This window comes from Eucalyptus grandis, chromosome 2, assembly GCF_016545825.1.
Source record: "Eucalyptus grandis isolate ANBG69807.140 chromosome 2, ASM1654582v1, whole genome shotgun sequence".
NCBI classification, from domain to species: Eukaryota; Viridiplantae; Streptophyta; class Magnoliopsida; order Myrtales; family Myrtaceae; genus Eucalyptus; species Eucalyptus grandis.
Window position 1 is genome coordinate 34,359,767 of NC_052613.1, and position 72,089 is coordinate 34,431,855.

Sequence of the window (72,089 nt, forward strand, 5' to 3'; positions counted from 1 at the left end):
CTCCCGTTGACCGACACCCCCTTCCCTTATCCCTTATCCCTTCTCCTTTCTATTTTGTCTTGCACGCCATTCGACCGTCCCCTCTGCCCGCCCTCAGCAGCTTTATCTCCTTTTAATTTCTATTCTGTTGAAGACCCAGCAAGCCATCGAAGCTCCATCCCATCTTCACGCTGCAAGCCGCTCGATCGTCCCCTTCTCTTTCGTTATTTTCCACAGAAGCAATGTCAATCCACCACCTCACCGGGATTCCTTGGCCGCGCCACCAACAAACCGACCAACAAGCTTAGCCGTGCAACATTAAAACCAGCAGAAACTTTGAGCCTTCTAGGCCCGTTTTGGCCTGTTTCCGGACCCTGAAAGCCGTCGCCACTTTGGAGAAGATCGAGCCCCGTCGCATCCCCGTCAATTTGATCCGAGTGGATCGTTAAACAAGTGAGTTTAACTCACTAATCCTCGCTTAGTAAGTTAATGACGTTTAATGGTTGATTAGATTAAGTTAAGATGGATTAGGTGGTTAGATTAGATTAGATTAGATTAGATTAGTGAATTTAATTAATTGCCAATACATGTTAGGTGGTTAGTTAGTGCAATTAGTGAGTAAACATGTTGGTTATTATGGTGCAATCTGTTTATTTATTTAAGCTTTAATTTGTGCTAATTTTGTCTGATTGTGATTTTAGGATATATTCCTAAATTTATTTATTTTTAGTATTTAATTGGAAAATAACCGGGGGTCAGTTTACAACGCCAAAAATATTTTGGTGGACTATATAGAATGGTGGGATTTATGGAAAGGAAATTATTGTATTTTGGCTAAGGCTAACCGTGTACCCACACACGAGTATTTTTATCGGGTATGACAAAAATGGAGAAATAGTCAGATGATTAGACCAATAATTACGGCAGCTTCTGGTGAGCATAAATAGTATACTATATGAGTATAATTGCGGTAGCTTTTGGTGAGCATAAATAGTATACTATATGAAAATAATTGCGGCAGCTTCTGGTGAGCATAAATAATATACTATATTGATATTTGAGGCAGCTTCTAATGAGCTATACTATCTATTATCGGCTTATAATAAGCAATCCCGGGTATGATTGGACTTATAGATAGTATTGATTGAGATGACCTGATGACATGGAATCGACTGAGTCGATTAATCAATGATTCGATCTGATTGAATGATTCGATGTGTTGATATGACTCGATGAGATTATGAATTGTATTGACGTGCAAGAAGGAACTGAGGCCAAGGTAAGCCCTCTGATTCGTGATTGTGCTTAGGTAGCCCGCAGCCCTTTGGACATATTTTCTTCATAGTCGGGTTTTAGGGGGTTGAACTTGCTGAGAGATAGTCTCACCCCATTGTGGGATAACATTTTCAGGTCCCTAGTTAACAGCGGTGGAGGACTTGAGGCCCGAAGTTTAGAAGGTGAAGCCTGAAGAATCGGCGAGCATGTCCGACTAGTTAGTCCTAGGACATTTCTCTTTTGTTGAAAGCTGATTCCTTTTTGTAGGCTTCTGTGTGTAAACCTGTGTGTTTATAAAAAGGTCTTTTGTGAAAAATTGGTCCTACTTTCCTATCTCATTATTTTATTGTTTGGGGATTATTTATATGCTTCCGCATGCGCATTAAAATGAAAGGGTCAGCGATGCATCTTGGAACGTCGTTATTTTATCGACCAAGTAGGGATGGGCACGTGCTCGAAGGATCGGGACGTGACAGCAAGTAAGGGACCTCATGGATATCGACATCCCTAATGGTGTCGTTGTGAATCCAGATTCTGATTCGGATGGGCCCAGGGAGCCGTACCCCCTCGACTTTGCACCTAGATACTAGGGCAGGTTTTTAGAGCTTGTATAGCTAGAAGTTAACGCTGACCTTCTGACCCCTTTTTGCTTGTAGGTCACATAGGAGTTTCTTTTTGTTGTAGGTTTGTACATATTAAACTCCTTGGGTTAACCAGTTGATAAATAAATCGTTGTCTTTAGGAAATTGTTTGTTGTGTTTTACTATCCCTTTTTTTCTTGGTTGACTGGGGTTTATTTAAGTTGCTTCGACATGCGTATAATTGAAGGATAAAAAGGATGGATCGGTGACAAGTTCTAGGATGTCGCATTTTTTTTTATCGACCATCGAGGGATGTGTGCATACTCAGGGTTTGGGGCGTGACATTCATGTTTAAGTAGTATTAGAGCCTGGTCAAGGTTTGGAGTGATAAGGTGCGATGGGTTATTGGATAGTTAGTTAGGAAAAACATTTTCCTTATGCTTATGCTTGTGATTGATTGATTGTTTTGTGTGGGTTGCTTAGATTTCTAATTCCTTGTTAGAATTGGAAAGTAGGTTTCTATAAGGACCCTGCGAGATGAGTGATCCCGAGTAGAAAGCCCTTCGGAGGAGGGCCGTAGTGGCTTTGACGGGTGCCAGGGGAAGGGCACCGAGACGAGCGAGTGCTAGAGGGAGAGTGCCGGCTCAGGCTAGTGCTAGAGAAAGAGTACCGCCTCAGGTTGGTGCTAGAAGAGGAGCACCATACGATCCTAGGTTGGATGGGATCGTATAAGCGCTAGAGACTTTAGGGAATATGATCGGTCAGCAGGCTCAAAACCAAGCTGTTGCTAGCGCCACCACCCGTCACGCCCGATCCTCGGGCACGCACCCATCCCTTACCTTGGTCGATTAATAGCGATGTCCTAGGACGCATCGCCGACCCCTTTTGTTTTAATACGCATGTGGAAGCATATACTAATAATCCCCAGACAATAAAGCAATGTGATAGAAAAGTAGGACTCCAAAGTTTTACACTTTAAAAGCAACCACACTTATATACATTGCAAATCATAGTGCAATTATATACAAGTCGAATTATTAAGTCAAGTCTTGAACAACCAGTTCACAAAACAAAGTCTGCAAAAAGGAATCGACTTCCATCAAAAGAGAATTGTCCTATGACTAGCTAACCGAACAATATCGCCGATTCTTCGAACCTCACCTCTTAAACTCCAAGGCTTCCAGTCCTTCACCAACACCACTTAAGGACTTGAAATGGTTATACAATAACCAGTGAGACAACGTCTCAGTGAGTTTTACCCCCTAAGACCCGATTAAGAAGCCAACATGCCCTAAAGGCTGCTTAAGCACAACACGAGTCAGAGGACTTACTTTGGCCTCAGTTCCTTTCTGCGAGTTAGTATATATATCAAATATACACGATCACATCACATCACCCAATTAGATCGAATTATCGACCAATCGACCTAGTTGATTACGTGTCATCACGACCATCTCTTGGCCGATACATTCAATACTATCTATAAGTCCGACCATAATCTAGGACTGCTCACCCAAAGCTGAAAATATAAATAGTATAGCTTGCCCAAAGCTGATAATATAGTATACTATATATATGCTCGCCCAAAGCTAATAGATTAGGGTTTCCAGGCCATCATAGTATACTATATATGCTTGCCCAAAACTGATAGATTATGGTTTCCAGGCCATCATAGTATACTATATATGCTCGCCCAAAGCTGATAATAATATGTTCGTCCAAAGCTGATATAATATACTTGCCCAAAGCTGATATAATATGCTCACCAAAAATTAATAATAATATGCTTGCCCAAAGCTTATATAATATGCTTGCCCAAATATGATAATAATATGCTCGCCCAAAGCTGATATAATATGCTCGCCCAAAGTTGATAATAAGGTATATTGCTCACCCAAAGCTGACATATCGCCCATAGGCTGATATAGTATATTGGTATACTGCGACCATGAATGGACCTAGACTTAGAACCAGGGAAGGAAGAACCAATTTCCTGTAGGTATGCCTTCCCACAGTGGGCGAACAACTCTCGTTCAAGCCCTTCAGGGATAGCCTTTTAGCAGAAAACCACTCTACCCTTTAGTTCAGAGTCTAGAGACACTCAGAGATGCCAGGATGGAAATGTTTCTAATCTATTCGAGCTGCATTTCTTGGAGGATCCTACCAGGCTGGAGAAGAAGAAGAGTTTAGAAAGCCATACAGAGGTTTTTCACAAAACACTCACTTTACTTCAAGGGACTCTGCCCAACACATTACATCCTCCTTGCCTTATATAGACAATAAGAGGTCACAAATAAATAAGGACCAAGCTCATGGGTCCGGATACAAACATAGGCACTAGAAACTTCCGGGAAGGAATTATTCTCACACTATGAATAGTGACTGTACTGTGAACAGTACTTTCCCTAGCTTAGTGCTACAGTAAAAGTGAACAGTAATTGCTACAGTGAACATGTACGGACAGCGGATTTGTTCAACGGTCTCGTCCATCACAAGCATTGTAGTCATAGTCGGAGTCATCCGAGCTATATACTGTTGCTAGGCAATGTTCATCGTACTTTTGCTCAAGTGCTTCAAGGTCTTCTGGTGATAGAATCTGGTTGAGCTGGCGAGATGAGGATGCTTCTTCGTGAGCCCAGTGGGATGCTTCTTCTTCAGCCCAGTTTGTGTTGTCATTTCTTGTAGTGTCGGCAGGAATGCTTGGCTGAGGCCAATTGGACTGCTGTGCATAGAAAGATGTATCTATGCTTTGAGCTAAGGACGAAGGTCCTTGATCGTAGGGATCTTGGGATAGAGGACCTCTAAAGCGTGCATAGGGGTCATGAGTTGATTAGACAATATCATCTGCTCCTGTCATTTCATGATCTTGAGAAGATGCAACTTGTCTGCATTGCCTGAGTGCTTCTTTAGCTTCTAGTGCTAGGTCATAATGATCCCATGCAATGGATATATTATAGTTCCATGCATCTTCAGGAATGGTCTTGTTCTCCTGGCACAAAATTCTCTGGAGTTCTTGATACTGGTGTTTACAACATCCAACAGGTCCTAGATAAGATTTGTGAATCCGAGCTTCTCGGCTGTCCAAGTGAGGTTAATAGGATGTGGTTCCTATATCCTGTGGGGCATTAATGATGTTGCCATTATTTCTGAAAAAATGCCATGGACGTCGGAAAAACATGATAGTATGGACTTCAGGATTTGGTCTCATGGTTTTTAGTTCTTTCTCTAAGAGATATTTCCAGTGAGTAGGAGGATAGAACCAATGGAGAAAGTCTAAAAGATTTTGATCACTTTCTCTTTCAATATTTCTTCCGAGTAAGAATATCCTGGTGAGGTTGGCAATGAATCTTCTGGTTAGAATTTCAATAGCTATTAAGTACTTATTGGTTAAGTACCATAATAACGTCTTGAGTTGGTCAGGGAAATCATATTCCTTCCAGATAAAAGGATGTATAAATGGATAATTCGAATTTAGCCCAAAAGGATAAAGAATCGAACCTCCATTGTTTCTGAACAGGTCTGTGTGGCATTGCCACATGAGATTTCCAAGGTTCTCCATGAGACTATCATTTTGGATTTGTTGAATAATCTCCTGGGGATATTTCCAACTTGGCAAATCTTTGATCTTCTCAATCTTATACTTCATGCCATGATTGAGTATATGAAAAGCAGGCCTCTTGATGTACATGTTGATTTCGATTGGTGCTTTTGGCCTTGACAAGAAGTCAGCAAGCACGTTCTTCTTTCTAGGAATATGTTTGGTTTCAAAATAGTATTTTGAAAACCATTCAGCCCATCGAAGCAGTTGAGAATTTGGAATCTGTTTTTGTTTAAACTTGGTCATCGGAGGGAAAGATGCTATGTCTAATTCTACCAGAAGTGATGGCCAATGAGATGGAATTCAAACTTTTTATTCCATTTTTACTGTTAGGATTTCTTTGAAAGTGGAATCCTAATGCATTTCGGCTTGGGAAAACTTTCCACTTTTGTGAGTGCAAATGAATCTCTTACCATCAATTTCTTCAAGCAAGATGGCTGCCCAGTATTCATCACTGGCGTCAGTTTGAAGAATTCTTTTTCCTGTTGATGGTATTTGCAATGGTGGAAGATTTTGCATAATCTCCTTAAGCTTGGCAACTGCTTTAGTATGAGCTTTTCCCCAAGGTAGGGGATGCTTCTTTAGCATTGACTGGAGTGGAATCAGCAGTTTTGCAATATTTGGAACAAAATCCCTGAGATAATTAATTATCCCAAGATATTGCTGAACTTGTTTTGTTGTGAAGTTTTCTTGAGGAAACTTTAACAATTCCTGAGTAATATGTGGCCTTGGATAGTATGTACCTTTGTTGAGGTGCATACTAAGAAATTCAATTTCTGTCTGGACAATATTCATTTTTCTTTGAGAAAGCATAGTGCCATGCTTCCTTACGATTTCTGCAAACTGCTCAAGGAGTTGACGGTGTGATTGCTCGTCAGGGCTGTAGAGCAGGATGTCATCAATGTAAATTGTTGCACTTGACAAAATTGGTTGGAAAATATGAGACATGGCCTTTTGGAAAAGGGATGGTGCTACCTTTAGGCCAAAAGGAAGAATTTTCCACTGGAAGTGCTGGTTTGGAATACAGAATCCTGTTTTGGATCTGTCTTCAGGGTGAATGCCCAATTGCCAAAATCCGGCTTTGAGGTCGAATTTGGAATAAATGTGGGCCTTAGTTAGACCAGTAAAGAGAGAATCTCTGGAGGGTAAATGGAATTTATCATCTTGGAGAAAAAGGTTGAGAGGTTGATTGTTGATTACCAGTCTCATTTTTCCCCTATTTTGCTCGGCACGCTTATTGACATAAAAGGCTTCACAAGTTCATTGAGAGTTGGAGATTTCAATAAGGCCTTGTTGTAATAGTTCTGAGCATTCCCTTTGAGCCAAAGCCAGATGTTCTGGCTTCATTCCCATGTGACTCGCCTTGGTTGGATTTATATTTTCATTCTTCTTGAAAGGAAGGCGAACAAAGAACTCTGGATTTTCCCATAAAGGATGGGAACACTTTTGAGCGAATTTCGAATGGGATTCCGAACAAGATTCTAACAACTTTTGCATGATTGGATCTAATAGAGTCATCTGAATGGAAAATAGTCTTTAAATGTTGACAAACTCAGAGAATTGGTCTCTATATCTAAGACCTTTTCCAGGGATAATACGGAGTTGAGGGATCTAGGTCATGATGTCCCACCCAATTATCAGATCTTTATTAAGGAGATTGGATCCAAAGATCTTTGTGGTTATTGAACACTGAGGAAAGAACTAGACAGTTACGAGAGTGATCCTGACATTTGTGGAGAAAGTATCTCCAGAGGCGGAGTTGAAATATCGGACATGCGAAGTCCAATATTCTTCAAGTAGAACTTTAGTATCTAGAATGGAACAACTTGCTCCGGTATCAATGAGAGCAATAACAGTGATAGGTTTGGCAAACTTCGAGGTGAGGATTTTCACAAGGAAATGGGGACACTGAGTTTGACTTGAAAATATGTCAGGAGTTTGTTATGAAGATGTGAGGGATATATGAAAAATATCTTCAGAATCTGAGTCCGACTTAGTTCCACTAGAAGTTTGGTAAGAAGGAATATCACAAAGAGTCTGTTCAGATGGTTCTTCATCAGCAGAGAATAAGGATTCAATATCATCATTTTCAAGAGAAATACCTGTGCGATCTTTCCTTTTGCGTAGGAATCGCCATTTCTTCTTTTTCCGGAAGTTCTTAGGGCCATGTTCGGATTTATTTATCCAGAATTTCTTGAAATGTTTCTTTTTTCCGAGAAAACTTACCACAAGTACCATCATAGTCTTGCTTGGAACATTTGATCTTTAACTTCTAGCGAGAGCAGGCTGTCTCGAGACCTTTGTCATCTATCATGTAGGTACGAACCATCTGGCGCTTTAAGGACAATTCTTCAAGGCATAGATGGATTTCTTGCTGTATTTCTCCCAAGGGAATATCTTGTATTCTCCTTTGTCTTCCAAAGAAAGATCTTTCAACCATCTGGGATAGTTCTTTAGGGATAGAAGTCAAGAAAACATGCTTCAGATTTGGATCAGCTCCAATCTGATAGAAAAGCTTAAGCATTTCTCGATAATGCTTATCAAGATATTTCTTCTAGAGGGAGCAACATTTTCTTTCGAAAAATTCTCTTCTTTTCATCTCTATGAGGTTAGTGGGTTTTCCCACAAAGAAATGATATAAGAGAGTGATGGCATGGCTGAAATCAGGTGACATTAGAAAATGAATTTGGTCTTGTTCTGAAACTGATTTCCACCAAAGTTTGAGGCTTTCTGTGAACCTCGTAACAAAGTTGTAAAGGACATCATTCATATCATGATTGGTGATGGACTGAGTATTCAGCCAAGTATGAAATTCTTCAAGTCTTTCTGGCCATTTGTGATAAGGAATATCATCGATGGTGAAAAACTGTTTTGATGCCATGGACACATGTTGTCCGGGATTGTTTGTCTGAACATTCTCAGACTCAGAATAGTTTGATTCCATCTCATGATCTGGAGGATCAGCCATGAATATTGATGAAGTTATTGGTGCAATAGGGAGGGAATCATCAATAGGAATTGAGAAGGATGAAGAGGAGGAAAGGGATACCGAATCTAATTCAGTATCAAAGATGTTAGGAAAAGTTTGCTCAGCTGGAAATAGAATTTGATCATTTAGAATAGCAGGATCTGGCTGTTGGATAACAGGATCAGGTTGTTCCTGAGTACCCAAATCCTTTAGAAAAGATTCTAATGGATTGGATAACATCATCTGATCTAGCCTTTCTTTTATAACGATCGAACTTGATTCTGTGGACATTTTCTCTTTTCCTTTGTCCTTCTGCAAAATTTTGAGGCGATTTCGCATTTCTACCATATCTGGTTCTTTTCTGAAAGAATCTTCTGGGATGGCAGCAAAAATAGACTTCTGAGGTGGTGGAGGCAAATATCCGGATCTTACAGTAGTTGCAAAGGGATCGAAAGGTCTAAACCTTCCTTCTTCAAGGAGTTGGATTTGCCTCTTGAGCTTTTCTATCTCTGGCTTTGGGCTCTCTAGATGATGATACCCTAGATGTTGTCCTGATTCCAAGGCATTTAGCCTCTTTTGGAATTCAGAAACCATTTTCTTGGTGGTCTCATCATACTTTCGAAGATCTTGTTGCACATTTTCAATCTTGGAATCAATTGCTTTGAAGGCATTGTTTTGTGCTAACAAAGTCTCTGATTGCCAATTTAGAACAGCTTCAACAGCAGGAGTCTTTCTTTGTCTCCCATGTTCATCCACATCAGTGGGGGTAGGTATCTTAGGAGTATGACGGTACCTGCCTTGAGGATCAATGAATTCTTCTGGAGCCGGGAAAGAAAGTTTGGAACTTTCTCGAACAAGAGGAGGAAAATCTGTTTCGTGGAACACGGCTATGGAAGAAGTGGGTGGTGTTTCTGCTAGAGCCTCAAGTGGGTAAGAATGCTTCTTAGCCCATTTTAGGATTGGCTTATAAAACGGGGAGAGAGCTTTTTTTTTTTTTAGGAGGAGATGGTGCAGGTGATTTTGGTGGATCTGGTGAAGCTTGGGGCTTAGTAATGAATTCTGGTGTTGGAGGTGGTGCATAGGAAACCATGAACTGGTATTTATCACACTCACTAAGAGTATCAATAGAGGGATCTCCATCTAAGTACCTTTGGTACACCTTATCCTTTGGCCTTTTCCGTTGAGGTGGAGGTTTTGCAAAAGGATCTACCTCGTCAGGGCAATTTGTACAATAAGAACATTGGCAAAAAGCATCCCAGAAACAATGACCATAGTTGTCTTTGTAGTAATGGACTGGATGTCCATCACTGTTAAAGTGTTGAACAAGCTTTTTTAGGTCTGGCTCAAAAATTGATTCAGGAACACATGGTTCAATCATGAAGAGGGTCTGGAAGATAGAAGGACTTTCTTCATTTTCCTTGCCAAATTTGATGGAAATAGTTCCATCTTTTTTCCGAACGAACTCTGAGTCCGTAGACTGGAAAGGCTTGTTATGCTGGTGTAGCATTTCATAGTTGGTGATCCAAGTCTCTGGAAGGAGCTTGGCCAACGTATCTTTTGGGATCTGTCTAGGAACATGGATGCAGGACGCCTGGTCATTCTGCATGGAGATAAACAAAGCATCTTCATTACCATTGTTGAAGTTTAGATCAAGAGCATGGTTCTGCACTCGATAAACCATCTGGTAATGTAGCGTTGCAGCTACAGAGTCAGCAGTTTGAGGGACTCTAGTGAGCTGGACTTGGACTTTTAGAAAAGAAAGTAGCTGGGGGTCTGAAGGAACGAAGTTGAAGTTTGGATACAAAGTCACAAAGACTGTTCCAGCATTCAAAGTAGTTTGGACTGTACCGATGCACGTATGCTGGTATTGTAAAAACCTGGTATCCAACAATGCAATTCTTGCCACAATTGGCAAACCTTTACGACCATGAAAGGTAAGAGCAAGACGAACAGCTCCATAATAGACATGAGAATATCCTTGTTGAACCCATTGTCTAGGAAATTCTGGAGGGATCTGGAGAGTAACAAAGTACTCTTAGATGAGATTGTACGTAATTTCAGTTGTTTGAGTGCATGATATTGTGCTATTGATTGCCCAATTGCAAATTTTATCTAATATTTTCAAAAAGGGTTTTTGGGCAAGAAAATAGAAAAAAATGAGGTGTCAAGTTTGGACACCAAATTTTACGTGTTAAATAAAACAATGAGGTTTTAGAAGAGAAGTGTGCTAAGTTTGACAGGTTGATTTCGAATATGGGACCACATACAAATATTTTACCAGGATTTTTAAATATGAAAAAAATTGCCAAGTTTATTATTTGAAAACGAAGTATTGTGTTTTTGGCTAAATAACGGCAATAAAAGTTGGCTTGATTGATGGTGTGTTTGAGTGGTCATTTAATCAAACCTCTCACCCAACGGGAGTTATGTAGAATTTTATACTCATTTTCGTGGATGAGATTGTGTGTAATTTCGGTTGTTTGCGTGCATGATATTGTGCTATTGATTGCCCAATTACAAATTTTATCTAATATTTTCAAAAAGAGGTTTTTGGGCAAGGAAATAGAAAAAAAAAATGAGGTGTCGAGTTTGGACGCCAAATTTTACATGTTAAATAAAACAATGAGGTTTCAGAATAGAAGTGTGCTAAGTTTGACGGGTTGATTTCGAATACGGGACCATGTACGAATATTTTACCATGATTTTTAAATATTAAAAAAATTGCCAAGTTTATTATTTGAAAACGAAGTATTGTGTTCTTGGCTAAATAATGGCAATAAAAGTTGGCTTGATTGATGGTGTGCTTGAGTGGTCATTTAATTGAACTTGTCACCCAATGGGAGTTTGGGGGGTGATGCCTGATTTTATTGGATGCCCAGCGGGAGTTCGGATGCCGAGTCGCGGTTGAGACTGGACTGAAGCTCCTTTAGGGAATGCTGTTTAGGCAGGGGTTCTAGATGATGCCGTGCTCGATGGGGCGGGACAATGCCCGGTCATGCTGGAAGACCGCCGGCACTTGTGTTGGCCGTGGCCTGAGGGGTAGTAACAATTGGAACACATGTGTCGACAATGTGCATGAAATTCTAGTATGTGTTCTGGTTGTTATTTATGGATGTTACACTATTATTGCTGTGCGAGACGTGCTAATATGCAAGGGTGTGCCGAGGCGAGGTAAGTTTATGTGTGGTGCGTGCTTAGGTTGCCTTCGAGGCGAATTCGCGTCCTAATCAAAGTTTAGGGATTTAACTCACTGAGATTTTATCTCACCTCATTGTTGTCAAACATTTTTAGGTCCATAGTAAAGAGTGTCGCCCTATACGTTTTGGGGTCCCTTGGGACATGGACATGGAGACTACTCTATATCCTATCCGTGGGACTGACCGAACTCGCGAGCTCGTGGTTACGATAGTATGGGTAGACGAGGGGTTGGTGCATGTGGTGCCCCACAACTTCAAAGCGTGGTTTATTAGGGAGGCGAACGGTGATCGGGTGGGTCCGCTTCATGGTTTTGATGGACCGCCTGTCGGAAACGTGGGAGGGCAAGTAGGTGACCCCATGGATATCGACATCCCTAATGGTGTCGTTGTGGATCCAGATTCCGATCTAGATGGGCCTAGGGAATCGTACCCACCCGACTACGTGCCTGACTTTCGCCTGAATACTAGGGCAGGTGTTTGGAGCTTGTATAGTCAGAAGTTAACCCTGACATTCTGACCCCTTTTTGCTTGTAGGTCACATAGGAGTTTCTTTTCGTTGTAGGCCTATACATATTAAACTCCTTGGGTTAACCAGTTAATAAATAAATTGTTGTCTTTGGGAAATCGTTTGTTATGTTTTACTATCCCTATTTTTGTTGGTTGACTAGGGTTTATTTAAGTCGCTTCCACATGCATATAATCGAAGGATAAAAAGGATGGATTGGCGACGCGTTCTGGGACGTTGCATTTTTTTTTTTATTGACCACCGAGGGATGTGTGCGCACTTGGGGTTCGGGGCGTGACAGTAAATGTCAACAAGTATCACATTCATAGTAGGAGTTCCTTTCTTGTTATGCAATATTTGATTGTTTCCAGAAAAGGAACAGTTAGGCCACTTCATCTCCGTTAGCCATTTGTTAGCTTGGACAGAAACAATTTTATTAGCCAAGATAATGAGAGAATTGATCAGGAATACTTACTTCCAGTATTGTTTTTTGATCGTTATCGAAGCCTTAGGCATCGGTTGTTTGGCTGTCAAAATTTAATGCAACGTATTTACTTTCTATAACTGGTTACTTTTCGGCGAGATAAATGAAATACAGCGTGCAGTTTTAGAAGAATTTGATAAAGAAGGAAATTGATATGTCCTCTTCTTCTTTTATGATGGCATCTAGTTTGCGTATATGCATTTTTCGTTTATGTTTATTTTTATTATCTGATTCTTGTGATGGTTATATCAACAGTTTATGCTTAATGACATTTATGGGTTCTTGTCATTAATGGGTGGATCAATCACCTTTGAAACCTAATTATATGTTGTCATGATCAGAATTGACCATTATTCTTTTAGTTTCATGTTTGATTCTTTCCTTTTGTTTGGGTTTTACTTTGCTTCTCAGCAGATCATTCTCTGAGGAGCGGTGGTTATGTTGTTTTCCTAAATGGACATAGAAATATGATTTTTTTTTGTGCCACTCCCAGGTGCAGTGCCATCTGACCATTGCAGTCGGGGGTGATGGCAGCACTTGGCTCTCATTCTCTTGCATTTGGGACACCTCTGGATTAATAGGGTGAAGTAACCACCAAGAATATCAAGCTGTTTCTGAAATTGATGGGAGGGTGTAGCAGGAACTATCTAGAATGCATCTGATGGTTACTTTAACGTGTTTTCCACCTAGACCAATCAAAAAAAGTTTCTTACACTTGGACAATATCGAAAAATATCTTAAAATTCTAGCAGGTCTACCTGATGCTTTCTGTTGTAGAAAGAGGGGAGGAAAATATGGGGTGGGTGGTGAACATCACAAATTTTGCCTCCAGAACCTTCTCACAGAAGATTCAAATTCTTCCAAGATTTGATATACCCACCTTTCATTTTCTTCCCCTGTATTCTCTTCCAAACAAAGCCTCAATGTCTGACGTAATCATATCTCTAGACTGCGTAGACCAAATCCATCTAAACCGTTGATCTGGTGATTCCGATAGTGAGACCTACATAATTAATGATTGAGATGATATTTGTACATGGTATAGACTGTCTAATGACTTTCCTGACATAGGCATAACTGTTTTGGTTTTTCGCAGTCTGTTATTTAGCGTTTGTGTTTCAAGAAGGTGCTATTGTTACATTGACACCTCAAGTAGTTTGGACTTTGGTGCACTTGGATTGCACGTGTGCTTTCCATTCTTCGTGTTTATAATTTTCTATCAGAAAAAGGGAATGTTCATTTAATACAACCTTTTAAATAGTTAATTGTTGCTACTCCTGATTATGATGGAGATCCTGAAATGGATAACAGTCTTTATCAGCAGCTATGTACTGGTTGAAAATACAGTCGGGCACAATTTCTTGTGTTTATGCTCAAGATCCTCTGGTCCTGTGGATCCTCATGCTCCTGCTCATATATGGAATTTACAGTCAGATTGGCTCAGATGATAGCTCAGATCGAAACTAGTTGTGTTGGAGGATTCCCCTGGATTATGCTCTTAGGCCGAGTTACTTTAATAGAGGAGATCATTTTTTGTTTTTTTTTTTTTGGGAGGTGATCTCAGTTGCTACAAGTTCATCAAAGCCATTCTTTTGCTCCCAAACTCTCCCTTATTTTTTTTAGGGTATATTAGTGTACAGAAATTACTTATCCTTAATAAAGCTCATATTCTTTTGCACCGTTCCTTGCTTGAAAACTTTCTGTTGGGCTATTTATTCAAGAATCGAAGTTGATTTGCTTTATTATTTTTCTGAGAAATCTTAATTAGCAGGATAAATTGCAGAATAATGTTGTCTCTTCTGTGTACTTAAGTTCTTATATAGTCAGGAAAGGAAACAGGTGGAGGATACTGTTAATTATAATCGTGTAACCTCCTTGGAGTACAGAGCAACTATACTGTGTAATCGGCAGCCCCAAAAAGGTTATGTTGGCATATCAGTCAGACACCTTGTGTTTTTGACAGATGATCTACTCCACATCTCAGAATCTGTTTGATACACCCTATTAAGAAAGTACAATCGTGTTTACTGTGCATTTTTTTCCATAAAAGAATTCAAATATACAGAAGCTAACTAGGAATGCATCAATATGTATATTTGGCGGAAGTGAGTGACCATCACTAGCGTTAGACTAATCTGTCGCGACCAGTGGAGTGTTCACGTCATTCTACTACCAAAACACGGTGGTGTGGAACTGAGTTTCCTATGGAAAAACTGTGGGACTTCTAATTTTAAGCTGCTTGTTGCCTATTTGTTTTTTCTTCTTGCGATGTGTAAACCCTTTTGAGTTGCATTTGGTAACCTGCACATGCAGCTGATCAGTATACAAGTCATCCTCCCCAGCATTTGAGGCCATCGCAAGTCTTGGATAAGATAACTTGAAGACCGACCTCAAAAGGATGGTTAGGCAAACTCTAACCTATCCAATAAATTAAATAAATTGAAAACCAGTTCATCTTCTCAGTTTCAAGAAGTGAAATTTCTCAGTTGACGGTGAATTCCATGTCTAGTGAGGTGGCTGCTAAAGCTCATTGTCTTCATTGTCAATAGTTTTCTGACATCGAAGGTCATAATTTTGTCATTAAGATCTGCTCTCTTTCCCTTCAGCTGCTGATGTCATATATTCCGTTCAATTCTTCTGCATCAAGAAACTTGTTAACTGGACAATGGAAGGGAGTAAACTATATGCACCATATAATACATGCTATTGCCTGAGAACCCCTCACTCTGGGCTTCACAATGCAACCTGTTAAATAATGAACAACTAAAGAAGTAAGAAAAGGATTTTGGAGAATAGCGCCATGAATCTTGATTCAAGCTTCCACTTGAGGTACCAGCAGTCGCGTAGCTATTATGACATTGTCATCTGTTCTCACTGATTGGTGTTATCAATGAAGCTTCATTGTCAGCTGTGTAGTCCGTAGCCATTCTTATGAATTATCATGTCAGAATGCAGTGTCATAGATGATTGATAGTTACTGGTCTAGAGATATTAAAAAAGGCTCTTCGTTTCCTTGCTCAAGTTATTTGATGTCAGTAATCGACTCTGATCAAAGATTGAGCAGGGGGAAGAACAATGCCCGGAGACTGAACAGGAGCATCGTCCAGTGTGGCTCCAACAATGTCATCCACATCATCGTATTTGCATTGATTTGTATATTCTTGGTTTGCATCTAATACAAAATCTCTGGACAACGAGTAGTCAGCGGTCAACACTTTGTTAGACGTATTCTCTGGAGATTACGCTAGATGGAACTGTACTGGACATCCCTTTTTTCCCTTGCCGAAACCATGGAACTTCTGATTGCTGATTTGAGCTTTGTCTAACGTACAGGCCAGATGTCATTTTTAACTCTTATGGCTATGTTAGGTCATGCGTTTTTATGCCCCGTCACATCAACTACCTCATGGGAAGCATTGATTTGGAGATATCGGCTCTTCGAAGTTGTGCAAAGGGTCGCGTGAACACGAGTCTAATGATCGAAACATCTTTGGAACGATCGCTTTGAATCTGGCATGAGCATAAATTACTACTGAAAGCTTCCAGATCCGCGAATCCATTGAAGAAACATCATAGGTCTTGAACTTTGGTCAATCACATGCCGAATTGATTTGGAATATTATAATAGTTTGACATGCCTTATCAGGACCTTGTCATTTCTTAAGCCAATCTTAAGGGTCGGATGAAGCCGCAACGATCCATTTTATCTGGGTTAAAATTACAAAATGCAAACATGCAGTTGTTTTCAGGTAGTTAATTAATCCTTGGGAAAAAAAGTGATACAGTGCATATCATCCTTGTAAGAGAAATAAAAGAGAGAACTACTTACACAAGCTGCTATAGAAAGACCAAAATGTCAATAAGAGAAGCATCGGGGATCAACTAACTCTTTCAATTTTATATTGTCCCACGGGTCTATCATGATCGACCTTTGTGCCGATATCTCTTGAGACATCGATGCATGCTTGGACGATGCTCCGGTTTTGCACTCAGGCATGTAAATGCCATCATTACAATGAAAGCCACTTGACCTAGTGTGTCACCATCTGGGTATGGAATTCTTTGATGAACTTGTTTCAGGAGCCAATATGAAGCTGTTGAATTGCTTGATGATGAAGAAGCTGAGGATACGAGAGACAATATGAGACTGCCTGAATGTCTACCCATGATTACTTTCAATATCACCGCTCCAAAGCTATAAACATCACATTTCTCCTTCACCTCGATTGTGTATGCGAGCTTTGCAAAGGGAAAACAACATATATATATATATATTCTATTTCTTATTAATTCTATCTTTTTTTTGGCCAAAATCTTAATAAGGCAATTTAATTGACTGTTTTTATTGAAGAAACCAACTTACCTGGAGTTGCATATCCAAAAGTGCTTGCAAAGGAACTCCAATCGGATGAATAAGGTTCTAGAACCTTAGCCGTGACAAAATAAGACATGTGAGCTTTGTATTCTTCATCCAGTAAAATGTTCTTGCTCGACACGTCTTGATGAATTATAGGAGGAGAGCATTCATGGTGCATGTAGGACAAAGCATAAGCCACACCTTTAACAACATTCACTCTTTTATTCCAGTCAAATGTTGCTATCCTCTCTTCACTATTCAATACATTTTTCAAGCTGCCACATTCCAAGAACTCATACACCAAAAATGAATGTCGAGAACTCCAACAAAAGTCATAGAACTAGATAATATTCCGATGTCAAGCTTTAGTTAGAGCATGAATCTCCCTTTCAAATGCTTTTTGACTAGCGATTTTGACTTCCATTGCTTCCTTAAATTTCTTTACCGCAACAGTCTCACCTGTTTGCAACTGGGCCTTGTAAACACTTCCATGTCCTCTCACACCGATGCAATATTTGGCATCAAACTCCTCCGTGGCTTCAATAATGCTCTTATAGACCGCATTTCCATCAAAGCTTAATATTGGCTACAAGTTTTCATTGCTTCCATTGTTTCAACTAGTCTCTGTTTTCCTTAATCTTCAGCATACTATACTTGAAGTTCCCACATCAAGAAGTAACGAAAGTAGGCAACCTAAAGTAGGAATCAAAATTAGCAGCAACTTTTTGTTTTTGTTCTTGCCTTTGGATGTTATTGCTGTACAAGGGTTTAGACTAGCAATAACTCCACACAATCTTTTGTTCCCTCTCACAACTTCAATTGTAGCATTATGAAAGGCAATAATGTATGGTAAAGGATCCTCTAACTCATTGTATGATATGTCGATGGATGTCAAGCTTACCATATCACCAAAGGTTGATTCAATTAAATCTGAAAGCTGAATACGTGAGAGATTCAATAGTTCCAATCTATATAGTTGTTGAAGTTGTTTGGGTATTACTCTCGTAAGCAAATTTTGACTTAGATCGAGAATTTGAAGAGACCATAGATCGCCGATCTCCATAGGAATACTGTTTTCAAGATTATTTCCGTTTAACTCAAGAACTGAAGGTTGGAGCACTCCTCAATTTCTGTACGAATTGAGCCAGTCAAATTGTTTCTTGCAATTTTGAGTTTCTGCAGGTTGAGCTAGTCAAGTTGTTTCCTGCAATTTCGAGTTTCTGCAGATTGGGCAACGCTCCAAGTTCTTGAGGGATGTGGCCTTCAAGACGGTTGCAGTCTAATGAAAGCTCTAGTAGCTACTTCATTTTTCCTAGGCCTTTAGGAATTTCCCCAACAATAACATTCGAAGAGAGGACAAGTTTGTGCAATTGATTCATATTTCCAAGTTGAGGTGGTATGGTTTCGGAGATTTTATTGTTGGAGATTAGCAAGCTCTTTAAATTTCTACGTTCAACCAATGTTGGTGGGAGCACACCGTAAAATTCATTGTTGCTTAACTCAAGGTAATCCAAGTTAGGGTACACACCTAGCGCATCGGTTAGGTTTTCCTAGAGCAAGTTGTTTTGGAACCTAAGTCTATACAAACTTGAACAATTTTTCAGGGTTCTTGGGATAGTCCCAATGAAGTGATTGTTAAAAGCACTAGAATTTACAAGAGTTTGGCTACTGCATATTTGTTGTGGCAATTGGCCAACAAAGTCGTTATTAGATAACTGTAGGAGTGCGAGGAATGTGAGATTATTTATCCCAGTGCGAAGAAAGCCCCCCAGATTATTCACACGTAGGCTTAGCTGAATGAGCTTGCTTAAGTTTCCTATGCTGGAAGGAATAGAGCCAGAGATATTGTTCTCATCGAGGAGTACGGCAGCCAAATTTCCCAACTTTCCTATTGAATCAGCTATAGAGCCATTGAAGTTATTCTCGGAGAGAATGAGTGTCAAGAGAGATGTAAGGTTTCCAATTTCTTGAGGGATAGGACCATAAAGCTTATTACTTGAAAACTCGAGAACTTGTAAAGATCACAATGACCCGAGTTGAGTTGGAATGTTTCCTGAGAGATTATTTCGAGACAAGTCCAGATGAGCAAGCTTGGCAAGATTAGCCGTGCTTGGAGGGATGTTTCCAAAGAGTGAGTTGTTGGCAAGCTTTAGAGCGACCAAGTTAGGTAACCGGGAGAAATTGAGATGATGAAGCGTACCGTGTATGGCAGAATTTGAAAGGTTCAAGCTCACGATGCTGCCGAGAGGATCACAATCGATTCCATGCCACGAACAAGGGTTGCTTCCATTCCATGAAGACAAAGCGCAGTGGCTCTGGCTGTCTAGCGTAGACTTCCAAGTTAGGAGTGCCTCCAGTTTCTCATTTACCGTTTGTTTACTAGCACCAGCAAGGGCCACCAGAGAAGAGCTTCGAGATGAAGCAAGACGAGGCATTTCTTGCGTGAGCATGAGGAGGACACATGTGAAATCCTAATTTTCAAGTCTGATTTCGATGAGATGAAATGGGCTTTTTATCGACGTGCCTATAGCATTTTTTTCTAAGTTGGCCACTCACGAGTTAACTAGCCTATCATGTAAAGCCGTTAAGGAATCTAAACACAATGGACTTGAGAATTCGACCAGGAATTGACTGCTCGACCGTGCTAATCTGCAAGGGTCATTACGGCACTGTCAAAAATGACCCTTGCAGATTAGCACGGTCAAAATCGATTAGAAACCGGAGATAGGTCAATTCGATAGAGATATGTGATTAGTACGTGGGTGATTCCACATAATTGCAAAATTTCTATTGAATGGTACTAGACCGATTTTTCTGTGATTTTCGTACCCTGTGTTCGTATTTGAAACCTTGAGATTTTCACGACAACTGAGAGTTGCCAATGTGTCGAAGATGTACGTTGTGGCTCGAAAATAATCGACCACGGGTCAATTGCACTAAAAATTCGTAAAAGTTACCCGGTAGATTAGGATGCGCTAAAATCACGCCAAATTGAAATTAACTGTGAGATTGAACTCGATTTCAGAAATTGAAATTCCTGTCGTGTCACGATTCATTTTAGGAACGTCAACTCATCCTTCGAAGAATTTTCGATGATTCCAAGATTTTTACGGAAAATCAATTTGGATGATTTGGAAAACAAATGAAAATTCGGATGGGCCAAGTCGAATTTGGGCTTCCAAACCAAGCTACTTGGTGACAGGAAACTATGGAAATTGTACGGGCTTTTTCTTCAACGAAATTAGACCTCAAATTGGAGAATTTGTGAAGAAATTGAAGCCCCAAAGTTGTGAAATTCGAAATTAAGCATGGGGCTGCAAAATGGGACTTCAAATTGGATTATTTATGGAAATTCTAAGCAAGAAAGTAATTGGGGACATTGTGATATGCATGAAGACTAAGGGGGACCAAGCATTTATGAAATTGGATAAGTTGTTTGACTTTTGCCTCTTTTCCCCTAGCTTCTCTCACACACTTCCCTCTTTCCTTCTATCTGTCAAGCCTATCTCTTCCCTGACCCCTCTATTCTATCTCTTCTTCCTTTCATTTGTTTTTTTGCTTGAGCCCTCCTTGGACGAACCCCTACAGTGCCCACGTATCCTGCTAGCCTCACAGATCCAGCCACATCTCCACCGTTCCTGTGACATCCTGAATTTTTCAACTTGTTTTCTACTGAATTAGTCGGGCATTTCGTTGATGTGTTTATAGGGCTATTTTCAAAGTCGATCACTCTTGAGATAACTAGACTGTCTGGGTAAGTAATTAACAAATTTTAAGGCAATAAACTTGAGAATTCAATCAAGAATCGACTTCTCGACCATGCTTATCTTTAGAGGCCATTGCGGCATAGTTAAAAATCGATTTAAGATCAGAGATAGATCTATTCGACTGAGATGTGTGGCCGATCGTGGGTGACTCCACTAAATTGGAAAATTCTCATCAACCGACACTAATATGATTTTACTGTCGTTTTGGTACTCTGTGTCCGTAGTTGAATTCTCGAGATTTTCATGATAATCGAGAGTCGCCATTGAGCCGAATGGGTTCATAGTGGTTCGAAGAAAATGGACCACAGGTCATTTGCCTTAAAAATGTTCTGAAAACTACCCGGTAGCCTAGGTCACGCTAAAAACACGCCAAATGGAAATTAACCACCAATTCAAGTCCAATTTCAGAAATTAGAGATTCTGTCATGTCACAATAAATTCTAACATCCACGACTCGTCTCGAGAAGATTTTTTCGACAACCGACACTTTTGGGAAAAAGTGGGTTCATGGCCGTTTCGTTCTCGTTAAAGCCGAGATTAATTTCGATAGTGAGGCGAGAAGCATGAGGGATTCTTGGATGAGGAAAATAATCAATTTGATATTTGAGACATCAATTGATTTTTGTGAGAGTTAATTGAGAGAAAATCAAGAGGGAAATTGGATGTAGAATCGCAACTGAGGACCAAGTACACTAAATTGAAATTTCTTTTGGGAATCTATTAACTTATTTGAAAGCTAGTGGGATAAGAATTTTCTATTTGAAGAAATTCTTTTCTTTTAATTTTCTTCCCTCTTCTTTTTCCTTTTTCCTTTTCGGTCCAAACACCCTTTTCTTTTCCCCCAACCCCACTTGGCCGACTCTCTCTCTCTCTCTTTCTCCTTCTCTCTTTTTTCCCTCATGCGGAATCCTCCATCGACCGCCTTGCCGGTTCCAATTTTGCTTCTCTCTCTCTCCTTTTTACTTTTGACTTTTCAAACACTTATCTCTTCTCTCTTTTATCTCTTCTTCTCACTCTCTCGACACTCTCTCTCTCTCTCTCTCAGTACTCTCTCTCTCCTTTGGTTCGAGCAAGCCGGCCGAGACGAGCGTAAGGCAGCCGACCGCCGCCGCCCGAAGGAGCCGCAGCCACATCGGACCGTCGTCTGCTCCACCGCACGCCGCCGTTCCGCCGTCCGCCACCCCACCGAGCTACCGTCCCTCCCTTCACGCCAATCCAGAGCCGTCCAGCTCCAGTCGCCTCTACCCAGCCCCTATTCGGCCACCACCACAGGCGGCTGCCCGACCACCTCCGGCCACCATTTGGCCTCACCGAAGCTCCCCTCGCCCTCCTCCGGCCTTGCTTCGCCGCCTCAGCCACAGACCAGCCCCGGCCAGCCAAGAACGGCCGCTGGTCAGTGGGTTTCCAGTCCCCTTCGGCTCCCTTTTGGAGCATTTCCGAGCCCCGAACCCGAGACTTGCTTTGGGAAGAATCGATCCTCGTGTCGTCTCCATCGGATTGATATGTTTTGTGCTAAATTCCGGTGAGTAATCTCACTAATCCCTGCTTAGTTTGCTAATTATGATTAGGGGTTGATTAAATTTAATTAAGTGCAATTAGGTGGTTAGATTAGGGTAGATTAGTGATTATTAGACAATTGTGATGCGTATTAGACATTTTAATTGTGCATTTAGCAAGTAGATATAGTCTACTAATTATTGAATGCATCTCGGGATTTTTCCCCACCCTTATCGGGCTCCAATTAGGCAATACGGGCCTAAATTGGATTTTTAATAATTAATTATTAATTTTCGAATTTATTTATTTATTTATTTATTTTTCTGGAAATTCAACCAGAATGGCCGGTGACTGGAATTTCGTGCCGATTGTCGTGGCGTAGTCCATTTATTTAATTGAGCTTCAATTTGTATGGAATTGATTTAAATTGTGAATTTTAGGATATGTTCCTATTGAGTTGATTTTATTATTTGATTGAGAAATAATTGGGTATCGATGGTAGATTGGTGAACTATAGAGAGAGGTGTTGTTTCATAGTGGAATCACGGTAGAAAGTAAATCACCTGGAGAAGGGTACATGGCTTGGTGATTAAGTATTGGCATCTAAAAGGGCACGTGGCTCGATGATCTGATGCGTCACTTTGGCGAACTAGTGCCTTAGAGAATGCACGTGGGCCCGACGTTCCGGAATGGTATCTAAAAGGACACGTGGCTCAGTGATCTGATGCGTCACTTTAGCGAACTAGTGCTTTAAAGAATGCACGTGGGTCCAGTATTCGGGAATGACATCTAAAAGGACACGTGGCTTGGTGATCTAATGCGTCACTTTGGCGAACTAGTGCCTTAGAGAATGCACGTGGGTCTAGTATTCGAGAATGGCATCTAAAAGGACACGTGGCTCGGTGATCTGATGTGTCACTTTGGTGAACTAGTACCTTAGAGAATGCACGTGGGTCCAGTATTCGAGAATGGCATCTAAAAGGGCACGTGGCTCGGTGACTTGATTTGTCACTTTGGTGAAGAGGTCGCCTTAAATAATGCATGTGGGCCCAAGGTTTGAGGCACGTGGCTTGGAGACTTGGTATGTCGTCCTGGAAAATGCACGTGGCCTGACTTCTAGATATTCCTCCGTGGTGAATGATTTGGGTGACATGTAATTGACTGGTTCGATTTGTTTAAGTAAGTGGGTGCCTATTATGAATTGTACTGACTTGCAGGTGGGTTCTGAGGCCAAGGCAAGTCCTTTGACCTGTGCGTGGTTAGGCAGCCCATAGTGTATTAGTTTACTAATCGAGTCTTAGTGGGGTAGAACTTGCTGAGACGTAGTTTCATCTCGATTGTGGAACAACATTTCAGGCTTGTAGTTGGCAACACCACCACCTCCTCCTCCACCTCGTCGTCCCGCTATGCATTTCGGCATTCCACAGGAGGTGACTAAGATAGAAATCCATTACCATATTCACCCTTACCCAGAAAGACTAGAGTACGTCCTTGTTAAGTCAATCGTCTGGGTTGATGTAGGAGAAAACGCTCTGAGGCCCCACCCTTATAGGTCATGGTACCGTGAATACTTTGACGAGTGAAAAGAGGGGCCCATTCCTGAGAACGATGTACCAGTGTACGTTCTGGAAGAAGCTTTCGGGTAGGGTACAGCAGATCACACGGATGGGTTGGTTATTAATGTTCAGGACCTGGCACTTGCAGCTAAAGCCCATACTCATGTGTACTCAATTGACGACAATAACTAGAATGATGAGGGTGGTGAGATCGAGGGACAGGAGGTGGAAGGACAGGAGGAGAACGAAGACTGGGGTGCAGCAGAAGAGGTACCTGAAGATGAACCGGCACCTGAAGCCAAGGAGGAGCCTGAAGGAGAAGATGAGGAGCCTGAGGAAGAGGAGAGCGAATCAGGGGAGTCGGAAGAGAATCAAGATGATCCGGAGTATGACCCAGATGAGGATTGAGATCACATCTCTTTTGTGAACCCTATGTTTATGGGTAGATAGAGTGAGACTTTGAAGTTATGAATAGTTTGAGAAGTACTCTATTTAATGCCATGTATAAAGGTTTGGTTGTGGTTTTTCAATATGAAAAATATGGCCTGCTTTTCTATCCCATTGTTTTATTGTCTTGGGAATTATAACTGCTTCCGCATGTGCTTAATAAATGAAAGGGTCGGCAATACTTAGTCTTAGGATATCGCATTATAAAATCGACCAAGTAGAAGGATGTATGCGTGCCTGAGGATCGGGGTGTGATAGTTCCTCACGCCAATCTGTTGCCACACGTTCGAGCCTCCATCTCCTTTGGTCAACGCCCAGCAACGAAGACCACAGCTCCTCTTCTCCACGAAACCCACGTCCTCCACCAACCTTTGTCCCCTCTGCCACCGAAGCACCATTTCTCTTCTCCTTCGCACGCCCGATCAACCCCTCGCCCATGAAGCCCTATCGTTGACACTTGCCGCTTCATTTCCCCTCTCATGCTGCCATGTTTGAAGCCCCCAGCATCAACCCCATGAGCTCCCCCCGGCGCTAGCCACCTCATTGAGCCTGCAGCTCGTGTTTTCCCGTGCATCAAAGCAGCCTTCATTGATCCTTGCTACTTCCTTGTTTCGCCCAGCTCGCTCGTGTAGCCGAGCCCACGAAGTCAACAACTTTGTCATCTAGCGCAGTCCAGTTGAAGTCACGCCTGCAGCAGCTCAGCCCAACATTCAACCCATCTTCAATCTGCAAGCCCAGCCCATTTGAAGCCCGCAAGTTCGGCCAGGTCCAGCCCGTCTTTAGCTTGTGAGCTTCAGCCCACAAATTTAGCCAAGCCCAGCAATTTTGCTTTGGGCTTGCGAGGCTTTTTGAGCCCACCCAAGCCTTTGTTGGCGTCACCAAAAGTTCAAGTTTCGGCTGCCATCACGGTGAACTAGTTTTCGTGTTAAACCGATGAGTTTATACACTAAACTCTACTTAGTAGGCTAATGACGTTTAAGGGGTGTTTAGTTTAAATTAATTATGGATTAGGTGGTTAGTTAGATTAGATTAGTAATTTAATTAGTTAAATTATGCATGTTAGGTAGTTAGATTAGATTAATTAAGGCCTAGATAAGTCGTATTATTTATCTAGATTGGTTCGGGAATTTTCCGGGCCCGTTTCGGTATTTAATTTAGCAATTCTGGCCTAGGTTAACAATTTTAGTATTTAAATCGAATTATTTAATTAATTTTGGTAATTATTTAATTATTAAATATTTCCAGAAATTAGACCGGAATAGCCGGTGACCGGAATTTTGTGTTGATTGCAATGATATGGTTAATTTCTCCAATTAAGTGTTAATTTGTGCAAATTGAGTCGATTAGAATTTTGAGTATTTAATTCCAAAATCTATGAATTTCGATATTTATTTAGAAAATCCCGGGTGTTGGATTTCAACACCGAAAATGGTTTTATATACTATATAAAACAATGGGATTTTAAATTGGAAGATATCAATTTTTTTGGGTCGAGTTGACCGTATACCCACACACAACTAATTTACCGTGTATTTCTAATATGAAGAAAATAGGCCAGGTTCACCATTTTAAATGAGGCATTTGAGTGTAGTGCATGGTGTCCTAGGCCGAAATTGAATGATCGTGTGTTGGTAAAGAGAACCTGTCTCGGGCTGTTAAGCTGGATGTTACCCCTATATGGGATGCCCCTGGACAACGGATGCGGATTGCAATAGATTCTGGACCCATGCACTTTCGGGAATGCCATCGATGTAGTGACGAAGCCGTGCTCAATGGGGTGAGACAACATCTGGCTATGCCAGAAGACCACCAAACAGAGAATAAGCTATGCTATAAGCCGAGATCAAAATTAGGAACGCATGATTAATTGAATTGAATGTGCCGGATTATGTGACAAAATTGTGTAGCATGGTATGGGACGTGTCATAACAATTTGGCCCTATAATCAGGACCCCTTGTGCTTACTTGAAATTTGAGTGTGGCATTCTAGTTAAATGAACTTGGTTGTTGCTCATGCTTTCATGTTGTCTGTGATATGAATTGTACTGACCTGGAGGGAGGATCTGAGACAAGATAAGTTTCTGTAATTGTGTGATTGTGTCGCTAGGACACTTCTAGGCGTATTACCCTTCTAATCGGGGTTTAGAGCATGAACTCGCTGAGATTTATATCTCACTCCATCGTGGACTTAAATTTTCAGGACCATAGGGTGGAGGACTTGGAGCTGAGCTAAGGTGACCTGAAGTGTAAGTCTGATAGTACAGCTTCTTTTTTAGAGTCAATCTTTTGGAATCTTTTGGGTATAGACTTTTGTACATGACTCAGTATGTTTATAAAATAATGTTTGTTTGTGACTGTGTTGTCCTGCTTTTCTATCCCGAGATGGATACTGTCAGGTGATTTGTTGTTCGCTTCCGCATGTGTAATAAAATGAAAAGGGTCGGCAACTTGTCCTGGGAAGTCGCAAAATTTTATCGACCATGGAGGAATGGGCACACGCTCGAGGATCGGGGCGTGACAACACGAGCGAGGAACAACATGGAGGGTTGTTTCTAAGATGAGGCCATGACAGGTCGTTTAGGTTATTTGGGGTAGGCTTTTCTTTGTTTCTTGCATGAGCATGAGTACAACCGAGACGTAGTTAAAGAAGAAAATTGGGACCATCAAGTCAACAACCAAGTCTATAATCTTGCCGACGTACCCTCCTCGTTACGAAGGGCTTCCATTCCTCTAGAAAAACTCGAAACATCCCAATGCCCATGTCGGATTGACTCGAGAGATAATTCTCACACCTATAAATGCTCACCGCCTGTTCTGGTCACTAGAAGTGCTCCCACTTGTATCGGGCCAAGCCCTACGTTTTTCGCTAGTGATTGTCAGGAAATTCAAATTTATGTTTTCTCAAGGTTGCAGAATTTTCATTTGGACAGTTGGACTTTAACGTGGAATTGAAAGGTGAAGCGTGAAATCAGGGAAGACGAAACTGGAGGTTTTCTTGTTGGTTTCCGCGTGGAGGATAATCCAGTCTCCCCTCAATATATCTCAGTCTTCCTTCCCTCTCGTTTACGTAATTGGACTTATCAAAACCACAATCAACGGCGAAGGAGAATACGCTCAATAGTGCAGAGTAGTCACATCACGACTTGTTTTGCGAACTTCCAAAGGCTTGTTGGTCGTTTGCAACTTGACGTCAATGGAGGAAATGTCTGGCAGTGGGGTAGGGCTTGAACTTTGAAGGGAAAGAAAGAAAGGAAGTAGGAAAAAAATGCGAAGGACAAAATACTATCTATTCAACTTACTTATTTATACGGAATTTAAATCTGCCGCCCGTCTTTCAGCAATCTCTAATGAAGAGGAAATTCTCTTTGACCAATCTCCGGTTGGTGTTGTGTACATGTAGGCAATATCTAATTAAACTCAGGTTCTTCAAACATATAAGAAAATGTAATCGAAAAAATTGTAGCATACCCGGGTCCACACCCTCTCCACTCCATCTTTCCCCCTCGCCGTCTCCACAATGTTGCTGCCGCATCGTAACCGCGGAGCCACTGTTCTCTGCAAGCTCCAATTCTCCTCTGGTGGCTCGGCCTTCAAATTGAGATAATAGGGTGGTCAACCCACCTGGTCTGGACACCACAATCTCATATCTAGGTTGACCAAATATGGTACTCCTTCGGTGACTCAACTTCACATTGAGATCAATCTGAGGTTATCGATGTTCGGGATAAGAGGATCAATAGTGAAGTAGAAGCGATGAAGACATTGACAGTATGGTGAGCTAGCGATGGCGGCGGTGGCCGAGGAAGGTGCAGTGGCATGGAGGGATTGGCATCGGCAGGAGACTTTCGGAGAAAGAGAGAGCGTGTTCTTTTTTTCTTTTTCTTTTTAATAATGAAAAATTTAACACGTTGACGACAGTGTGAAGAGAATTTTCTATAAGCAACCCTATTTACCCTCGATTCGATGGTTAGTGAAAATGAGTAGTTACAAACTTCAAATCAAAGAATAAATAAGGCTGATTGTGGAAAGGTTTTTTGCGCTAATGGTGTACTTTGTAGTTGCTCTTTTCCTGACGAGACTCTTGTTTCTGAGTGCGTAAGAGGTAGCTACACCTAAAAAATTACAAAAGTACTGATAAGAGTTTGGGAGGAGGAAAAATTTCTTTCGATCAAAGGAGAAAAATATGGCTTTTTCCCCTCTTTCGGCAAAGGACTTTTTTTCCCCCGCCAGTATTGTCGATCCCTCCAGTCTCATTGCTTATTTATTGATACCATAAACTCCAGGTATTCCAAATTCATTATATACTAACAAGATATTCGTGCGTTACACGATCTAAGACTATTCACTGATTTGCTCGTATACACTTTTTATCATCATATGATATTCATTTATTCACAAAACATGTTCTATTAACACTTTTTGATGATGGATAACGTTCCTATTGAAAATTTATCACAAAATTAAATATATACTAAAATTATATATGATTATGCATGTTAATTACTGTGGCTATTATGCATGTAGTCTTACTTATTTTTAAAGATGTTAATACAAAAAACCAAAATTAGTATACCTGTAACAAATTTACCTTCCATTAGTTTTCATTAAATTTCATTATCAAATTGTTGAGTTGAATGAGTGACAAGGTACCAATTTGGTAAGATCAGTTTGTGATTTTTCGTGACATTAATCCAATTTAATGGAAACTAATAGAGGGTAAATTTGTCACAAATGTATTAGTTTGGGGTTTTTAGTTGTCATAAAATTAGTTTGAGGCAAATTTGTCATTGATGTACTAATTTGTGGTTGGAGGTAAATTTGTCGTAATGTACCAGTTTGAGATTTTTCATAGTATTAACCATTTTTAATATACGAAACATTGTCTAATATAGTAGAGATATATATGTTTTCCTGTATAAAATACGGAAAATATTGCTTAGATCGAGCACCAGAGGTTACCGGGGAGTAGAAATTGTCTTTCAAATTCGTAAGTCTTTGTTAACACTTCTTGTCCACGTTCCCCATGTTACCTGGCTTTGGCTTTCCCTTAGATGAGACTTTTCTGCGCTTTTTCTTGTCTGTCTGTTCTGATTGTTTCCTTGGGAGAGATCAATAACAATCACTTTTTCTCTAGTATGGAGTTATTTAGGGAGCTACCATTACTTTTGTGCAGATAGCCCTGGAAATAGACAAAGAGGCGCAGTTCCAGAATGATATCCTCCATCAGCTGGCATACAGTTTACTTTGAACCTATGGCCATCGTTTAACGTTTCTTGCTTGAAATCTTTCTGTCGGGCTATTATTAGTTTTTCTGAGAAATCATATTTTAGTAGGATAAATTGCTGAATAATGTCGTCTCTTCTGCACGCTTAAGTTCTTCTATAGTGCAGAAATGAAACAGGCGGAGATACTTTTAATCATGGTTGTGTAATTGCCCTGTAATCACATTTCCCAGCAACAGCAGGTCAGACAAGGTTATGTCTGTATTATTAAGAGATTGATATGAAAAGAAGGGCAAATCTTTCATATTCTCTTTGATCCACCCTTTTAAGAAAGTATAATCATGTTTACTATGCATTTTCTTTTGATTTAAAATTTAAATATACAGAAGCCAAATGGGAGTGCATCAATATGTGTATTTGGCATAACTGAGCGACCACCATTGGTATTAAACTTATCTCTCACAACAAATGGAGCGTCCGTGTGATTCTATTGCTAAAACACGATGGTTTGAGATTGAGTTTCCTTATGGAAAAACTGTGGGACTTCTAGTTTAAGCTGCTTGTTGCCTAATTGTGTATTCTTCATGCGAATGTGGAAAACATTTTGAGCTGCATTTGGTAACCTGCATATGCAGCTGAATAGTATAAATGTTATCCTCCTCGACATTTAAGGGCATTTCAAGTCTTGGATAGGACAACCGTGAAGACCGACCTCAAAAGGGTGGTTAGTGTAACGCTTATCTATCCAATAAATTAAAAAAGTAAAAACGTGTCTTCTCACTTTTTCAATAAGTGAAATTTCCCAACGCAATTTCAATTGACGGTGAATTCCATATCCAGTGAGGTGGTTGGTGACGGTCATTGTCTTCATTGACAATATTTTTCTGATGCTGAAGGTCATAAGTTTATCATTTGTCTCTGCTCTCTTTCCCTCTCTCTGCTGATGACATATATCTATCCACTGGTTCTGCTTCGAGAAACTTGTTAACTGGATAATTGAAGTGAGTAAATTATATGTGCCATATAATACATGCTAATGCCTAAAATCCCCCTCACCTTGGGCTTGACAATGCAGCACCGTTAAAGAATGAACAACTAAAGAAGTAAGACAAGGGTTTGTGAGAATAGCATCATGCCTGATTCAAGTTTCCGCTTGAGGTACCAGCAGTCGCCAAGCTATTATGCCATTATTATCTGTTCTCAATGATTGGTGTTATCAATGAAGCTTCATTGTTAGCTTTAGCGTGTAGCCGTTCTTATAGGTTATATTGTCAGATTGCAGTGTCATAGATGATTGATAGTTGCCGGTTTAGAGATATTGAAAAAGGCCCTTCGTTTCCTTGCTCAAGTTAGTTGATGTCTCGCGGCAGCTGACTCTGATCAAAGCTCGAGCAGGGGTGAAGAACAATGTCATGAGACTGAACAAGAGCATCATCCAGTGTGGCTCAAACAATGTCATCCGTGTCATCGCATTCCTATTGATTTGTATCTTCTTGGCCAACATCTAATACAAAATCTCTGGACAACAAGGAGTCGGCAGTTTGCTTCAACACTTTGTTAGACGTACTCCCTAGGTTTCAGTAGGGATCACTCTAGATGGAATTGTGCAGGCACAGGATATCCCTTTTTTTTCTTTGGTTGAACCATGGAACTTCCGATTGCTGGTTTGAGCTCTGTCTGCTGTACAGGCCAGATGTCATTTTTAAGACTCATACGACTACGTTAGGTCATGCATTGTTATGCCTCGTCACATCAAGTGCCTCTCAGGATGCACTGACTTCAAGATGTTGTTTCTTCAAAGTTTTGCGAAGGGTCGCATGAACACGAGTCTAACGATCGATACCTCCTTGTAATGATCGCTTTGGATCTAGCATGAGTATAAATTACTACCGAAAGTTTCCAGATCCACGAATCCATTGAAGAAACATCATGGGTATTGAACTTTTAGTTAATCACATGCTGAGTTGATTCAGAATACTATAATAGTTTTACATGCCATATCATAACCTTGTCACTTCTTAAGCCGATATTAAGGGTCAGACACAACCGTAACGATCCATTTTATCTAGGTTAAAATTACAAAATGCAAATATGCAGCTGTTTTCAAGTAGTTAAAAAATCAGTGGGAAAATAAGTGATACAGTGCATATCATCCTTGTAAGAGAAATAAAAGAGAGCTAGTTACGCAAGCTGCTACAAAAAGGCCAAAATGTTAATAAGGGAAGCATCCGGGATCAACTAGCTCTTCCAATTTTATGTCTCCCGACGCGCCTATCACGATCGACCTATGTGCTGATATCTCTTGTGACACTTGTTGCATGCTTGGACGATGCTCCGGTTTTGCACTCAAGCATGTAAGTGCCATCTTTACGATGAAAGCCACTTCACCTAGCGTGTCACCGTGTGGGTATGGAATTCTTTGATCTAGAGCTTGTTTTAGGTGCCAACATGAAGCTGTTGAATTGCTTGATGATGAAGAAGCTGAGGATGCAAGAGATGATATGAGATTGCCTGGATGTCTACCCATGATTACTTCTAATATCACCACTCCGAAGCTATAAACATCACATTTCTCCTTCACCTCCATTGTGTATGCGAGCTCTGCAGAGGGAAAACAACATTTTTTTTTCTAATTCTTATTAATGCTATCTTTTTTTTTTTTGCCAAAATCTTAGTAACGTTATTTAATTAATTGTTTTTATTAAAGAAACCAACTTACCTGGAGCTACATATCCAAAGGTGCCTGCAAAGGAAGTCCAATTAGATGAGTAAGGTCGCAGAACCTTAGCTGTGCCAAAATCAGAGACGTGAGCTTCATATTCTTCATCCATTAAAATGTTCTTGCTTGACAAGTCTCGATGAACTATAGGAGGAGAGCATTCATGGTGCATGTAGGACAAAGCATAAGCCACACCTTTAATAACATTCAGTCTCTTTTTCCAGTCAAATGTTGTTATCCTCTCTTCACCGTTCAATATATCCTTCAAGCTCCCTAATTCCAAGAACTCGTAAACCAAAAACGAATGTCGAGAACTCGAGCAAAAGCCATAGAGCTTGATAATATTCCGATGCCGAGCTCTAATTAGAGTATGAATCTCCCTTTCAAATGCTTTTTGACTAGCGATTTCGACTTCCACTGCTTCCTTAAATTTATTGACTGCAACAGTCTCACCTGTTCGCAATTGGGCCTTGTAAACACTCCCATGTCCTCCCACACCGACGCAATATTTGGCATCAAACTCCTCCGTGGCTTCAATAATGCTTTCATAGACCATTTTCCCGTCAAAGCTCAATATTGCCCACAAGTTTTCATTGCTTCCATTGTTCGAACTAGGCTCTGTTTTCCTTAATCTTTGGCATACTATACTTGAGATTCCCACAACAAGAAGCAATGAAAGTAGGCAACCAAAAGTAGGAATCAAAATTAGCAGCAACTTTTTGTTTTTTTTCTTGCCTTTTGACGTTGTTGTACTACATGGTTTGAGAGTAGCAATGACTCCACACAAGCCTTTGTTCCCTCTCACAACTTCAATTGTAGCATTACGAAAGGCTGGAATGTTTGGTAAAGGACCTTCTAACTCATTATATGATATGTCGATGGATGTCAAGCTTACCATATCACCAAAGGTCAAATCGATTGAACCCGAAAGCTGATTGTGTGAGAGATTGAGTATTTCCAATCTGTGCAATTGTGCAAATTGTCTAGGTATTTCTCTCGTCAACAAATTTTGACTCAGATCGAGAACTTGAATAGACCAGAGATTGCCGATCTCCATAGCAATACTCTTATCAAGATTATTCCTGCTTAAATTTAAGAACAAAAGGTTGGAGCACTCCCAAAGTCCAATAGGAATGGAGCCACTCAAGTTGTTTCTTGCAATGTTGAGTTTCTGCATATTGGACAAGGCTCCAAATTCTTGAGGGATGTGGCCTTCAAGAATGTTGTGGTCTAATGAAAGCTCTAGCAGCAACTTCAATTTTCCTAGGTCTTTAGGAATTTTCCCAACTATGTGATTTGAAGAGAGGTCTAGTCTGCGCAATTGATTCATGTTTCCAACTTGAGGTGGTATGGTGCCAGAGATTCTATTGTTGGAGATTGTCAAGCTCATCAAATTTCTATACTCTCCCAATATCGGTGGTAACTCACCGTAAAGTTCATTATTGCTCAACTCAAGGTAAGCCAAGTATGGGTACACATCAAGAGCATCGGTTATACTTCCCTTGAGTGAGTTGTTATGAAGCTCAACTCTATGCAAACTAGAACAATTTCCTAGGCTTCTTGGGATGGGTCCAGTGAAGTGATTATTATCTACAGTAAAATTCACAAGAGCTTGGCTACTGCAGATCTCTTGTGGCAATTGGCCAACAAAGTTGTTACAAGATAGATAAAGGCTAGAGAGGGATGTGAAATTATTCATCTCAGTGGGAAGAAAGCCTGACAAATCGTTGTCGGAAAGGAAAAGCTCAATCAAATTGCTCAATTTACCTATGGATAACTGGATAGGCCCGACAACTCATTGGTGTCAAGCGAAAGATATTGCAAATTGCTCAAGTTGCCTATGGAGGATGGGATGGGACCAGAAAGTTCATTTTCGTAAAGGTCAAGAAGATTCAGATTGCTCAAGTTACCTATGGATGACGGGATAGGGCCCGACAACTCATTGATGTTAAGCCAAAGAGTTTTTAGATTGCTCAAGTTGCCTATGGAGGACGGGATAAGGCCCGACAACTCATTGGTGTTAAGCCGAAGAGTTTTTAGATTGCTCAAGTTGCCTATGGAGGACGGGATAGGGCCCGACAACTCATTGAAGTTAAGCTGAAGAGTTTTTAGATTGCACAAGTTGCCCATGGAGGATGGGATGGGCCCAGAAAGTTTATTTTTGAAAAGGCGAAGAACATTCAAATTGCTCAAGTTACCTATGGATGATGGGATAGGACCCGACAACTTATTCATGCGTAGGGAAACATAATTCAAATTGCTCAATTTACCTATGGATGACGGGATAGGACCTGTTAAATCATTTAATGGCAATCGAAAACATATGAGGGATCTCATTCCTCCAACTTCCAAAGGTATGGGACCAGAAAGTTGGTTTTGATATAAGTAAAAAACTACTAAATTACTCAAATTTCCCAGAGTTTTAGGGATGTAACCATTGAGATAATTGGAAGATAAATCAAGTTCAATGAGAGATCCCAACATTCCTATTTCCTTTGGAATGGCCCCAACAAGTTGATTATTGCAAAGCCGCATCTCTATCAGGCTACTCATGTTTCCTATGGAAGAAGGAACAGGACCGGTGATGCGATTGTTCATTAACTTGAGGTAATTGAGAGACTTGAGCCTTCCTATTTCTCTAGGGATGAAACCAGAAAGATTATTTGCAGAAAGAAATAGGCCGGTCAAGTTGCTCAAGCTACCTATCTCACTGGGAATTGGACCATTGAAATTATTATGCGATAGCTCGAGAACTTGGAGAGATCGCAAGGACCCTAATTGAGTCGGAATGTTTCCCGAAAAGTTATTTTGAGACAAGTCTAGATGAGTAAGCTTGGCAAGAAGAGCCATGCTTGGGGGGATGTTTCCAAAAAGTGAGTTGTTGGCAAGCTTCAGAGTGACTAAGTGGGGCAATAGGGAGAAATTGAGATGACGAAGCGTACCATGTATGGCAAAATCCAAGAGGTTCAGGCTCACAATGCTCCCGGGAGGATCACAATCGATTCCATGCCATGAACAAGGGTTGGTTCCATTCCACGAAGACAAAGTACAGTGACTCTGGCTGTCTAGCTCAGATTTCCATGTTAGGAGTGCCTCCCGTTCCTCATTAGTGGTTTGATTACTAGGACCAGCAAAGGCCACTAGAGAAGGGCTTTGAGATGAAGCAAGACAATGCATTTCTTGCGTGAGCATGAGGAGGACACAAGCAAGGAACAACATGGACGCTTGTTTTTGAGATGAGGCCATGACAGGTTGTTTAGGTTATATAGGGTGGTCTTTTCGTTGTTTCTTGCATGAACATGAGAAGCACAGCCGAGACGTACTTATAGAAGAAAATCAGGGCCATCAAGTCAACAACCATGTCAATAATCTTGGTGACGTGCACTCCTCGTTAAGAAAGTCTTCCATTCGTCTCGAAAACTTGAAACATCCCAATGCCCCATGTCGGATTGACTCGGGAGATAACGTTCACACCTATAAATGGTCACCACCCGTTCTAGTTATTTGAAATACACCCATGTGGATAGGCCAAGCCTCACGTGCCTGGCTAGTGGTTGAGAGAAAATTTCAAGTTATATGTTATCATGGTTGCAGAATTTGCATGTGGACAATGAGACTTTAATGTGGGAATTCAAAGGTAAAGCCTGAAATTAGGGAAGAAAGTGGATTTTTCTTTTCGGTTTTTGCGTGGAGGATAATCTAGTCTGCCTCAAAATAATTTAGTCACCCTTCCCTCTCGTTCTCATCACGTAATTGGACCTATCAAATTAATCGAGCAGGTATACCTTTGTGAAGAAGTGGGATATTGTAATTTATTAGAGAAGATTCTTTTCGTTCGTGAAACATGGCACAATAAAGAAGCTTTGGAGATAGTCAAGATGGTTTACCTCAGGGATAGTGCTTCAACTTTGAAAGGGAAATAAAGTAGGAAAAAAGAAATGCACACACATACAAAAAAAATGAGTGCCCAACACTGGAGTGCCAAAACTTACACGAAGGGACATTTAAGTGCCAAAACTTACACGAAGGGATATTTGAGTGCCAAAAGTTAGGAAATTAACATTCAAGTGCCAAAATAAGAGTAAAATGAATCACTTAAGTGCCAACAGCGAGAAAATTTGGCCAAAATACTGATGTGGCGATTTTTCGGTAAGGCAGCGTAAAACGACGTTGTTTTGCATGCTAATGTGATTAGATAAATACAAAAACGACGTTATTTTACTACTGACGTGAGTAGATAATTAATATAAAAATTAATTAAATTAAATTAAAAACTAAATTTTTATATTAAAAAAAAAAAAAAAGAGGAGGAAGATGGAGATTGTAGGCCGCTAGGGCCGAGCCCTTATTGCCTCGCCATCGCCAAGAAAGGCTAGCGATGGTGGGGAGGATCGCCGGGGTTGCTGCCCCCTTCGGCGATAGGGAGGTGGCGTGAGTGCGAGCCCTCACCTTCTGCATGCTCTTCCTCCTCCTCCCTTTTTTTTAAAAAAATATAAAATTATTATAATTATTATTTAAATATAAATATTATAATTTAATTAATATTTATATTAATTTTTAAAAAAAATAAAAGACAAAATGACGTTGTTTTGATTCTTCGTCACTAACTCAGTTCTTCAGCATACCATGTAGGCGAGTTATATTACTAAAAAATTGCCATATAGGATTTCCACCACTTTCGTCGGACTTGGCACTCAAGTGTCTCATTTTTGAAAAAAAAGTAGCACATAAGTGTCACTTTTGTAACTGTTGGCAATTAAGTGTCTCCTCGTGCCAAGTTTTGGCACTTAATGTGTACTTTTACCCAAAAAAATTATACATAATATGTTACTTATTTAATCGGAAAATCAATTTAGTGGTTTTTTTTTTTTCCCGAACTCTAAATAAAGTGGAAATTCTCTTTGACCAAATAAAATGGCATCATTTTGTACTTGTCTCGTCGAAAAACGTCACATCAGCATTTTGGCTAGAATTTCTCGCTATTGACACTTAACTGATCTATTTTGCTCCGATTTTAGCACTTAAGTGTACTTTTCCAAATTTTTGTCCCCATGCCAAGTTTTGGCACCTGGGGTGCTTGGGACTCAATATTTGGCATCAGACTCTATGGCTTCAATAATGCTCTCACAAACCATTCTTCCATCAAAGCTCAATACTATCCATGGGTTTCATTGCTTCCATCATTTGAACTAGGCTTTGTTTTCCTTAATATTTGGCATACAATTCTTGAAATTCCCACAACAAGAAGCAACTTAAGTAGGAATCAAAATTAGTAGCAACTTTTTGTTTTTGTTTTTGCCTTTTGATGTTGTTGCCGATCTCCATAGGAATATTGTTTTCTAGATTATTCCTGCTTAAATTTAGGAGTAGAAGGTTGGAGCACTCCTCAAGTTCTGTACGAATTGAGCCACTCAAGTTGTTTCTTGCAATATTGAGTTTCTATAGACTAGACAACGCTCCTAGTTCTTGAGAAATGTGGCCTTCAAGACAATTGCAGTCCAATGAAAGCATTGGCAACAACTTCAATTCTCCTATTTTTTAGAAATTTCCAAAAATATCATTTGAAGAGAGGACGGGTCTACGTAATTTTTTGATGTTTCTAAGTTGAGGTTGTATGGTGTTAGAGATCCTATTGTTGGAGATTATCAAGCTGTCAATTTCTACATTCAAACAATGTTGGTGGTAGCATACTGTAAAGTTCATTGTTGCTCAACTCAAAGTAATCCAAGTAAGGGAACACACCAAGAGCAACGGTTATGTTTCCCTTGAGCAAGTTGTTCTAGAGCCTAACTTTATACAAACTTGAACAATTTTTTATGCTCCTTGGGATAGGTCCAGTGAAGTGATTGTTAAAAGTACCGAATTATGCAAGAGCTTGGCTACTGCATATTTCATGTGGCAATTGGCCAACAAAGTCGTTCTTTGATAGCTATAGGTTTGTGAGGAATGTGAGATTATTTATCTCAATGGGAAGAATGCCCCCCGTCCCGAGATTATTCATACATAGAGCCAATCGAGTAAGCTTCTTTAGTTTCCAATCGAGCAAAGTACATAGCAAGTGCCAAAATTTGACACAAGTATGCACTTAAGTGCCAAAAGTTCCAAAAGGTATACATAAGTACCTTTTTTTTTTTTTTTTAATTGGCACACTTAAGTGCCATTCTGGCGGGTAGTCGGAAATCCGACGTGGTATTACTTTAAAAATAAAATTGATCTATCTGACTCACCAGAGTTGCCTACTTAGCAATGAATGTGTAAAATGACGTCGTTGTGCCCCAAAATCGATTTTTAATATAAATATTAATTAAATTAAATTAAAAAATAAATTTATAAAAAAGGAGGAGCGGTAGCAAATCGGTGAGGGCCTCTATGGTCCTCGCCCACTGTTGCCGCTCCATTGTTGCCGACCCTTGCCAACAATGGTGGGAGGCAACAACGAGGATTGTGAAGGTCCACGTCGAAGCTGTGGCTGCCTTTTTTTTTAATTAATATTTTTATTTCTAATTAATTTTGGGGGCTTATAGTGCCATGTGGACTTTTTTAAAAAAAGATTCCATGTGGATAATTTTTTCAAAGAAAGTGCCACATCAATAAAAAAAAGTTAATGGAAAATGTTACATCAACTGTTTGGCCATAATTACTTGCCGTTGTCAGTTAAGTATTTCATTCTTCTCCGATTTTGACACTTAAGAGTACTTTTTGAAACTGAAATGTCTCCCTGTGTCAAGTTTTGGTACTTGCGGTATCTGCACCCACTTTCCAATCTCTTTCTGAATAGAGCCGCTGAGGTTATTCTTGGAGAGATATAGTGACGAAAGAATTTGCATGTGGATGATGGGACTTTAATGTGCGAATTGAAAGGTAAAGCCTGAAATTAGGGAAGAAGAAAACCCTCGTTGGTTTTGGCGTGGAGGATAATCTACTCTACCTAAAAATCGCGTAATTGGACTAAACGAATTAAGAGTCAACGCTAAGGAAAATATACTAAGCAGTCCTGACAAGTCACATCAAGACTTCTTTTAAGATTTTTCAATGACTTGTTGGTCATTTGTAACTCGACGTCGATGGAGGAAAAGTCGAGTGGGTATACTCTAGGATCAGAGCTGCACATAATATTTTCTCCGCCATGAAGAAGTGGCATCTCGTAATTTATTAGAGAAGATTCTTTTCATTCATGAAACACAGCACACTAAAGAAGCTTTGTAGCTAGTCAAAATGGTTTACCTCTGGATGGTGCTGGAACTTTGAAAAGGAAATAAGGTGCTGCAACCCGACCTTGCGCGGCCTCAAGGGAATGGGGTGGAAAGATTGGATTTAGAGGTACTTGATTACGGAAGCTCTCTCACAGTTTTTATCCATGGAGGTGTCATCATTTCATCTCCCATGCGAACCTCTTGTGAGTTTTCTTGATCACAATCGTGACTTCTCTCAAACTCATACCTCCCATGACAGCGGAGAGTGTCGTGGCCCTACCTTGACATCATGGCACGTCTTGATTGATGGTTTCAAAATCGAAAAGAAACCAGGCGTAAAAGTGAGTTTTAGGGTATTTTTACGATTATGATAGCCCTCTCGAGATGTACATCCACAAAAGATGGCATCACTTTATCTTCATGGGCTTCACCATCTTGAGTATGTTAAATCATGACTTGTGAACCTTTTCCTAAGGTCCATACCCCTCACGACGAGTTCATTTAATCGATCTAGTTATTTTAAGACAACCTAGAATAAGATGGGAGTCGCCACTAACCTCGTTTTTTAGAAGTCTACTAGAAAACTAAATTGAGGGTTGAGAGTTTTCCCTCGATTTCTACTCAACCAAATAGATGGGTTCGGAAACTTGGGTTATACTAATAGTTTATTAGCACCCTTTCGATATCTAATAGTATGTCGTCTTTAGCTAAGGTGATCATGCATGTCTTTTTACTTTTTTCGGGATCGTTTAACCTAAACAAAGTGAGCATGCTTGGTTAGTCATTTTCGTGTTTTTCTCTTTCTAAGAAAGATGAAAGAAAAGACTCAATTAAATTGAAGGCACAAGATAATAAGTAAATAATCAAGGAAAGCAGTAAATCTATCATACAATCCTTGGAAAGAAAAAAAGAGAAATGGAACGAAAGGATAGGAAAGAAAAGAACCCGCAACTCATTGGGTTTTTATACAAACCAAGGAAACCCGAGACATATATTAGGAATGAATGATACAAAAGCATGGTTGGAATGGACATTGACCTTTCGCCATCTTCATGTCATCTTCATCTTTGAGATTCTAATCTAAACCTAGTCTAAGATTTGAAACTAGGTGCATATAATGGAAAGAAATAAGTATACATGTCAAAACAATCAAAAGCACAATATAATGCCAAGATCAATCAATCAAGAGAAGTGGGGTTCAAAGATCAATCAAATTTGGGCCTCGAGGTTGGCCTTTGCAGTTCATGCATGGGTCCCTCTAGACACTTACCTGATTCATTTTATGACTTATAGCCATTACTGGCAAGGGTTTGTCCAAACATGGGTTAAAACAAGGGTTCAAATTTGATCACAAGTCTAAATTCTAATCTAATTTGAAAAAAAATCGAAAATGATCCTAACGAAAAGTAATTGACGTGAAATCAATGGCATTTGAAAGCTCTAAGAGTGCTTTACCATTTCCTAGAAGGGCTCAAGTCTAAACAAGGTCAACATGGTGCTTTAAGATCGGGGTTTCTAATGTGCGCATCAGTCAATAAAAACCAGAACCTAAGCATGCATTATTAAGTCTAGAAGTAATTCACGCAATTCACAAACGGCATGTAATTCACAAATGACAAAGAATTTGATGCGACAAAAGATTTGAACCCTAAGTCAATATGCAAAATGATCATGTAAGTCAATGTCAATGCCAAATGACTTAAGACCTAAATGACATACTCGATGATTTCGGAATGCGACTAGCCTCATTAAAGCATATTGTTCATATAGTAAATGATACTTGATCATGACAATTCACATATGCACACGAACCTTGTTATGTGTACTTTAAAAGACAAGAAGAGATCAATATAAGACTTGGTCTCTAATAGACTCAAATGGGCATGGTAAAGTGCATACGTGATAAGGTCTCATCCTATCCTTAGCACAATAGAACGAACATGATTGCGGTCACTTAAGGACATGTAAAAATCTAACAAAAAATTTCACATATAGAACACATGACGATGAATATTTTCTGTTAAGAACTCAAAGCCCAATTGAGATCACACGAGTCATGAAAAAAATGGCAAAAAAGACACGCATCATCAAGTTTTATTTTGCAGCAACACCCCTTTACTTTGATACATGCAATTGATACGCTAGACGACATCAAAACTTTATAAATCTTGTATCAATTGAAGACATACGACACGTAGTTCATTTATCATGAAGGACTTAGGATTGAACAAGGTCATGTTCCTATTCAAATCTACCTAAATTCATCTCGGGCCAAAACAGGGCAGATTGACCTTAGCTCATATCTAGGCGATTTTGACCTAGCTAAACACATCTAAAAATTCTGAAAAAAATTACGGGACATTTTTGACATGGCCAAAAAAACCTTTTATCAAGACAAGATTGTCCAAAAATCATCACAGAAAGCTGCACAAAAATAGAAAAAGCCAAAGTCGAAACCAAATCAAAACCTAAATAGGACACGAAACATTGCAAAATCGAGTAATTTTGGAGGTGTTTTTCGAGGGTCAAATGTCACTCAATCAGGGTGTGTGATCTATCAATTTGAAGTTTGTAACATGTATTTTCAAAGTCTAGAAGGAATTGAACTAAGGTAAGGTCATTTAAGATCTCGTTTCGGCCAAAATAGCGAGCTTATTATAGAACCGCGAAAATGCAGATTAAGGCCAAAATCCTTCAATCATCCATGAACATTCAGTCAACTATACTCAAGCTTCAACAAATCATCAATAAACATATAATCTTGAGATCTAGGGTTATTTCATCTATCTAAAGGTCTGGTTGGACAATCCAACCTCGCTTTATGGGATTCGAGCTTTAGAAGTTACCTTTTGTGTTTTTTGTTGATTTCGATGCACAACCGAATGAAATTTTCACCGGAACGTGACTGAACCACCATGAACCACCAAGGATCGGATTTAGATAGCCAGGATCACTTTCAAGAAATGGCCAAACCGTTGATTTGATTCTGAACGGAAATCGGTTCGATTGGACTGGCTTTCGTGCGCCGGTGAGGAAATGGATCACCAGAAGAGATCCGGCGATGGATCAACTAGTCTCCAACCACAACAAGGTCGGAGACTCACCCTAGGACTGATCGGAGGAGAACGGGACCTCCTGCAAGCATTGGTGGTCGCTGGTTTGTGTGAAACATGAAATCGGTCCAAGAGTTGGACCGGTCTCCACGCCGGTGGAGGAGATCGGGCTTGGATAGAGATCTCCAACCACTCTAGCGGCTGCCTAGGCTAACAACGGCGATGGAGGAAGATTAGGGATGAAGATCCAAGCAGGATACCGTTGGCGAGGGCTGCAGCTGGTGGCAATTTTTTTTTTTTTTTTGTCGATCCTACTCTAAGCCTACTTTAGCACTCACTCGACTTTGCCATGCCCTGCCATGCCTCCTTGCAGGGCGAGAGAGTCGAAACCCACTCCTGAAATAAAATCGTCCCCACCCCAATCTCCCCTGAGAATGTGGGGATTTGAACCCCCCACCTCCCCCTTCCAAGTTGGAAGGGTGGCCACCGGAGCGAACCCCTGGTTGCTGGTGGCAATTAACTCGACAAGAGAAGAGGCGGTCTAGCAGTTTTGTTGGGAGAGTTGGAAACGAGAGAGAGAGAGAGAGAGAGAGAGAGAGAGAGAGAGAGAGAGAGAGTTTGTTACAGAATTTTTCTATAAATTCGTGCAAAAGAAACCCCCTCCCAATTTTGAAGGGAAAGTTGGTTATGTAGTCTTGGGCAAGATCAAATCTTAGCCCTTGGATTAATCCAAAGGCTAAGGTTTGATCTCCTTAGTTAATTGATTTGTTCAATTTGTTATGAACACCCTAATTGAGCACATGTCTCGTTCAATGGCCCTAATGCATTCTTAACAAATGGTGATGATCAATTGTGGACTAATTGGGCTCTTTTTGCAATCTTCATAACATGAGGGGTTAATTCGCAAATTTTATAAGTTCGGAGTAAAATTCAGAATTTTACAAATTAAGGCCATGGGAACGTTGGCCATGGGATGTATCGCCTCATGGTGGTCGACCACCGTGAGGTTGCCGGAGTGAGACAAAATCGGCGCCTAATGTCGGTGATCGGTTGGATTATTGGGGTTGATCCGAACCGGTCTCAACCGATCCTATCTCTCTCTCTCTCTCTCTTTCTTTTGTGCAATTCAGTCTCCTAGGGGTCTAATTGCAAGGAAAACTTGGTTTATTATAGACAAAGGTGCATCAATTTGCTAATTTCTTACTCAAAGTGTCAGTTAATTGAAATTAAATTCAATTAATGTTGCAAGGCACCAATTGATCCACTAACCCATGTCTAGGATGACCCATGGCGTTCGAATTGACCTTGAAAAGGTAGCATGGCTTTTACGCTAAGATCTAATTGAAGACTAATGACGAAATTGGATCTCAATTCTTGAAATCAAACCTTAGTCTCAAATGGGTCAATTTGAATTTTGCCAATAGGAGTTCACTAGCTTAGTTTTCTTAAGCTCGGGTAAGCTAAATCCTCAAAGCACAATGTTCCCAAGTGAAATTTCCAAAATTAACCTCGGATTCAGATTTACTTCACAAAATGAATGGAAAGGGAGTGTTCATTCGCTAATCATGAAAAGCCAACTCGGACCCTAATTAAGGTTAGAAATGCTAATTCGCCTTTCGACACAGCAATTCTTAAAATTGAATGAATGAATGAATTAAAAATAGTCTCTATTCCAAATGTCGTAAAAGGAACTACACCTAATTGTAGCTAAAACAAAAGCAATTTGATTTTTGGCCGATTTAGAACCTAAAATCAAAAAATTCAGAAAACAAGGTTCTTAATCGAATTTTATGAAATTTTTGACACAAGAGCCAAATTTACACTAAAAGAAGTATTTTTGGGGATTTTTTTATTTTTTCAATTTTTTTGGTCAAAGATTTGACTAAAAGTCAATCATTTAGTTGACTTTTCTTTAAAATGTTGATTTCTTAATCAAATTTTTGAATTTTTGAGAAGTTTATTTGACAAACATGAAATTAAAGCTAAATAGCATCTTTTTAGATAAAAATTCAATCATTTGACTTTTCAGGTTTTTCTTAAAAATAACTAGGAAATCTCTTAAAAGCAATAATACAACAAAAAGAAATGAAAAACGACACTTTTGATTAAGAAACGGACTCGTCGTGATCGAAAGTCAAATCTCAAATTTTTTTTACTTTTTTCGACGCGTCAACTAAAAATTAGGTGTTAACATAAAGTAGGGAAAAAAATGTGTGCACACACAGACACACAAATTATACAATATGTGACTTACTTATAAATCGGAAATTCACTTGAGACAGTTTTTTTCCCCTAAAACTCTAAATAGAAAGGAAATTCTCTTTGACCAAACTGCTTTTGTTTATCCTACATTTTGATATGCTAAGTTCTTATACGTAGTATACAACAATCATGTTGTGCAATCGATAGCCCAGAAAACTATGAGATTGATGAACTCCCCTAGTCCAAATCTCTTCGATCCACCCAATTTTTATATTATAAAAAGAAGAAGATGAGATATACAGATGCTAACTAGGAATGCATCGGTATCGTGTATTTGGCAAAACCAAGTGACTGACTTCCATGGGTGTTAGACTAATATGCCCAACAATTGCATTGTCCGTGTGATTGTACTGCCAAATCATGGTGGTGTGAGATTAAGTTTCCTGATGATATTCTGTGAGACTTCTGATTTAAGCTGCTTTTTTTTTTTTTTTTTTTTTTTTTTATGGTTCTTCAAGAAATTGTGTAAAACATTTTGAGCTGCATTTGGTAACCTGCATATGCAGCTGAATAGTATGAAAGTTATCCACCCCGGCTTTTGAGGGGATTGCAATTCTTGGATAAGATGGCCTTGAGGACCGACCTCAAAAGGATGGTTAGGTAACGATTATCTGTCCAATAAACTAAAATAATTTAAAAACTAGTTCGTCTTCTCACTTTTCAACAAGTGAAATTTCTCGATGCTAGTGAATTCCATGTCTAGTGAGGTGGCTAGTGAAATTCATTGTCTTCGTTGTCAATAGTTTTCTGATGCTGACGGCTTTAAATTTTTCATTAAGATCTGCCCTCTTTCCCTCTCGCTGCTGATATTATTATCTATTCGCTATTCCTGCGCTGAGAAACTTGTTAACTGTACATTTGAAGTGAGTAAATTAATCGCGCCATTTAATACATGCCAATGCCTAAAATTAAGGGTGAGTAAGGTCTTTGTTGGGCCGGTCTACCTCTTAACCCTAGGACCAACCCACATAATGCTGGTCCTCAATTTTTGGGACCGAGAACTAACCCTATTGAGCTTGGGATTAAGGACTGGACTGACCCAATGGGTTTGGTCTGATTCTAGGGTCAACCTAGGACTAATCAATAATTTTTTATTTCATTTTTGTATTCCTTGAAAAGGCGGTCGAGGAACGAATCGGCCCAATGGGTTTGGTTCGGTTCTAGGGTCAACCCAAGACTAATCAATAATTTTTTTTTCATTTTTTGTATGCCTTGAAAAGGTGGTCATGACCAAATCGACCCAATGAGTTTGGTTCGATTCCAAGGTCAACTCGGGACCAACCGATAATTTTTTTATTTCATTTTTTGTACTCCATGTTGGGTCAGTCCGATTTCAAGGTCAACCCGATACCAACCGATAATTTTTTTTTTAAATTTTTTTATAATCCATGAAAAGGCGACCAATGACCAAACCGACCCAATGGGTTCGATGACGAGTGAGGCCAGCTAAGAGAGTTGAGTGGCAAGCGTCAAGTAGGGTGAGTGTCAATCATTGAGCAGAGTGAGTATCGAGCATTGAGTAGAGTGAGTATCGAGCTAGGCGTGCATTGAGCGGCAAGCGGTACAAGTGACCCAAAGCGAGTGAGGCGAGTATCGAGTGGCAAGCGGAAAGTTTGTTTCTTTCGATTTTGGCAAATTGAAGACTAAGAAGACAAATAAGACAGAAAGGAATAAGTATTGGAGGAGGATGCCATGAGGAGCTTTTTATGCTCTTTTAGACGCTGTGAAGACTCCTCACAAAAACATTTTCCTCCTTTATAAATTATGGTTGTTAACGCTGTAAAAGACATTAAAAATCTAAGTTATTAAATAATAGTGTAAAGTTACTTGAACTCCTCACTAATGAGCTGTTTAATATTGTTGACGCCATTTATTTTAGGGTTTTCTCTTTATAAAAAAATTATATATAATATATTAGATATAATATATAAAATTAGGGTTGGTCCGGGTTGGACCAACCCTAGATTTTCAAAACTGGGGACTAACCTGTATAGTACTAGTCTAGGAATCTTAGGACCAAAGACCGACCTAGTTTCCTTGGGAATTAAATCAGGACTAGCAAGGTTGGGCCGATCCAAGGTTGACCTTACACTGATGCTCACCCCTACCTAAAATTCCCCTAACCTTAGGCTTGAGAATGCGACCTTGTTAAAGAATGAACAACTACAAAAATTTAAATAAATAAAAAAGGATTTAACGGCATCATGAATCTCGATTCTAGTTTCTGCTTGAAGTACCAATAGTCGCCTAGCTATTGTGCCATTGTCATATGTTCTCATCGATTGGTGTCATCAATGAAGCTTCATTGTTAGCTATACCCTACAGCAGTTCTTAGATGTAATCTTGTCATAATGCAGAGTCATAGATGATTGATAGTTACTAGTTTGGAGATACTAAAAAATTGACCTGTAATTTCATTTCTAAAGTGATTTGGTGTCTTGACAGCAATTGACTCTGATCAAAGCTCGAGTGAGGGTGAAGAACAATGCATAATAGTCTAGTATGGCTCAAACAATGTCATTCCCATCATCCTATTTGTTGCAGCAAAACATCAAAAGATGTACCAATCGAAGCACAATTAGCAAAGGATGAAAGGAAAATCAAAATTACACGAGATGCAAGATTTACAGGAAAAACCCAAAATGGGGAAAACCACATGGAGAGATGGGGGTTTCACTATCTTAAACAAAGAGTACGAGAGTACAACCTAAAAGCTCAAAAAACCACTTGATAAGCCAGAAGATCTAAAGTTCTAATAAGAAGATAAGAAAAAACAAAACAGGAAATAACATGGAGGCTAGAGTTGGAGATGTGTTATTAAACATATTCCTTTTATAGTCTCCCTTCAAAAAAACCCTAAAACAAAGGTGCATAGTCTAAAATACCATTATCTTTAATTTGAAAGTCAAAAATCAATAAATCTCCACATTGACTTCAAATCTCCCATAGAGCATTATGCTACACACCACAAGAACTCTCTCCCTCACCACCAAAAGTGACCACACAAGGCCACCCCGAAAACGGCGGAGTCAACAATGCATACCCCTAAGCCTATGTGAGCGTACTTGGTGTAGGAAACAATGGATGAAATGCCACTAACTCCCCTAAGCAACTCAAATGGCGAAAATGCCGGTCGAGTCCAAGTAATGCTTGAACTTGGTCGAACTAGTTTGGTTAACATATCTACCGAATTATCCACAGTAGGAATTTTCCTCATCGTAATCGTATTATTAGCAACTTCATCACATACAAAGTGATACTGTATGTCGATATGTTTTTTCCTATCGTGATACATCACATTCTTGGTCAATTGAGTCGCACTTTGGTTATCGCAAAAGATAACGGAGGCTCCCTTCTACTTCACGCCAAGTTCTATAACCAAACGTTTCAACCAAAGAGCTTCTTTTACCGCTTTCGCTGCTACCATGAATTTTGCTTTGATGGTAGACAAAGCAACTGTGTCATACAAAATTGCTCTCCAACTAACTGCGAAACCACCAAGCATAAAAAAATAACTTGTCAAATATCTTTGTTTGTCAATATCACTTGTATAGTTAGAATCAACGAGCCAACAATAGAATTAACGAACCAACAACTAAATGTCCTCTATCACAATCTCTATTAAAGACAAAACCCACGTTTTAGGTACCTTGATGTATCGAATAATCCATTTCACGGTTTGTTAATGAGCTTTACCCGAATGTGCCACATACTTACTCATAATACTAATAGCCTGTGAAATATTTGGACGAGTGCAAACCATAGCATACATGAGACTACCAACGGCACTAGAATATGGAATTTGAGACATCTCATCTTCTTCATCTTTAGTTTTAGTTGACAAAGAAGCCAAAAGCTTAAAATGGGACACCAAAAGAGTATTTGCCAGTTTAGCATTCTTCATGCCTAAGCACTTGCACTTTCTCAATATCTTTCTTCCGTGAGAAGTATAACTTCCCAACTAGGAGATACCTAGAATTTCTTGGCAGCTTCAAGATCTTTCATCTCAAATTCCCTACTAAGTTGCCTCTTCAAATTTTGTATCTCTGATATATTCTTCGCTGCAACAAGCATTTCATCCACATATAATAGCAAATAAATAAAAGAACCATCATGCAATCTCTTCTAGTACACACATCCATCATGTGCACTTCGCGAATGGCCATGATTCAATATAAAGCTATCAAATCTCTTGTACCATTGCTAGGGTGATTGCTTGAGACCATACAAATAATGTTTCAACTTGCAAACATGATCTTCTTTACCCTCAACAATAAATCCCTCAGGTTGAGACATATAGATTGTCTCCTCAAGCTTGCCATGCAGAAAAGCATTCTTATCATCAAGTTGCTTAAGTTCTAGATCATAAAGGGCTACTAACGCAAACATCATATGGATGGAACTATGTTTCACAATTGGAGAGAATAATTCATTAAAGTCGATTCCCTCCTTTTGACTAAAACCTTTCGCTATCATACACGCCTTGAATTTTTCATCTTCAATCCCTGGAATTCCCTCTTTTCTTTTGAGGACCCACTTGCACTCAACAGCTCTTTAGCTGTCAAACAATTTCACAAGATCCCAAGTTTGGTTCTTATTAAGAGACTCCATCTCTTCATTCATTGCAACAACACACTTATTAGATTTTGAACAAATAGTAACTTCATGGAATGTAGAAGGTTCTTCAATACCAAGCTCTTCAGCAACTGTAAGAGCATTTACTACCAAATCAATAAAACCATACCACTAGGGAGGCTTAATTTGTCATTTAGCTCTCCTTGAGGCTAAACTTTGAGGTTGCTCACTTTCATCTACTTCATCTTTGATAAAATCTAAGTTTTGTTGCTCATTGTTACTTTTTGGTTAAACGGGAATATCTTCAAATGTTCTCTGTGAATGCTCTATGTGAAGCTCCACCTCTTTTTTTAACATTCTCCTTTTGGATACCTATAGATTCAGTAACAACCTTTCGCTTTTCAAGCATGGAATTTTCAGCAAAAGTAACATCCCTACTAATTATAAACTTCGATGATTGAGGGATACAACACCATAAATCGTATCCTTTAACCCTCTATACATAACTAACAAAAATACACTTCTTAGCCCTAGGTTCAAGCTTACCCTCTTTTACATGATAGAAGGATATTCAAATATTTTAAAACTAGAATAATCAAAAGGTTTACCTAACCATACTTCATTAGGAGTCTTACATTCAATTTCAGTTGAAGGAGAACAATTCGCTAAATAACATGTTATGTTCATAGCTTCAGTCTAGAAATTTTTCTCAAGTCCAGCATTAGAGAGCATATGCCTAGCTCTCTCTAAAAGTGTTTGATTCATGCACTCCGCCACCTCATTTTGTTGAGGTGTATGCCCGACTATTCGATGTCAAACAATTCCCGAACCTTCACAATACTTGTTGAAATCACCTCTGCAAAACTCAAGACCATTGTCCATTCGGAGACACTTTATCTTATTCCTAGATTTTCTATCAACATCTTCCATTTCTTGAACATTAAAAAAAAAAAGTCACTTTTACGCTTCACTACCTTTAGATGTTACCTATGCCAATCCCCACAAATCAGAGTGGATATAGTCAACCGTGCCCTTCGTTGAGTGCACCTCGGCACTAAAACTAACTTTGCATTACTTCCTAAAAACATAATATTCGCAAAAGTCAAGTAAGACCGTATGATCCCCACAAAGTAAACTATATTTATTCAAGATAATCATTCCTCTTTCACTCATGTGGCCTAATTACATATGTCACAACATTGATTTTTAGAATATGAAGAGGATGGTATATTTAAAGAATCCACAACGGTACTTCCCTACATAATGTAAAGGTATTGCTCTATGTTACCTCTCATCACAATCAAGGAGCCTTCAAAATTTTCAAAATTCCACCTCCACCAGTGTACATGCACCCAATGGAATCTAAACTACTCATTAAGATAAGGTTTTTCTTCAAATATGGGATGTGCCTAACGTTTGTCAAAGTTCTTACTACATTTTCATGACATTTAATCAGCACTGTACCAATACGCACAATCCTGCAAACGGCATCATTGCCCATCAAAACTGAAGCCCCATTGACTTTCTCATGTATGGAATAAATCTCTATATGGACACGTGTTATGAACATATTGAATCCAAAATCCATTCATCATTAGACATGACAATCTGAAGACAAGACAGTAAAAACATTGTCTGCATCAACCGACTCATTATTTTTCACTAGACTAGCCAAACCCGAACTCTCCATTGACTTCTTCCCCTTAGCTTTGAGCACTGGACACTCACTTTTGTAGTGCCTGAATTTGTGACAATAGTATTACTCCACCTTACTCTTATCTCTACTTGATCTAGACTTCGAACGCCCTTTACTATTACTACGTCTATCACGATAATTCGACCTTCCTCTAACAACTAAGCCATGAGCTTTATCATCACTACTACTCGGATTTAATTTTGCACGCATCTCCATGGAATTCAACAAGGCTTTCACATTCTCAAGAGTTATGGATTCCCTTCCATATAGTATAGAATTCACAAAATTTTCATACGAGCTTGGTAGTGAGCATAACATAATTAGGGCTTGATCTTCCTCATCTAACTTCAAATCTAGATTTGTCATATCCATGACTTCAAAGCCGAGGGGGCCATGAGGTCCTCATCAATCTCGACGGCTTTTCTCTGCATGAGGTACGATACAAAGCTCAGATTGTTCAAATTGTCCAACCATCCTGCCATCGTGCAACGCTCGCAGCTTGACTTAGAGCAGACAGAATGAATCGCAGGTCTCCAACCGTCGCCAGAAAACCCCTAGACAAAGACGATGTACAAAGAAGAAGGGGGAAGTGAAATGTATTTGAGCCGTCGACAAAATGGAGAGCCAGAGAGAGAGAGAGAGAGAGAGAGAGAGAGAAGACTCATGGAGGGAGAGGAGGGGGAGGTGGCGGTGGCGGTGGCGGTGGCGGAGGCGGTAGGGAGAGGGAGGAGGGGAGGGGAAGGGGAGGGGAGGGGGCGAGGAAGAAGCATGGCATCGTTGTCACGCCCGAACCTTGAGCGCACGCACATCTCTCGGTGGTCGATAGAAATTGCAACGTTCCTAGGACGCATCGCCGACCCATTCCTTTATTTGCACATGCGGAAGCAAATTAACTAATCCCTTAACAACAACATATATGGGATAGAAAAGCAGGACAACAATTTGCCAAATCAAAACACACTTTCAAAACACCTCAGGTTCATATACAGAAGGTCTATCTCAAAAAGAACTACCGAGCCACTTATGCTCCTGACTCTTCTGCTTCAAGCTCCTGGTCCTTCACACTAGGGACTTGAAAATGGTTATACAATAACCAGTGAAATATAAATCTTAGTGAGTCCTCCCCTAAGCCCCGGTTAGTACACCAACTCGACTTGGGGTATCTCTTCAGAACCACCCCACAAACAAACCTTGACTAACAACCAACAATCAACAGTCGATTCGCATGCAACCTTACCCGGCATGCCATACCCTGCACGTTATATCTCAACACAATACACGCAATGCACATGGCCATTAGATGATGTAGTTCATCAATCACATATGAGTTGCATCACAAGCGATCTCCCCTGGCCATTGCCACACCCTACACATTATCGATTTGTGTGTGCGTGCCATAAACAATGTGCTCAACTCATGCATGACCGAAATCAACAATGCAATGATTCTCATGCGTTCCATATAGGGATAACGTCCACCGACATACACTGGAGACGGGTTCTTTTAATGTCCACCGACACACATCGGGGACGGGTTCTTTTAACGTCGACCAACACACACCAGAGACAGGTTCTTTTAACATCCACCGACACACACTAGGGATGGGTTCTATTAACGTCCACCGACACACACCGGAGACGGGTTCTTTTAACGTCCATCGACACACACAGGGGATGGGTTCTTTTAACGTCCACCGACACACACTGGAGACGGGTTCTTTTAACGTCCACCGACACACACCGGAGACGGGTTCTTTTAACATTCACCGACACACACCGGAGACAAGTTCTTTTAATGTCCACCGACACACACCGAGGACAGGTTCTTTTCACCAGCACACGATCATTCAATTCCGGCCAAGGATATTGTGCTTTGCACTCACATGCCTCAATTAAGATAACAAGATTGGCATGTTTTCTTCATATTAAAAACACTTTGTGAAAATAATCGTGCGTGGGTACACGATCAAATTGAACCTTAAAAAAATCGGTATCCTCATTTTAAAATCCCACGGTTTAATATAGTCTTTAAAACCCCTTTTTGGTGTTAAAACCCAACACCCGGGATTTTCTAATCAAATATCAAAATTTCACAATCATCACTCAATTCATACGGATGCCCGTGCATTTACACATCCATTTACTTCATAAAATCAACACACATGAAACATGCAATTTTTCACTCTCAGGTGAACAGTGCATGTGAACAGTACTCTATGAATAGTACCGCGTGAACAGTGCACGTGAATAGTATTTTGTGAGCAGTGTCGCGTCGCTTGAACAGTAAATTCCCAAAATTCAATATTTAATAAATTAAATTCATAAATTAAACAAAACATTAATTAAAACAAACAAACAATTAATTAAGCAAAACAAGCTTAATTAAACACATAAGCACAATTAAGCAAATAAAGTGAGATTAAGCTAAACTAATCTAATCCATCCATCTAACCACCTATTTTAGGGCTAATACAACTTAATTAAATCTCCTAGACTAGAATTAAATCTAACTAAACTAACCATAAGCAAGTTTAGGCACTAATCGAAGGATTAGGGGCTAAACTCACCCGTTAAATGGGCCGAAGACACGGACACGGCGACAACGACGAAGGCTACGCACCGGGACCTCAACCACGATGATCCAAGGTGGTCCCAAGCTCAAAAAAGCAACCACAGTCTCTGCCTCCCTTTGAAATTTTGGAAAACTGACTTGTCGGAGGAGAAACGGAGTTGGGCGGCTAATCGAAGCTCCGGCGAGGGGTTGGCTGGCAACCAGTGGCTCCCAGGGGTCAAGTAAGACTTGGTGGTGGCTGGGATGGGCAGAGAAAGGATCAGAATGGGAGAAAAATGGCCAGAAACGTGAAATAGCGCAGGCTGTAGGCGAACCGACGGATCAACGACTGGTTCCTTCGGGTCGATGTATGGATCGGCTGGCGGCTTTGTTCAGCGAGCGGCTGGGTCCTCCTGAATGATTTCGACCTTTTGAGCATGATGGTGGGTGGCACGAAGGCTGATTCTCACAGGAAGGCAACAAACAACTCGACTTTTCGCAAAAAGGTCAGCTGGAGGAGAACAGGGGCAGGCGGTTAGACTGTTGCTGGCTTCTGGCCGGCCAACAGGTTAAACGGCGGCTCTGACCTGCACGGCCAAGTCAGGGCGGATAATCTGGGTCTCATGAAGACAATGGTGGGTGGCACAGGAGTTGATTCATTAGGGAAGCCAACAATCAACTTAGATCTTTGGAGGAAGGTCTGCTGGAATAGAAACTAGAAGAGAGGGAGAATAAGGAGAGAGAGAGCTCGACGGTTTGGGAACCCGAAGGAGGGAGAGAGAGAGTGAAGTGAGGGCTGAAAGCACTCCTCATTAAGGCCATTAAATGGCTACTTCAAGTCCCCATGCAAGACATCATCATCTTCTCTCTCTTCTCTAGCCTTTTTCTCCCTACAACTAGGGGCAATTTGGTCATTTCACCTTGCACAATTCCCACTCTACCCTTGGGCTGAAAATGCTGGGCGGGCCTAAGAAATGGGCTTAGAAATGAATAGTAACAGGCTCGGGAATTAGTTGGGCTCAAATGGGCTTAAGGCTTGGTAATGAGCTTGGAAGATGAATAGTGGATTGGGCCCAATGGGCTCACTTGTTTGCTTTGGGCCCATCATGGGCTGTCCCACCTTGGGCCTAAGGCCCACACTTGCCTAGCCCGGCCCACGTCTTCATGGGCTCATTTCCTCGGTCCGAAAATCCCTTTTTCCAATACTCGTCTTAACTGGTGCTGTCGACCGTCGAAGTAACATTGTCCAAAGTCCGTCCCGGATATTCCCGAACATTCGAAGTCCAATCTTTAGTTCTCATGCCATGTCAATTTCGCCCAATGCTATTTTGGATAGAACTCAGACTGACAGGCAGCTTCGAGGATTCACACGTAACCGACTCATGCCAAACCACGTTCAAGACATCTCGACACATGGACGTCCTTGGCTACATGAATTTGCGGAGGATAGATTTTTATTTCAAAGTACATGATTACTAAGGATCGACATAGGGTCGTTCGCAGGTTCGATAACAGTAAACAGAATCACCCGTCGTTCCATTATGTTCTATCCGCGAATCAACTTCTAGTCGTCCTTGAAATCGGCGTGCCTATCTACAGGATCATCCTCACGCAAGTCTCATGGTCAAGTCATTTTCCCAAGTCAAGTTCTTTAGTCGTATTAGTTATGTCCTCATTAGCCTTTTCCCTCAAGGTCAGCATCTCAGGAGTGATCAATTCCGAGTAAAGATCAACCAACAATGCATTGACAAAATTCACATCCATTCATTCCTTAGAAGACTCAAATTTCAGGATGTCGCAATCGTCGTGGTGATTCTAGTGATTCTGGTGCGTAGGATTGTCCACATGCTTGCTACGCACAAGCATCATTGTATCGTTGTACGAGAAATTTAGTGAGGCATTTTTTTTTCACGCGAGCATCTGGTCGCTTCTCGAGCCCCTTTTGAAGGTGATCTTTATAGCTTTTTGTGGATGAGTTTAGGACAGTAAGTTGCGATTGGCTTACGCTTGTTGCTCGGAATTATAAGTGCGCCAGGGTACGTTCCCGATTGTACGGCCCGGCCTGCCTCCGTGGGTTGCTTGCGCCGTCTATCTCGAACAGTTTTGTTCTCGGATTGGAGCTATATTACTCTGTAGATGCGTTGAGAGGTATTGTAACCAATTTCTTTAGAGTTGGGTGGAGCGGTTTTTTAAGAGTTTGATGTAAGTTGTCGTGATCGTGAATATACGACAATTGGAGATGAACCTCAGTAGAGGCTAATAGGTGCAGTTGCTACCTTAGTTGCTAGTTGTGTAATTTTCATAAGTTTCGTAGTGCATTTTAGGGAGTATCTTAGTAAAATTACTTAGTTTGCCAAGCTCGCTCTCGTATTGAGATTCTACAAATTCTTTTGCGACTTCTGCTTAGCCTAAAAGCTTTGCATAGGCAGCTGCCAAAGTCTAATGAAAGTTACAATATTGGATGAGAAATGCATGAAATAGAGATTATGTAATTTCTATACGCTCCCTGTAATAAAGGGGACATGAATATCGTCTGTATCGGATGACGTAACATGATAAATAATTATAATTAGTTTAAGATGTCCACAATAAAAGGCTTATATGAAGAGTTTCCTCGATATATGCACAATTATCAAAAAAACAAAAACTAAGGGAAATATTAGAATTATCTCTAGGAATATCATTTTCATTTCTCGCACAGCATTATAAGCAAGTAAGAATATTCATAACTTTGATTGCATGGAGAAACAAAACACTTGAGGTAGTTTTCTTTTCCACGACCAAATGAATTCTCTTCTTCTTCTTTTTTCAAGAGAAAGTATGAATTGGACATTTTGCTTCTTTCACTAACTGAACACATACATTTATCTAGAGTTCAAAAAATTAAAGAAAATTAGAGAAAGTGATAACTCTATAAAAGTAGAGTTATTTTACCTATTTGAGGCAACAAATAAGGCAATATATATGAGAAAATATTTGGATTTTCTCCTAATTATTTGAATTTTTCTTGTTTATGCAGCATAATAAGATATTGAGAAGACAAGGAAAAAAATGACAAAAATCAGGAATTCAAATAAGAAAGCATTGGAAGTTGGATATTAAATCAGGGAATCCTTGATTTTGTTCCCTAATTTTATCTGCAAGCGTTGGAAGATAGATATCAAATCACAAGTTCTCTAATTTACTCCCTAATTTTATGCAAAAAAAAAAAAAGTAATTATCTGGGGATAAGGGTTTTGGATGTATCTTATAAATAGGATTATGTTGAGAGTTTGAGGGAACAGCTAGGTTTTTATTTTTAGATTGTTTTTCATTGGGAGTTTTTCAAACATTTTGAAGAGAAGACAAAAGTGGTGATAGAATTTTTATTCTTTGATTTAAGATGTTTGGTTTAATTTATATTTTTGTTTCTTCTTCTACTTGTTCTAATTTTCTTTTGTTAGCGCTACGATGTTGCCTGACCATGATGATGTGAATTTCGTGATTTTTATGCATGCAAGTGATTTCATTCATATGAGTTATAAATTATTGTGCTTAATGCTTTTAAATGACCGGCCACCACTTGAATGATCTGATTTGCATGTTTAAGACTGAAAAGTGATAATATACAATTAATCCTTATAATTTATAACCACGAATTAAACATGGATAGGGATATCGCATTATTTGTGTAGTTTTCGGTGATAAAGTGATTCAAAAGACTAATTATAAGTCAGAAATATTCATTGATTTTAATGCATTTATGTTTATTTAAATTCACTTAGAGATATAGTGGATTAATAAACTGAGTAGGTTTGCTATTAATTTACTACAGTTAGTCTCCAAATTTTGCTTTGTTAGATAAATTTTAGAATTAATCTATTTTTAGTATTTAATTTGTTTATTAATTATCAATCTCCGTGGGACAATACATTTTCTCATCATTATATTACTTGATCGACACGTTCACTTGCGTTTAGAATTTTACGAACAAGTTTTTGGCACCGTTGCCAAGGATTGTTTGTTTAATACTAATTAATATTAATACCAGATAATTCTAAGTTTAATCTAGTTTTCATTTTATTTTTTATTATTTTTTTAGGATGTACATCGGTTTATGACACGTAGCCAACAAGGGAAACTTATTGAGTTTGATCCAAAAATCGAATGTACACTTAGAAGGCAACTAAGAGAGTAGAGAAATCACGCTAAGAAGATGACAGATGATGAGAATGAAAATCCACATAGAATCTTGAGAGATTATGTTGCCCCAATTGTTTAGGGCATCGCATCAAGCATCAAAAGAACCACAATTCAAGCAAACAACTCTGAAATCAAACCATCCTTCATTCAGATGCTTCAACAATCAGTGCAATTTAGTGGGCTACCAAGCGATGATCCAAACATTCACATCAATGCTTTTCTTGAAATATGTGACACCATTAAATATAATAGAGTTATGGATGATGCTATTAGATTGAAATTATTCCCATTCTCTCTTAAAGACAAAGCTAAGAGTTGGCTTTCTTCTCTTCCTACAAGATCAATCACTACATGGAATGATATGGCTAAGAAATTTCTTGGTAAGTTCTTTCCAGTTGCAAAGTCTGTAAAGATGCGTAACGATATTACTAATTTTATGTAGATGGATAATGATCATTATATGAAGCATGTGAAAGATTCAAAGAATTTCTTAGGAGATGCCACGTCATGGCCTACCCATATGGATGCAGGTACAAACTTTTTATAATGGGTCTAGTGCAAATCTTCATTCTATGATTAATGCAGCTGCAGGAGGAACTCTAAATAATAAAACACCAAAAGAAGCCTACAATCTATTAGAGGAGATGGCATCCGATAGTTATCAGTGGCCTATTGAGAGGTTATCAATGCTGAAAGCTAACGGAGTTCATGAAGTGGATGCCTTCGCTACAATTGCTGCACAATATGAAGCACTCAACAAAAAGCTAGATAACAAGAGTGTTTCAGCCATGAAACTTTAGAATTTGACATGTGATTTTTGTGGTAGAGGACATGTTAGCATAGAATGTCAGGCAAGTAACCTTTTTTCACAACCTACTGAAAATGCTAATTTTGTTGGGAATTTTAATAGGTCACAGAATAATCCCTACTCTAATACATACAATCTGGGATGGCGCAATCATATAAATTTTTCATGGAATAATCAGAATGTGACAAGACCATCGAGATTCAAACTATCATAAGAGACAAGATTCAAACTATCAGAAGAGACAGAGTCAAATTTATAAGATATAGTCATCAAACTTACTAACACCACTCATGACTTCATCAAGAGCATGGATGTGAGATTTCAAAACCAAGAGGCTTCAATCAGAAATCTAGAAATGCAAGTGGCTCAGTTAGCAAACATGATGTTAGGGAAGCAACGAGATTCTTCACCTAGCAACATAGAGAAAAATCCAATTAAAAACATAAAGATTATAACCTTGAGAAGTGGTGAACAAGTGGGAGAAGAATATGTTAAACAAGAGATTTTCAAAGACAAAGAAGAGGAGATCAATAAACAACTAGAGGAGGCAGGTAAAGTCAAACATTTTCCAAATAATCCCGAGCCATATGTGCCACCAATTCCATTCCCTCAGCGACTCCAGCAACATAAATAGATAAGTAATTTTCTAAATTTCTTAATGTATTTAAAAATTGCACATTAACATTCATTTTATAGATGCCTTAGTGGAGAGGCCTAGTTATGCAAAATATTTGAAGGAGATTTTGGCAAACAAAAGGAAATTGGAGAATTATGAATTTGTGAAGTTGAATGAGGAGTGTTCGGTCATCCTACAAAACAAATTACTTCCAAAGTTAAAAGATCAAGGGAGTTTTACTATTCCTTGCATTATTAGGATTCTTACTTTGAAAATGTATTGTGTGATTTAGGTGCAAGCATTAATTTGATGCATCTTTCAGTTTTCAAGAAATTAGGATTTGGCTAGATAAAAGCAACCCTAGGGTCACTTCAATTGGCTGATCAATTAATTAAATATCTAAGGGGTATTATGGAAGATATTTTGGTAAAAGTTGACAAATTTATATTTCCTACAAATTTCATAGTTCTTGACATTGAGAAAGATTTTCTAGCAACATGAAGAGCCCTTATTGATGTATAATAAGGAAGTTGATTCTTAGAGTTCAAAATGATCTTCTTTCATTTAATGTTTTTAAAGCAATCAGATATCCATCCGATGATCATTTTGTTTTAAAGTTGAGATAGTTGACAAGTTGGGAATAAGGTTTTTCAATAAAATATTTTCAAATATCCACTTGAAGCATGTTTATTTCGACAGGGATAGAAATTGAGAATGAGGAGATAAAGGAGCACACAAATTTCATGGAGGCAATTCCACTATATTCAAGACAAAAGGCAATTAAATTTGAAGAGTTTGGACAACATACAACAAAGCCTAAACCATTAATTGAAGAGCCTCCAATTCTTGAACTCAAACCTTTACATTCTCATTTGAAATATGCTTATTTAGATAAAGTTTCTTCTTTGCCAGTAATTATATCTTCTTCTTTGACAGATTTGATGGAAGAGAAATTGCTTAGAGTGTTAAGAAAGCATAAAGGTGCAATTGGATGAAAAATAGCTAATATCAAGGGAATTAGCCATTCACTTTGCATGCACAAAATTTTGATGGAAGAACAATATAGACCCACTATCCAACCTCAGAGGCGTTTGAACCCAAAGATGCAAGAAGTAGTGAAGATAAAATAATTAAGCTACTTGATGTAGGTATAGGTATCATCTATCCTATCTTTGATAGTTCTTGGGTAAGTCTTGTACAAGTTGTGACAAAGAAGGCGGTATGACTGTTCAAAAAAATGACAACAATCAGTTAATTCCAATTAGAACAGTTACTGGGTGGCGTGTGTATGGATTACAGAAAATTAAATGATGCCATTGAAAAGATCAATTTCCTTTACTATTTATTGATAAAATGTTGGAAAGACTTGCTGCACATGAGTTTTATTGCTTTCTTGATGGATATTTCAGGTCTAATCAAATTCCTATTACACCAGAAGATTAAAAGAAAACTATTTTCACATGTCCCTATGGTACTTTTTCTTTTAGAAGAATGCCCTTTGGTCTTTGAAATACGCCAGCTACTTTTCAGAGATGCATGATGGCTATTTTTTCTGATATGGTTGAAAAATATATTAAGATTTTCATGGATGAGTTTTCCATTTTTGGTTTATCATTTAATTCTTGTTTAAATAATTTAGCTTTGGTTTTATAAAGATGTGGGGAGACTAACCTTGTTTTGAATTGGGAGAAGTGTCACTTTATGCTGTAGGAAGGAATAGTGCTTGGGCATAAAATTTTTCGAAACGGAATAGAAGTCGATTGAGTCAAAGTTAAGGTTATTGCAAAATTGCCTCTACAACATTTGTGAAACTTGTCAGGGATTTTTGGGGCATGCAGGATTCTACAAGTGATTAATAAAAGAATTTTCAAAAATTGCTAAACCTCTTTCTAATCTTTTAGAAAAAGATGCTCATTTTTAATTTTTTTTTTTTTTATGAATGCATGCAGGCTTTTAACATGTAAGAGGAAAAGTTACTTTTGACACCAATTATGGTAGCACCAGATTGGAATCTACCTTCTGAGTTGATGTATGATGCTAGCGATTCTGCAGTGGGAGCTCTTTTGGAACAAAAGAAAATTTGAGTTTTTCAAATCATATACTATGCTAGTCAAACATTGTCAGGTACACAATTGAATTATTCAACAACAGAAAATGAACTTTTGGCGGTAGTTTTTGCTTTTGATAAATTTCGTTCTTATTTAATTGGCTAAAAAATTATAGTTTATTCTGACGATAATTCTGCTCTTAAGTATATGCTTGATAACAAAAAATCAAAACCTCAATTGATTAGGTGGATTATATTGCTACAAAAATTTGATTTGGAAATCAAAGATAATAAGGGAACTGAAAATCTAATTGCAGATCACTTGTCAAGAATTCTAAATTCAAAGGAAAAGGTAAGACCAATTTTGAAAAAGTTCCTTGATGAGAAAATTTTTTCCTTCAAATCCACAAAAATTTCCTAGTATGCTAACTTTGTAAATTGTTTTGTAAGTAATATTCTTCCTCTTGAACTATCATATCAACAGAAGAAAAAATTCATTTTTGATGTTAAAAATTATTTTTGGGAAGAATCTATCTTGTTTAAAGTATGTGCAAACCAGGTTATAAGGAGATGTGTTCCAGACGAAGAGAAGGCAAGCATTCTACATCATTGTTACAACGGAGAGGCAAGTGGCCATTTTGGTGCCACCAAAACTACAACTAAGATTTTACAATTTAGATTTTATTGGCCTATACTTTTTTAAGATACATACTCCTATGTCGCTTCATGTGATAGGTGTCAAAGAATTGGAAATATCTCAAGGAAAAAATGAGATGCCTTTAAACGAACATTATAACGTGTAAATTATTTGATGTTTGGGGTATTGATTTCATGGGATCCTTTACACCTTTTTATGGGAATTTATACATTTTAGTGGTTGTGAAGTATGTGTCTAAGTTGGTAGAAGCTATAGCATTGTCAACAAATAATGCTAAGGTCATGGTCAAATTCCTTAAAAAAAATATTTTTACCTAATTCAGCACTCCTAATGTCACGCCCCGAACCTCGAGTACGCGCACATCCCACTGTGGCAGATAGAAATGCGACGTCTCAGGACGCGTCGCTAACCCATTCATTTTATTGCACATGCGGAAGCAGATAAATAATCCCCAGATAAAAACTCAATTGGGATAGAAAAGTAGGATCATACTTTCAAAACCAAACCACACTTCTTTATACATAACTTGCTAGATCATTTACAATACTAGTCTATTTACATAGGCCTGTAAAAGTAGAAGGACTACGATCCACTAAACGATCAAACCCTCAACTGAAGACCCCGGAGTCTCCTGGGACTTGGACTTGGATTCGCCACTGATCCGTCAGGAGAGTCAATTGTACCCTCACCATAGGCAACCTCAGACACCGACGCAGGGACCTCAACATCCTAAAGGGACCCTCCCTGGGTCCATTGTACCTGCTACGGTACCACACCCTGAATCGATGGGGTACCCTTTGAGGTAGACCCATATTGACCCAGACAGTGGTCCTCACAAGTTTATAGATCCAGCTCCTTGGCCCCCAGGAGTAAGGATATCAATGACCTGCTCAATAACACTCTTTGGCTAACCAAACCGTTTCGGAGGAACTACCATCAAATGACCTAAAAATAATAAGCCCACGACGAGGTGAGACAATGTCTCAGCGAGTTCTACTCCCTAAGACTCGATTAGGAAGACAATATGACAGAGGACTTACCTCGCTTCCGTCCTTTCCTACACATCAATATATTTCATAATTCAACCAATCAAATCAATCCCAACAATTCAAATCAATCATACTATCTATCTTTCCATTCCAATCCGTACTATCTATCAACCATTACTATCTATCATTCAATACCGTCTATCAATCCATTCGTCAATATGACATATGCTCTCCAAAGTTGTAATATATAGACGGTAGCTCACCAAAGCTGTATAGATAGATAGTAGCTCACCGAAGCTGTAGTATATATGTATATTATATTTGCTCGCCCAAGCTGATACATATATAAACAATTGCTCACCAAAGCTATCGATTCAATATTAACCCAGTCAATTCCTCAATCCAATCAATCAATTGATTCAAACTTATCCTACAAACTAATTACGGTACCAAAAGTTGACACCGGGTATTTTCAAGTTAAATACCAAAACTTCTCCAATTTCACTCAATTTCACACTTTTGGAATAATTATCCACAATCATCATTTTCATTCAATTTCTCAATTAAACAATCAATTAGCACACAAATGACCGCACTGTTGCGATCGCGAAATTCTAACGACCGGCCATCCCGGCATAATTTTCGAAAATATTAAATAATTAAATTTAATTCCGAAAATTAAATAATTAATAATATATTTTATTAATATAATTTAATAAAATAATACTTATAAAATTCGAAATAATTAATTAACTAAAAATAATTAATTAGGGCTTAAACTATATTACACTAATTTAAACATACAATTAGCCCTAATTAATCAACCACTAAACTAATCATTCATTTAATCTAATTAACATTTAAATAATCTAATCTAACTACCTAAACCTACTTAGACTAATCTAAACACCCCTTAAGCATAATTAAGTTACTAAGCAAGGATTAAAGGTTAAACTCACCGGTTTTGCGTTCTGGTGAGTCCACGACGACCACGATGCCAAGGCGGGCGATAAACCTCGAAGTGGCGACACCAATGGAGGCCGGGAAGGCACCTAAAATGGGCCTTGAAGCTCCAAGGCTTGCTAGAAATCCAGCTACTGATCATGGCTAAAAAAGGCTAGAACTGGCGACGGTTGAGGCTGAACGGCGAAGGAGGGATAGCAACGAGCAGGCGGAGGTCAAGCGGGGCTACGACGAGGCTTCCGGCGGCTGTTGGACAGTGTACAGGCTCTGGCTAACGGCAACAGAGGTTAGGACGACCGGCACGAGCGGCTAAGACGCGTGAACAGCGCGCAAGCTAGACGGTGGTCGCCGGGGCTCGCGGGTGGACGGATGGCGGTCGGACAGCCTAGGCGAGTGGCAGGGAACTCCGACTGGCTGATGCTGGCTTTCCTCTGGTTCTCCAAGCTTTTTCCACAGCTCAACAATGGAGAAAGCCACATAATAAGGAAGGAGAAGAGCTGCTAGAAGAGGGGCACCCCAAAGCCTCTCTAGGCCTTCACACTTGTCTTGCTCTCCTCTCTCTTGCCCCCACCAGCTATGGCCCTCACCCTCGGCCACTTTCCTCTCCTTAGCTTCTTCAAGAAGCTTGTCAAATGGTCTAAAATGTCATGCACCCCATGGCATACGAATTTGTTAAATTTCTCACTTCAATCTCAATCAATAACATTCAATTCTCAACCAAACCAATCCAATTGGAGCCCAAATAAATCCGTCATGGTGTCCTTGTCCTTCTTATGATTTTTCCCCATCATATGAGCGATCAAAAGTGGTCCTCTGACTTTTCCCAACAAAAACGGCCTTACTTTGCTTTTCTGCCAAAAATCTCGGTTTATAGAAAAATCTTCTGAGGATGAGTCGACGTTCTTAAAATGAATTGTGACATAATAGAACTTTCAATTTCTGAAATCGAGTTCAATTTCTCGGTTAATTTCAATCTAGCGCGACTTTAGCGCGTCCTAATCTACTGGGTAGCTTTTAGGAACTTTTTGTGTAATTGACCTGTGGTCGATTGTTTTCAAGCCACAAAGTGCATTTTTGACACATTGGCGACTCTTGGTTGTCGTAGAAATCTCAAGGTTTCAAATACGGACATAGAGTACCAAAACGACAGAGATATCGGTCTAGTGCCGATCAACAAGATTTGTGTAATTAGGTGGAATCACTCATATTTAATCGCATGCCTTTGTCGAGTCGACCTATCTCCGATCTCTAATCGATCTGTGCCACATTAACCCTTGCAGATTAGAACGATCGAGCAGTCGATTCTTGGTCGAATTCTTAAGTTTATTGCGTTTAGATTCCTTAACGGCTGCACCTGATAGACTAGTTATCTCGTGAGTGGCCAACTCAGAGAAGAGGGCTATAGACGCGAAGATGAAATGCCCGACTTATTCAATTGAAACCAGAATTGTAAAATCGGAATATCACACCTAAGGCAATCATAATTGATAGGGGGACACATTTTTGCAACAAATAGTTTGTAACACTTTTGAGTAAGTACGGAGTCACAACCCCTTATCATCCTCAAACTAGTGGCCAAGTAGAGGTTTCAAATAGGGAAATCAAGAGAATTTAAAAAAAAAATAGTGAATGCCTTTAGGAAAGATTAGTCAATGAAACTTGATGATGCCTTATGGGCTTATAGGATGGTGTTCAAAACCCCAATTGGGATGTCTTCATTTATGCTAGTGTTTGGGAAAGCTTGTCACTTACTAGTGGAATTAGAGCATAAAGCATATTAGGCATTAAATTTTTGAACTTTTGACATGCAGTCTACAAGTGAAGAAAGATTGTTGCAATTGAATGAATTGGAGGAATTTCACAATGAAGCCTATGAAAATTCTAAGTTGTATAAGGATTGTACAAAAAGATGGCATAACAAGCACATATTTAGAAAAGAATTCTAAATTGGTCAAAAAGTTTTATTTTATAACTCTCATCTTAAACTTCTTCTAAGAAAGTTATGGTCTCGATGGTCTAGTCCTTTCATAGTCATACAGGTATCCCCATACGGAATAGTTGAAGTTGCGCATGACACTGGGGACACATTCAAGGTGAATGGTCAATGTTTAAAGCCATACTTTGAAGGTGGTTATAACAAGCAAAAGACCACCATTGAACTTCATCCTCCAAAATAGCAACATCCGAGATAGTTTGGCTGAAAACTATAAAGGAAGCACTTCTTGGGAGGCAGCCCAAGCATTTTAATTATGTTTCTTCATTTATTTTTTAAGTTTACTTTTCGCAAAAAAAAAAAAAAAAAGATTAATTTTTCTTTGTTTTATCAAAATTAATATTTTTTAATGGATCATCTTTCAGGAGTTTAATCATCAAGGTCATCTATAAACACATCCTATAACTAGGGAGTTTCTTGTTCCTATTTCTCCTTTTCGGATTGAGGACTCGCTTCATTCAAGTTTGAAGGGACAAAATTTTTTGCTAAATCTAAATTTTTTATTTTATTTAATTCTATGATTGCATTCTTTCCTTGTGGTGAATTTTTGCGATTCTTAGGAAAATTTAAATTTTATTCAAACTTGCAACTAATGTATGAGTTAATATTGATTCTGATTATGTTGATCCACTTACGGAGCACTAAAAGTCTTTAATTTTTTAATTATGTGTAAATTTAGAGAACATTTATGTGAAGTATATGATTTTCTTAGATCTCACCCAAATCTTAGAATTTGTTGTATTTTCTCTTAAGGCGAAATCCTATACTACATCTAACTCGAGGAAATGACTTAGGTGATTTTGGATCGATTGAGCCTTTCAAGCTAACCTTATTTATTTATCCCTAGTCACCCTATTGACCCCTAATTATTATCCAATTTTTCATTGATATCCATATATGTTTAGCCTATCTTCTATCAAATTATATCATTATCTCACGCTCCATGAACATGTTGATTTTTTTGGATAAAAAGTTTATTTGAGCCTAATAGCAATTTAGGAGGACGGGTAGAGCATGAAAAAAAATTGATTGCTACGGTTGTTTGGGGTGTATTATAAAAAAAAAAAAATTGCTTTTATGGTTCCCTATCCCACTTTCAATTGAGTGAGCTTTTTGGATACTCATCGGGTTGTAAATTTTCACGTTATATTAGGAGGGACTTTGGGAGAAACTCCGTGATAAAGCAATGAATAAAAAAAAGGAAAAAAAGAAAAGGAATGATGATATGTGATGGTAGAAAGATTATCTTGAAAAGTGAAATTGGGGATAGGGACATTAGCTCTAGTTAGATCCTAAAAATCATGTTGATGGATGATTTGAGCTTAAAATTACCATTATCTTACCTTTAGCCTAGCCTTACATTACAAACCGAGAAAAGTCCTATTGACTTTTAGTTGGATAATTAGCTTACATTAGTAGAGAAATGAATGAAAAACAAACCTATAAGATTTGGTCATTATTATAGAAAATTTTTTAGAGATTGTATACCAATGTGAATTTATCTAGATCATATATAATTCGAAAAGATGAGGACTCTCACACACACTTGGATCACATTGTTAAAATTGGTGTTAACGATGAACCAAATTCAATGTTTGGATGAAATTTGTGTTTTCTTTTGAATTGTGAATTTGAGCAATTATGGAAATATGTTAAGGAAGAGAGTTTTAGCTTGAGTATATATTATCTTGTTTTTGGTCGAGGACTAGCAAAATGTTAAGTTCGAGGGTTTGATAGCTCTATAAAAATAAAGTTATTTTTCCTATTTTAGGCAACAATTTATGCAATATCTATGAGAAAAATATTTGAATTTCTTTCTAATTATTCGAATTTTCCTTGTTCATGCAACTTAATGAGATATGGAGAAGATAAGAAAAATAATGGTAAAAATCAGGAATTCAAATAAAAAAGCATTAAAAGATGGATATTAAATCAGGGAATCCTTGATTTTGTTCCCTAATTTTATTTGCAAGAGTTGGAAGATAGATATCAAATCACAAGTTCTCTTATTTACTCCCTAATTTTATGCGAAAAATAAGTAATTATCTAGGGATAAGAGTCTTGGATGTATCATATAAATAAGAGAACATTGAGGGTCTAAGGGGATAGCTAGGTTTTTATTTTTAGATCGTTTTTTTCATTGTTCTAAGATTTTTTCAAGTATTTTAAAGAAAAGACAAAAGTGGTAACAAAATTCTTATTTTTAATTTAATATGCTTGGTTTAATTTTTTTTTTTGTTTCTTCTTCTGCTATGTTCTAATTTTCTTTTGTTAGGGCTATGATATAGCATGATCATGGTGATGTGAATTTCATGATTTTTATGCATGCAAGTGATTTCATTCATGTAAGTTATATATTATTGTTCTTAATACTTTTAAGTGACCAATCACCACTTGAACGATTTGATGTGCATGTTTGAAACTAAGAAATAATAATATGCATTATAATATATAACTATGAATTAAACATGAATAGATATATACCGCGTTATTTGAGTAGCTTTTCGGTGATAAGATGATCCAAAAGACTCATTGTAAATCAAGAATATTCATAGATTTTAATGCATTTATGTTTATTTAAATTAACATAGAGATATAATATATTAATAAATTCCGCTATCATATGTTTCATATCGTTCTTGTACACGTAATAATATGAAATTCATATCTAGTGGTTATAGTGAAATCAGATGCTTTAACATATTAATTTACTACATTTAGTCTCCAAATTTTACTTTTGAGATTTTTAGTTTTAATTTATTCTCAATTTTATTTTGATATATTAGATAAATTTTAGAATTAATCTATTTTTAGTAATTAATTAGTTTATTAATCATCAATCTCTGTGGATCAATACTTTTTCTTATCATTATATTACTTATTCGACACATTCACTTGCATTTAAAATTTTACGAGCAGAAAGATTCTCAGTTTCTTAGATGAAGTGCAAGGATGAGGTTGAATACAATAAGGACGGTTGGGTAACTTTACCAAGTGCACTTTCTTAACATAAAATAGGTAGTAATTTCTTTGTTCGACCTTTCTATCATTTTTCTTTGTTCAACTATATCATTTTCCCCCTTTTGCTTTATAATAAGAAAGAAAAGTTTATAATGGCTAACCGAGAAACATAAAGTCTAACAAAAGTGTGTTTTGGCTTAAGTATGAAGATGGATAGATCACACAATTAAGTCATGGTTTTGTTGTGTGTTCTAGATGAGAAAATCCACTTCTAAAAGGTTGGATTTAAGGAGTCATATTTTTAACAAAACTTTGATTCAAACAAATATCAATTTTATTTTTTATTTTAATGTGAACAAACACCAATCGATTAGTGTCCTTGTTCTAATTTAACTATTGGCTCATGAATATATACCCTAATTTGATTGAACAACTATACTTGCGGAGAGGGATTGCCAAGGAGCAGCACTAAAGTATTTATGCATAGTTTTCGAGCTGCCTCAAATTTTTCGCTATTCACATATACTTTCAAGAAACTAAATTTAATAATTTTATATTTCGTTCAAAATGTACGCTATCTAATTCATTTAAAGAAACTTTAAAAAATAAGACGGGTTAATGAAGATTGAAGAGTCCAATTGAAAAAACTCTTGTCTAATTTATCTTTCCTTTTTCTTTTTTTATCGGGTATATATTTATGGTTCGAGATTTCGAATGACCGTTAGCTGACAAAGTAAAAAGAAAGAGGCCGAAATCATAGAGCCTATCACAATCCGCCACGTCCGCAGGAAAACACCCTCTCTCCGCCGCCTCATCCGTCCTCTGCCCATCACTTTGCCGCGCGAAGATGAAACGTTCGAAAAACAGAAAGAGAGGCTCCAGCGTCCGCACCAAAAGATCTTCACCGGAATCCCCAGTCACCTCTGTGAGCCTCACCGAAATCCGCGTGAATCCTGAAACATCAGCGGCCGCTCGTTCCATCCTAGGTTTTTTTTTTTTTTTTTTTTCCTTATCCTCGCCCGGAGTCAGCTTCAAGTTTTCGGGCTCTAATGGCGGGAAGTTCCGGCGAAGGCCGCCCACTCCACGGTGGAGCCGTTCCCTTCCGATCCCAGTGGGTGATGCTCTCTCGGTTCTGCTCGTCTCTGTGAACATGTTGGAGCAGCCTTTTTAGTTGATTCAGGATTGGATTCTGATTCTGGTCTGGTTTTTGCGGTCTCGATAACCAGGGGCTCATGCCGAGAGCGGCGGCGGCGGTGGCTCGGCCCGATGAAATCATGTTGTAGATCGATCCGGTGGGCAGTGGATTGGATCATGTGGTCGTCGGTGATCTCCGCAGGCAAGTCCACCAATTATTCGACTGCTAGCTGGCCGGATGCATTGCGATTTGCAGTATCCGTGTTACTATGATCGAATTCGTGATTTTTGGCTATGGCGCTAGCGGTTCTGTTGGAAAACAGGGTGCGATCTCGATATTCTTTGAGAAATCAAGCATATAGGTTAAGCATATGAGCAAGTTCTACGCACTCTATTCGGTTGGTAAAAACTGGGGAAAAGATTGCTTAGATTCGAGCACCGGAGGTTATCAGGGAATAGAATCGGCGCTTTCGTTGTTTTGACTGTTCTGTCATCCCCTTGGGAGAGATCAATCAAGTCACTTCTTCTTAGAAACTCAGATTGCAGATTTTAAGAATGTTCGGAGTTACTATTAAAGCTGCCATTACTTTTGTGCAGTCAGCCCAGGAGATCGAAAAGAGGGAAGTTTCAGAATGATATGCTCAGTCAGCTGGGTTATATTTTACTTTGGACGGACAGCCATCTTTTACTGTTCCTTCCCTGAAACCGTTAGGTTGGGCTATTTTTCTTTTTGTTCTTTTTTGAGAAATCATAATTAGCAGGGTAAATTGCTGAATGATGCTGTCTCTTCATTGTGCTTAAGTTCTTATATAGTGGGGAAACGAAACAGGTGGAGGATACTTTTAATCATAATCGTGTAATCGCTATAGTATACAGCAACCATGCTGTGCATTCAGGCTATCAACAGCCCAGAAATGGCATTAATAACAAACAGGATTTGGGAAAACTATGAGATTGATATGAAATGAGTGGGCAAATCATTCAGATGCCTTGTGTTTTGAAAGACTATTGACTCCCCTTGTCCGAAACTCTTAGATCCTCCCAATTAAGAAAGTAAAATCATGTTTACCACGCTTTTTTTGTTATTATAAAAGTTCAAATAAATAGAAGCTGACTAGGAATGTATCAATGTGTTTTTGGCAGAACCGGGTGATTGCCATTAGCGTTCGACTAATCTGTCACAAACAAATGGAGTGACTGCCAAAACACGATGGTGTGAGATTAAGTTTCCTGATGAAAATCTGTGGGCCTTCTAATTTAAGCTGCTTGTTGCCTATATGTTTATTCTTCATGCAACTGTGTAAAACATTATGAGCTGCATTTGGTGACCAGCGTATGCAGCCGAATAATATAAAAGTTATCCTCCCCGACGTTTGAGGGCATTGCATGTATTGGATAAGACAACCTTGAAGACCAACCTCAAAAGGATGGTTAAGAGTAACCTTTACCGACCCAATAAACTAAAAAATAAAATCCAGTTCACCTTCTCACTATTCAACAAGTGAAATGTCCTGATGCTTGACGGTGAATTCCATGTACAGCAAGGTAGCTGCTGAAGGTCATTGTCTTCACTGTCAATAGTTTTCTGTGGTTGAAGGTCATAATTTTGTTATTAGCATCTGCTCTCTTCCCCTCCCTCTGCTGATGTCATATATCTGTTCACCGATTCTGCTTCTAGAAACTTGTCATCTGGACAATTCAGGTGAGTAAACTATACTTGCCATGTAATGCATGCTAATGCCTAAAATCCCCGTTACCTTTGGCTTGACAACCCAACCCCTCAAAAGAATGAACAACCGAAGAAATAAGAAAAATGGCTTTTTGAGGTAGCATCATGAATCTTGATTCACTTTCTGCTTGAGGTACCAGCAGTTGCCTAGCTATCATGGCATTGCCATCTGTTCTCAATGATTAATGTTGTTACATGGAGCTTCATTGTCAGCTGTAGCCTGTAGCAGCTCTTATATGTTATATTGTCAGAATGCAGAGTCATAGATTATTAACATTTGCTGGTTTTGAGACAGTAAAATGGCCCGTTGTTTTCTAAAGTCATTTGATGCCTTTACAGAAATTGACTCTGACCAAAGCTCGAGCAGGTGTGAAGAACAATGTCATGAGACTGAACAAGAGCATTGTGCAATATGGCTCAAACAATGTCATCCACATCATCGTGTTTGCATTGATTTGTTTCTTTCTGGTCTATCTCTGGTACAAAATCTCTGGATGATGAGGAGTTGGCGCTTTGCTTTGATGCTTC

At 39.1% G+C, this 72,089-nt stretch overlaps 3 protein-coding genes and 1 non-coding gene across 4 annotated transcripts; all 4 read right to left on the bottom strand.

Annotated features, from left to right (window-relative positions):
* Positions 1-15,619: 15,619 nt before the first annotated feature.
* LOC120290664 (MDIS1-interacting receptor like kinase 2-like) lies at positions 15,620-22,145 on the bottom strand. Its single transcript, XM_039307019.1, has 4 exons — positions 21,906-22,145; positions 17,390-17,530; positions 16,951-17,284; positions 15,620-15,759 (listed from the first exon to the last, which is right to left on the bottom strand). The coding sequence occupies exons 1-4, from the start codon at positions 22,143-22,145 to the stop codon at positions 15,620-15,622; spliced, it is 855 nt and encodes a 284-aa protein (XP_039162953.1).
* A 9,500-nt stretch (positions 22,146-31,645) lies between these two features.
* On the bottom strand, positions 31,646-32,804 carry LOC120290665 (MDIS1-interacting receptor like kinase 2-like). Its single transcript, XM_039307020.1, has 2 exons — positions 32,153-32,804; positions 31,646-32,034 (listed from the first exon to the last, which is right to left on the bottom strand). Exons 1-2 carry the CDS (start codon positions 32,706-32,708, stop codon positions 31,646-31,648), a joined length of 945 nt encoding a protein of 314 aa, XP_039162954.1. The 5' UTR covers positions 32,709-32,804.
* A 1,115-nt stretch (positions 32,805-33,919) lies between these two features.
* LOC120290666 (probable leucine-rich repeat receptor-like protein kinase At1g35710) lies at positions 33,920-35,398 on the bottom strand. The gene has a single exon (XM_039307021.1). The coding sequence runs from the start codon at positions 35,396-35,398 to the stop codon at positions 33,920-33,922; it is 1,479 nt and encodes a 492-aa protein (XP_039162955.1).
* A 22,677-nt stretch (positions 35,399-58,075) lies between these two features.
* Positions 58,076-58,177, bottom strand: LOC120291049. Its single transcript, XR_005548855.1, has one exon. It is a non-coding gene; the product is annotated as a small nucleolar RNA R71 (small nucleolar RNA).
* Between the last annotated feature and the right edge of the window lie 13,912 nt (positions 58,178-72,089).

Bases quoted from the DNA above. Each gene is read 5' to 3' on its own strand.
- LOC120290666 (XM_039307021.1), bottom strand. From the start codon at position 35,398: ATGGCCTCATCTCAAAAACAAGCGTCCATGTTGTTCCTTGCTTGTGTC.
- LOC120290664 (XM_039307019.1), bottom strand. From the start codon at position 22,145: ATGCTCCAAAAGGGAGCCGAAGGGGACTGGAAACCCACTGACCAGCGG. The intron at 17,531-21,905 runs GTAGCTCGGTGG...GAAAACTTGTAG, and splicing joins TTGGCGTGAAGGGAGGGACG to CCAATATTAAGCTTTGATGG. The intron at 15,760-16,950 runs GTAAGTTGGTTT...ATTTTGTATTAG, and splicing joins TTTTGGATATGCAACTCCAG to ATGCAAACCAAGAATATACA.
- LOC120290665 (XM_039307020.1), bottom strand. From the start codon at position 32,708: ATGGTCTATGAAAGCATTATTGAAGCCACGGAGGAGTTTGATGCCAAA. The intron at 32,035-32,152 runs GTAAGTTGGTTT...TTCCCTCTGCAG, and splicing joins CTTTGGATATGTAGCTCCAG to AGCTCGCATACACAATGGAG.